This window comes from Oncorhynchus nerka, linkage group LG26, assembly GCF_034236695.1.
Source record: "Oncorhynchus nerka isolate Pitt River linkage group LG26, Oner_Uvic_2.0, whole genome shotgun sequence".
NCBI classification, from domain to species: Eukaryota; Metazoa; Chordata; class Actinopteri; order Salmoniformes; family Salmonidae; genus Oncorhynchus; species Oncorhynchus nerka.
In genome coordinates this window covers 40,087,910-40,159,998 of record NC_088421.1, presented here as the reverse complement: position 1 = coordinate 40,159,998, position 72,089 = coordinate 40,087,910, and the positions used below count along the sequence as shown (strand labels likewise).

General features: G+C 45.5%; 1 protein-coding gene across 1 annotated transcript; it reads right to left on the bottom strand.

Moving 5' to 3' along the window:
* Nucleotides 1-20,890: 20,890 nt before the first annotated feature.
* Nucleotides 20,891-62,179, bottom strand: LOC115119710 (fascin-2-like). The gene is given in 6 exon segments (XM_065010669.1): nt 20,891-23,253; nt 23,471-23,638; nt 29,449-29,570; nt 30,772-30,928; nt 61,121-61,462; nt 61,465-62,179. Coding segments are annotated over 6 exon segments (1,491 nt in total). The 5' UTR covers nt 61,964-62,179; the 3' UTR covers nt 20,891-23,050.
* Between the last annotated feature and the right edge of the window lie 9,910 nt (nt 62,180-72,089).

Genomic DNA, 72,089 nt, shown 5'->3' with positions numbered 1-72,089 from the left:
AGTGTGTGACACTACTACTACTACCTACTGGATGGACTGTGCTGCTAGAGTGTGACACTACTACTACTACCTACTGGATGGACTGTGCTGCTAGAGTGTGACACTACTACTACCTACTGGATGGACACTACTAGAGTGTGACACTACTACTACCTACTGGATGGACTGTTCTGCTAGAGTGTGACACTACTACTACTACCTACTGGATGGACTGTGCTGCTAGAGTGTGACACTACTACTACTACCTACTGGATGGACTGTGCTGCTAGAGTGTGACACTACTACTACTACCTACTGGATGGACTGTGCTGCTAGAGTGTGACACTACTACTACTACCTACTGGATGGACTGTGCTGCTAGAGTGTGACACTACTACTACTACCTACTGGATGGACTGTGCTGCTAGAGTGTGACACTACTACTACCTACTGGATGGACTGTGTTACTAGAGTGTGACACTACTACTACTACCTACTGGATGGACTGTGTTACTAGAGTGTGACACTACTACTACTACCTACTGGATGGACTGTGTTACTAGAGTGTGACACTACTACTACTACCTACTGGATGGACTGTGTTACTAGAGTGTGACACTACTACTACTACCTACTGGATGGACTGTGTTACTAGAGTGTGACACTACTACTACTACCTACTGGATGGACTGTGTTACTAGAGTGTGACACTACTACTACTACCTACTGGATGGACTGTGCTGCTAGAGTGTGACACTACTACTACTACCTACTGGATGGACTGTGCTGCTAGAGTGTGACACTACTACTACTACCTACTGGATGGACTGTGCTGCTAGAGTGTGACACTACTACTACTACCTACTGGATGGACTGTGCTGCTAGAGTGTGACACTACTACTACCTACTGGATGGACTGTGCTACTAGAGTGTGACACTACTACTACCTACTGGATGGACTGTGCTGCTAGAGTGTGACACTACTACTACCTACTGGATGGACTGTGCTGCTAGAGTGTGACACTACTACTACTACCTACTGGATGGACTGTGCTGCTAGAGTGTGACACTACTACTACTACCTACTGGATGGACTGTGCTGCAAGAGTGTGACACTACTACTACCTACCTACTGGATGGACTGTGCTGCTAGAGTGTGACACTACTACTACCACCTACTGGATGGACTGTGCTGCTAGAGTGTGACACTACTACTACCTACTGGATGGACTGTGCTGCTAGAGTGTGACACTACTACTACCTACTGGATGGACTGTGCTGCTAGAGTGTGACACTACTACTACTACCTACTGGATGGACTGTGTTCTGCTAGAGTGTGACACTACTACTACCTACTGGATGGACTGTGCTGCTAGAGTGTGACACTACTACTACTACCTACTGGATGGACTGTGCTGCAAGAGTGTGACACTACTACTACTACCTACTGGATGGACTGTGCTGCAAGAGTGTGACACTACTACTACCTACTGGATGGACTGTGCTGCTAGAGTGTGACACACTACTACTACTACCTACTGGATGGACTGTGCTGCTAGAGTGTGACACTACTACTACCTACTGGATGGACTGTGCTGCTAGAGTGTGACACTACTACTACTACCTACTGGATGGACTGTGCTGCTAGAGTGTGACACTACTACTACCTACTGGATGGACTGTGCTGCAAGAGTGTGACACTACTACTACCTACTGGATGGACTGTGCTGCTAGAGTGTGACACTACTACTACTACCTACTGGATGGACTGTTCTGCTAGAGTGTGACACTACTACTACCTACTGGATGGACTGTGCTACTAGAGTGTGACACTACTACTACTACCTACTGGATGGACTGTGCTGCTAGAGTGTGACACTACTACTACTAGAGTGTGACACCTACTGGATGGACTGTTCTGCTAGAGTGTGACACTACTACTACCTACTGGATGGACTGTGCTGCTAGAGTGTGACACTACTACTACCACCTACTGGATGGACTGTGCTGCTAGAGTGTGACACTACTACTACTACCTACTGGATGGACTGTGCTGCTAGAGTGTGACACTACTACTACTACCTACTGGATGGACTGTGCTGCTAGAGTGTGACACTACTACTACCTACTGGATGGACTGTTCTGCTAGAGTGTGACACTACTACTACCTACTGGATGGACTGTTCTGCTAGAGTGTGACACTACTACTACTACCTACTGGATGGACTGTGCTGCTAGAGTGTGACACTACTACTACTACCTACTGGATGGACTGTGCTGCTAGAGTGTGACACTACTACTACTACCTACTGGATGGACTGTGCTGCTAGAGTGTGACACTACTACTACTACCTACTGGATGGACTGTGCTGCTAGAGTGTGACACTACTACTACCTACTGGATGGACTGTGTTACTAGAGTGTGACACTACTACTACTACCTACTGGATGGACTGTGTTACTAGAGTGTGACACTACTACTACTACCTACTGGATGGACTGTGTTACTAGAGTGTGACACTACTACTACTACCTACTGGATGGACTGTGCTGCTAGAGTGTGACACTACTACTACTACCTACTGGATGGACTGTGCTGCTAGAGTGTGACACTACTACTACCTACTGGATGGACTGTGCTGCTAGAGTGTGACACTACTACTACCTACTGGATGGACTGTGCTGCTAGAGTGTGACACTACTACTACTACCTACTGGATAGACTGTGCTGCTAGAGTGTGACACTACTACTACCTACTGGATGGACTGTGCTGCAAGAGTGTGACACTACTACTACCTACTGGATGGACTGTGCTGCTAGAGTGTGACACTACTACTACTACCTACTGGATGGACTGTTCTGCTAGAGTGTGACACTACTACTACCTACTGGATGGACTGTGCTACTAGAGTGTGAAACTACTACTACTACCTACTGGATGGACTGTGCTGCTAGAGTGTGACACTACTACTACTACCTACTGGATGGACTGTGCTGCTAGAGTGTGACACTACTACTACCACCTACTGGATGGACTGTGCTGCTAGAGTGTGACACTACTACTACTACCTACTGGATAGACTGTGCTGCTAGAGTGTGACACTACTACTACCTACTGGATGGACTGTGCTGCAAGAGTGTGACACTACTACTACCTACTGGATGGACTGTGCTGCTAGAGTGTGACACTACTACTACTACCTACTGGATGGACTGTTCTGCTAGAGTGTGACACTACTACTACCTACTGGATGGACTGTGCTACTAGAGTGTGACACTACTACTACTACCTACTGGATGGACTGTGCTGCTAGAGTGTGACACTACTACTACTACCTACTGGATGGACTGTGCTGCTAGAGTGTGACACTACTACTACTACCTACTGGATGGACTGTGCTGCTAGAGTGTGACACTACTACTACCACCTACTGGATGGACTGTGCTGCTAGAGTGTGACACTACTACTACCACCTACTGGATGGACTGTGCTGCTAGAGTGTGACACTACTACTACTACCTACTGGATGGACTGTGCTGCTAGAGTGTGACACTACTACTACTACCTACTGGATGGACTGTGCTGCTAGAGTGTGACACTACTACTACCTACTGGATGGACTGTTCTGCTAGAGTGTGACACTACTACTACCTACTGGATGGACTGTTCTGCTAGAGTGTGACACTACTACTACTACCTACTGGATGGACTGTGCTGCTAGAGTGTGACACTACTACTACTACCTACTGGATGGACTGTGCTGCTAGAGTGTGACACTACTACTACTACCTACTGGATGGACTGTGCTGCTAGAGTGTGACACTACTACTACTACCTACTGGATGGACTGTGCTGCTAGAGTGTGACACTACTACTACTACCTACTGGATGGACTGTGCTGCTAGAGTGTGACACTACTACTACCTACTGGATGGACTGTGTTACTAGAGTGTGACACTACTACTACTACCTACTGGATGGACTGTGTTACTAGAGTGTGACACTACTACTACTACCTACTGGATGGACTGTGTTACTAGAGTGTGACACTACTACTACTACCTACTGGATGGACTGTGTTACTAGAGTGTGACACTACTACTACTACCTACTGGATGGACTGTGTTACTAGAGTGTGACACTACTACTACTACCTACTGGATGGACTGTGTTGCTAGAGTGTGACACTACTACTACTACCTACTGGATGGACTGTGCTGCTAGAGTGTGACACTACTACTACTACCTACTGGATGGACTGTGCTGCTAGAGTGTGACACTACTACTACTACCTACTGGATGGACTGTGCTGCTAGAGTGTGACACTACTACTACTACCTACTGGATAGACTGTGCTGCTAGAGTGTGACACTACTACTACCTACTGGATGGACTGTGTTACTAGAGTGTGACACTACTACTACCTACTGGATGGACTGTGCTGCTAGAGTGTGACACTACTACTACCTACTGGATGGACTGTGCTGCTAGAGTGTGACACTACTACTACTACCTACTGGATGGACTGTTCTGCTAGAGTGTGACACTACTACTACCACCTACTGGATGGACTGTGCTGCAAGAGTGTGACACTACTACTACCACCTACTGGATGGACTGTGCTGCTAGAGTGTGACACTACTACTACCACCTACTGGATGGACTGTGCTGCTAGAGTGTGACACTACTACTACTACCTACTGGATGGACTGTGCTGCTAGAGTGTGACACTACTACTACCACCTACTGGATGGACTGTGCTGCTAGAGTGTGACACTACTACTACTACCTACTGGATGGACTGTGCTGCTAGAGTGTGACACTACTACTACTACCTACTGGATGGACTGTGCTGCTAGAGTGTGACACTACTACTACCTACTGGATGGACTGTTCTGCTAGAGTGTGACACTACTACTACCTACTGGATGGACTGTTCTGCTAGAGTGTGACACTACTACTACTACCTACTGGATGGACTGTGCTGCTAGAGTGTGACACTACTACTACTACCTACTGGATGGACTGTGCTGCTAGAGTGTGACACTACTACTACTACTACCTACTGGATGGACTGTGCTGCTAGAGTGTGACACTACTACTACCACCTACTGGATGGACTGTGCTGCTAGAGTGTGACACTACTACTACCACCTACTGGATGGACTGTGCTGCTAGAGTGTGACACTACTACTACTACCTACTGGATGGACTGTGCTGCTAGAGTGTGACACTACTACTACTACCTACTGGATGGACTGTGCTGCTAGAGTGTGACACTACTACTACCTACTGGATGGACTGTTCTGCTAGAGTGTGACACTACTACTACCTACTGGATGGACTGTTCTGCTAGAGTGTGACACTACTACTACTACCTACTGGACGGACTGTGCTGCTAGAGTGTGACACTACTACTACTACCTACTGGATGGACTGTGCTGCTAGAGTGTGACACTACTACTACTACCTACTGGATGGACTGTGCTGCTAGAGTGTGACACTACTACTACTACCTACTGGATGGACTGTGCTGCTAGAGTTTGACACTACTACTACTACCTACTGGATGGACTGTGCTGCTAGAGTGTGACACTACTACTACCTACTGGATGGACTGTGTTACTAGAGTGTGACACTACTACTACTACCTACTGGATGGACTGTGTTACTAGAGTGTGACACTACTACTACTACCTACTGGATGGACTGTGTTACTAGAGTGTGACACTACTACTACTACCTACTGGATGGACTGTGCTACTAGAGTGTGACACTACTACTACTACCTACTGGATGGACTGTGTTACTAGAGTGTGACACTACTACTACTACCTACTGGATGGACTGTGTTACTAGAGTGTGACACTACTACTACTACCTACTGGATGGACTGTGCTGCTAGAGTGTGACACTACTACTACTACCTACTGGATGGACTGTGCTGCTAGAGTGTGACACTACTACTACTACCTACTGGATGGACTGTGCTGCTAGAGTGTGACTACTACTACTACCTACTGGATGGACTGTGTTACTAGAGTGTGACACTACTACTACCTACTGGATGGACTGTGCTGCTAGAGTGTGACACTACTACTACCTACTGGATGGACTGTGCTGCTAGAGTGTGACACTACTACTACCTACTGGATGGACTGTGTTACTAGAGTGTGACACTACTACTACTACCTACTGGATGGACTGTGTTACTAGAGTGTGACACTACTACTACTACCTACTGGATGGACTGTGTTACTAGAGTGTGACACTACTACTACTACCTACTGGATGGACTGTGCTGCTAGAGTGTGACACTACTACTACTACCTACTGGATGGACTGTGCTGCTAGAGTGTGACACTACTACTACCTACTGGATGGACTGTGCTGCAAGAGTGTGACACTACTACTACCTACTGGATGGACTGTGCTGCTAGAGTGTGACACTACTACTACTACCTACTGGATGGACTGTGCTGCTAGAGTGTGACACTACTACTACCTACTGGATGGACTGTGCTGCTAGAGTGTGACACACTACTACTACTACCTACTGGATGGACTGTGCTGCTAGAGTGTGACACTACTACTACCTACTGGATGGACTGTGCTGCAAGAGTGTGACACTACTACTACCTACTGGATGGACTGTGCTGCTAGAGTGTGACACTACTACTACTACCTACTGGATGGACTGTTCTGCTAGAGTGTGACACTACTACTACCTACTGGATGGACTGTGCTACTAGAGTGTGACACTACTACTACTACCTACTGGATGGACTGTGCTGCTAGAGTGTGACACTACTACTACTACCTACTGGATGGACTGTGTTACTAGAGTGTGACACTACTACTACTACCTACTGGATGGACTGTGCTGCTAGAGTGTGACACTACTACTACCTACTGGATGGACTGTGCTACTAGAGTGTGACACTACTACTACTACCTACTGGATGGACTGTGCTGCTAGAGTGTGACACTACTACTACTACCTACTGGATGGACTGTGCTGCTAGAGTGTGACACTACTACTACCTACTGGATGGACTGTGCTGCAAGAGTGTGACACTACTACTACCTACTGGATGGACTGTGCTGCTAGAGTGTGACACTACTACTACTACCTACTGGATGGACTGTGCTGCTAGAGTGTGACACTACTACTACCTACTGGATGGACTGTGCTGCTAGAGTGTGACACTACTACTACTACTACCTACTGGATGGACTGTGCTGCTAGAGTGTGACACTACTACTACCTACTGGATGGACTGTGCTGCAAGAGTGTGACACTACTACTACCTACTGGATGGACTGTGCTGCTAGAGTGTGACACTACTACTACTACCTACTGGATGGACTGTTCTGCTAGAGTGTGACACTACTACTACCTACTGGATGGACTGTGCTACTAGAGTGTGACACTACTACTACTACCTACTGGATGGACTGTGCTGCTAGAGTGTGACACTACTACTACTACCTACTGGATGGACTGTGCTGCTAGAGTGTGACACTACTACTACCACCTACTGGATGGACTGTGCTGCTAGAGTGTGACACTACTACTACCACCTACTGGATGGACTGTGCTGCTAGAGTGTGACACTACTACTACCACCTACTGGATGGACTGTGCTGCTAGAGTGTGACACTACTACTACTACCTACTGGATGGACTGTGCTGCTAGAGTGTGACACTACTACTACTACCTACTGGATGGACTGTGCTGCTAGAGTGTGACACTACTACTACTACCTACTGGATGGACTGTGCTGCTAGAGTGTGACACTACTACTACTACCTACTGGATGGACTGTGCTGCTAGAGTGTGACACTACTACTACCTACTGGATGGACTGTGTTACTAGAGTGTGACACTACTACTACTACCTACTGGATGGACTGTGTTACTAGAGTGTGACACTACTACTACTACCTACTGGATGGACTGTGTTACTAGAGTGTGACACTACTACTACTACCTACTGGATGGACTGTGTTACTAGAGTGTGACACTACTACTACTACCTACTGGATGGACTGTGTTACTAGAGTGTGACACTACTACTACTACCTACTGGATGGACTGTGTTACTAGAGTGTGACACTACTACTACTACCTACTGGATGGACTGTGCTGCTAGAGTGTGACACTACTACTACTACCTACTGGATGGACTGTGCTGCTAGAGTGTGACACTACTACTACTACCTACTGGATAGACTGTGCTGCTAGAGTGTGACACTACTACTACCTACTGGATGGACTGTGTTACTACTAGAGTGTGACACTACTACTACCTACTGGATGGACTGGATGGACTCTGCTGCTAGAGTGTGACACTACTACTACCTACTGGATGGACCTACTAGATGTGACACTACTACTACCTACTGATGGACTGTGCTAGAGTGTGACACTACTACTACTACCTACTGGATGGACTGTGTTACTAGAGTGTGACACTACTACTACTACCTACTGGATGGACTGTGTTACTAGAGTGTGACACTACTACTACTACCTACTGGATGGACTGTGCTGCTAGAGTGTGACACTACTACTACTACCTACTGGATGGACTGTGCTGCTAGAGTGTGACACTACTACTACCTACTGGATGGACTGTGCTGCAAGAGTGTGACACTACTACTACCTACTGGATGGACTGTGCTGCTAGAGTGTGACACTACTACTACTACTACCTACTGGATAGACTGTGCTGCTAGAGTGTGACACTACTACTACCTACTGGATGGACTGTGCTGCTAGAGTGTGACACTACTACTACTACTACCTACTGGATAGACTGTGCTGCTAGAGTGTGACACTACTACTACCTACTGGATGGACTGTGCTGCAAGAGTGTGACACTACTACTACCTACTGGATGGACTGTGCTGCTAGAGTGTGACACTACTACTACTACCTACTGGATGGACTGTTCTGCTAGAGTGTGACACTACTACTACCTACTGGATGGACTGTGCTACTAGAGTGTGACACTACTACTACTACCTACTGGATGGACTGTGCTGCTAGAGTGTGACACTACTACTACTACCTACTGGATGGACTGTGCTGCTAGAGTGTGACACTACTACTACCACCTACTGGATGGACTGTGCTGCTAGAGTGTGACACTACTACTACCACCTACTGGATGGACTGTGCTGCTAGAGTGTGACACTACTACTACCACCTACTGGATGGACTGTGCTGCTAGAGTGTGACACTACTACTACTACCTACTGGATGGACTGTGCTGCTAGAGTGTGACACTACTACTACTACCTACTGGATGGACTGTGTTACTAGAGTGTGACACTACTACTACTACCTACTGGATGGACTGTGTTACTAGAGTGTGACACTACTACTACTACCTACTGGATGGACTGTGCTGCTAGAGTGTGACACTACTACTACTACCTACTGGATGGACTGTGCTGCTAGAGTGTGACACTACTACTACTACCTACTGGATGGACTGTGCTGCTAGAGTGTGACACTACTACTACTACCTACTGGATGGACTGTGCTACTAGAGTGTGACACTACTACTACCTACTGGATGGACTGTGCTGCTAGAGTGTGACACACTACTACTACCTACTGGATGGACTGTGCTGCTAGAGTGTGACACTACTACTACTACCTACTGGATGGACTGTGCTGCTAGAGTGTGACACTACTACTACCTACTGGATGGACCTACTAGAGTGTGACACTACTACTACTACCTACTGGATGGACTGTGTTACTAGAGTGTGACACTACTACTACTACCTACTGGATGGACTGTGTTACTAGAGTGTGACACTACTACTACTACCTACTGGATGGACTGTGCTGCTAGAGTGTGACACTACTACTACTACCTACTGGATGGACTGTGCTGCTAGAGTGTGACACTACTACTACCTACTGGATGGACTGTGCTGCAAGAGTGTGACACTACTACTACCTACTGGATGGACTGTGCTGCTAGAGTGTGACACTACTACTACTACTACCTACTGGATGGACTGTGCTGCTAGAGTGTGACACTACTACTACCTACTGGATGGACTGTGCTGCTAGAGTGTGACACACTACTACTACTACCTACTGGATGGACTGTGCTGCTAGAGTGTGACACTACTACTACCTACTGGATGGACTGTGCTGCAAGAGTGTGACACTACTACTACCTACTGGATGGACTGTGCTGCTAGAGTGTGACACTACTACTACTACCTACTGGATGGACTGTTCTGCTAGAGTGTGACACTACTACTACCTACTGGATGGACTGTGCTACTAGAGTGTGACACTACTACTACTACCTACTGGATGGACTGTGCTGCTAGAGTGTGACACTACTACTACTACCTACTGGATGGACTGTGCTGCTAGAGTGTGACACTACTACTACCACCTACTGGATGGACTGTGCTGCTAGAGTGTGACACTACTACTACCACCTACTGGATGGACTGTGCTGCTAGAGTGTGACACTACTACTACCACCTACTGGATGGACTGTGCTGCTAGAGTGTGACACTACTACTACTACCTACTGGATGGACTGTGCTGCTAGAGTGTGACACTACTACTACTACCTACTGGATGGACTGTGCTGCTAGAGTGTGACACTACTACTACCTACTGGATGGACTGTGCTGCAAGAGTGTGACACTACTACTACTACTACCTACTGGATGGACTGTGCTGCTAGAGTGTGACACTACTACTACTACTACCTACTGGATGGACTGTGCTGCTAGAGTGTGTGACACTACTACTACCTACTGGATGGACTGTGCTGCTAGAGTGTGACACTACTACTACTACTACCTACTGGATGGACTGTGCTGCTAGAGTGTGACACTACTACTACCTACTGGATGGACTGTGCTGCAAGAGTGTGACACTACTACTACCTACTGGATGGACTGTGCTGCTAGAGTGTGACACTACTACTACTACCTACTGGATGGACTGTTCTGCTAGAGTGTGACACTACTACTACCTACTGGATGGACTGTGCTACTAGAGTGTGACACTACTACTACTACCTACTGGATGGACTGTGCTGCTAGAGTGTGACACTACTACTACTACCTACTGGATGGACTGTGCTGCTAGAGTGTGACACTACTACTACCACCTACTGGATGGACTGTGCTGCTAGAGTGTGACACTACTACTACCACCTACTGGATGGACTGTGCTGCTAGAGTGTGACACTACTACTACCACCTACTGGATGGACTGTGCTGCTAGAGTGTGACACTACTACTACTACCTACTGGATGGACTGTGCTGCTAGAGTGTGACACTACTACTACTACCTACTGGATGGACTGTGCTGCTAGAGTGTGACACTACTACTACCTACTGGATGGACTGTGCTGCAAGAGTGTGACACTACTACTACCTACTGGATGGACTGTGCTGCTAGAGTGTGACACTACTACTACTACTACCTACTGGATAGACTGTGCTGCTAGAGTGTGACACTACTACTACCTACTGGATGGACTGTGTTACTAGAGTGTGACACTACTACTACCTACTGGATGGACTGTGCTGCTAGAGTGTGACACTACTACTACCTACTGGATGGACTGTGCTGCTAGAGTGTGACACTACTACTACTACCTACTGGATGGACTGTTCTGCTAGAGTGTGACACTACTACTACCTACTGGATGGACTGTGCTGCTAGAGTGTGACACTACTACTACTACCTACTGGATGGACTGTGCTGCTAGAGTGTGACACTACTACTACTACCTACTGGATGGACTGTGCTGCTAGAGTGTGACACTACTACTACCTACTGGATGGACTGTGCTGCTAGAGTGTGACACTACTACTACTACCTACTGGATGGACTGTGCTGCTAGAGTGTGACACTACTACTACCTACTGGATGGACTGTGCTGCTAGAGTGTGACACCACTACTACTACCTACTGGATGGACTGTGCTGCTAGAGTGTGACACTACTACTACTACCTACTGGATGGACTGTGCTGCTAGAGTGTGACACTACTACTACTACTACCTACTGGATGGACTGTGCTGCTAGAGTGTGACACTACTACTACCTACTGGATGGACTGTGCTACTAGAGTGTGACACTACTACTACCTACTGGATGGACTGTGCTGCTAGAGTGTGACACTACTACTACTACCTACTGGATGGACTGTGCTGCTAGAGTGTGACACTACTACTACCTACTGGATGGACTGTGCTGCTAGAGTGTGACACTACTACTACTACCTACTGGATGGACTGTTCTGCTAGAGTGTGACACTACTACTACCTACTGGATGGACTGTGCTGCTAGAGTGTGACACTACTACTACTACCTACTGGATGGACTGTGCTGCAAGAGTGTGACACTACTACCTACTGGATGGACTGTGCTGCTAGAGTGTGACACTACTACTACTACCTACTGGATGGACTGTGTTGCTAGAGTGTGACACTACTACTACCTACTGGATGGACTGTGCTGCTAGAGTGTGACACTACTACTACCTACTGGATGGACTGTTCTGCTAGAGTGTGACACTACTACTACCTACTGGATGGACTGTGCTACTAGAGTGTGACACTACTACTACTACCTACTGGATGGACTGTGCTGCTAGAGTGTGACACTACTACTACTACCTACTGGATGGACTGTGCTGCTAGAGTGTGACACTACTACTACCACCTACTGGATGGACTGTGCTGCTAGAGTGTGACACTACTACTACCTACTGGATGGACTGTGCTGCTAGAGTGTGACACTACTACTACCACCTACTGGATGGACTGTGCTGCTAGAGTGTGACACTACTACTACTACCTACTGGATGGACTGTGCTGCTAGAGTGTGACACTACTACTACTACCTACTGGATGGACTGTGCTGCTAGAGTGTGACACTACTACTACTACCTACTGGATGGACTGTGCTGCTAGAGTGTGACACTACTACTACTACCTACTGGATGGACTGTGCTGCTAGAGTGTGACACTACTACTACCTACTGGATGGACTGTGCTGCTAGAGTGTGACACTACTACTACTACCTACTGGATGGACTGTGTTACTAGAGTGTGACACTACTACTACTACCTACTGGATGGACTGTGCTGCTAGAGTGTGACACTACTACTACTACCTACTGGATGGACTGTGTTACTAGAGTGTGACACTACTACTACTACCTACTGGATGGACTGTGTTACTAGAGTGTGACACTACTACTACTACCTACTGGATGGACTGTGTTACTAGAGTGTGACACTACTACTACTACCTACTGGATGGACTGTGCTGCTAGAGTGTGACACTACTACTACTACCTACTGGATGGACTGTGCTGCTAGAGTGTGACACTACTACTACTACCTACTGGATGGACTGTGCTGCTAGAGTGTGACACTACTACTACCTACTGGATGGACTGTGCTGCTAGAGTGTGACACTACTACTACCTACTGGATGGACTGTGCTGCTAGAGTGTGACACTACTACTACCTACTGGATGGACTGTGCTGCTAGAGTGTGACACTACTACTACCTACTGGATGGACTGTGTTACTAGAGTGTGACACTACTACTACTACCTACTGGATGGACTGTGTTACTAGAGTGTGACACTACTACTACTACCTACTGGATGGACTGTGTTACTAGAGTGTGACACTACTACTACTACCTACTGGATGGACTGTGCTGCTAGAGTGTGACACTACTACTACTACCTACTGGATGGACTGTGCTGCTAGAGTGTGACACTACTACTACCTACTGGATGGACTGTGCTGCAAGAGTGTGACACTACTACTACCTACTGGATGGACTGTGCTGCTAGAGTGTGACACTACTACTACTACTACCTACTGGATAGACTGTGCTGCTAGAGTGTGACACTACTACTACCTACTGGATGGACTGTGCTGCTAGAGTGACACTACTACTACTACTACCTACTGGATAGACTGTGCTGCTAGAGTGTGACACTACTACTACCTACTGGATGGACTGTGCTGCAAGAGTGTGACACTACTACTACCTACTGGATGGACTGTGCTGCTAGAGTGTGACACTACTACTACTACCTACTGGATGGACTGTTCTGCTAGAGTGTGACACTACTACTACCTACTGGATGGACTGTGCTACTAGAGTGTGACACTACTACTACTACCTACTGGATGGACTGTGCTGCTAGAGTGTGACACTACTACTACTACCTACTGGATGGACTGTGCTGCTAGAGTGTGACACTACTACTACCACCTACTGGATGGACTGTGCTGCTAGAGTGTGACACTACTACTACCACCTACTGGATGGACTGTGCTGCTAGAGTGTGACACTACTACTACCACCTACTGGATGGACTGTGCTGCTAGAGTGTGACACTACTACTACTACCTACTGGATGGACTGTGCTGCTAGAGTGTGACACTACTACTACTACCTACTGGATGGACTGTGTTACTAGAGTGTGACACTACTACTACTACCTACTGGATGGACTGTGTTACTAGAGTGTGACACTACTACTACTACCTACTGGATGGACTGTGCTGCTAGAGTGTGACACTACTACTACTACCTACTGGATGGACTGTGCTGCTAGAGTGTGACACTACTACTACTACCTACTGGATGGACTGTGCTGCTAGAGTGTGACACTACTACTACCTACTGGATGGACTGTGTTACTAGAGTGTGACACTACTACTACCTACTGGATGGACTGTGCTGCTAGAGTGTGACACTACTACTACCTACTGGATGGACTGTGCTGCTAGAGTGTGACACTACTACTACTACCTACTGGATGGACTGTGCTGCTAGAGTGTGACACTACTACTACCTACTGGATGGACTGTGTTACTAGAGTGTGACACTACTACTACTACCTACTGGATGGACTGTGTTACTAGAGTGTGACACTACTACTACTACCTACTGGATGGACTGTGTTACTAGAGTGTGACACTACTACTACTACCTACTGGATGGACTGTGCTGCTAGAGTGTGACACTACTACTACTACCTACTGGATGGACTGTGCTGCTAGAGTGTGACACTACTACTACCTACTGGATGGACTGTGCTGCAAGAGTGTGACACTACTACTACCTACTGGATGGACTGTGCTGCTAGAGTGTGACACACTACTACTACTACCTACTGGATGGACTGTGCTGCTAGAGTGTGACACTACTACTACCTACTGGATGGACTGTGCTGCTAGAGTGTGACACTACTACTACTACTACCTACTGGATGGACTGTGCTGCTAGAGTGTGACACTACTACTACCTACTGGATGGACTGTGCTGCAAGAGTGTGACACTACTACTACCTACTGGATGGACTGTGCTGCTAGAGTGTGACTACTACTACTACTACTACCTACTGGATGGACTGTGCTGCTAGAGTGTGACACTACTACTACCTACTGGATGGACTGTGCTGCTAGAGTGTGACACTACTACTACTACCTACTGGATGGACTGTGCTGCTAGAGTGTGACACTACTACTACTACCTACTGGATGGACTGTGCTGCTAGAGTGTGACACTACTACTACCACCTACTGGATGGACTGTGCTGCTAGAGTGTGACACTACTACTACCACCTACTGGATGGACTGTGCTGCTAGAGTGTGACACTACTACTACTACCTACTGGATGGACTGTGCTGCTAGAGTGTGACACTACTACTACTACCTACTGGATAGACTGTGCTGCTAGAGTGTGACACTACTACTACCTACTGGATGGACTGTGTTACTACTAGAGTGTGACACTACTACTACCTACTGGATGGACTGTGCTGCTAGAGTATGACACTACTACTACCTACTGGATGGACTGTGCTGCTAGAGTGTGACACTACTACTACCTACTGGATGGACTGTGTTACTAGAGTGTGACACTACTACTACTACCTACTGGATGGACTGTGTTACTAGAGTGTGACACTACTACTACTACCTACTGGATGGACTGTGCTGCTAGAGTGTGACACTACTACTACTACCTACTGGATGGACTGTGCTGCTAGAGTGTGACACTACTACTACTACCTACTGGATGGACTGTGCTGCTAGAGTGTGACACTACTACTACCTACTGGATGGACTGTGCTGCAAGAGTGTGACACTACTACTACCTACTGGATGGACTGTGCTGCTAGAGTGTGACACTACTACTACTACCTACTGGATGGACTGTGCTGCTAGAGTGTGACACTACTACTACCTACTGGATGGACTGTGCTGCTAGAGTGTGACACTACTACTACTACTACCTACTGGATAGACTGTGCTGCTAGAGTGTGACACTACTACTACCTACTGGATGGACTGTGCTGCAAGAGTGTGACACTACTACTACCTACTGGATGGACTGTGCTGCTAGAGTGTGACACTACTACTACTACCTACTGGATGGACTGTTCTGCTAGAGTGTGACACTACTACTACCTACTGGATGGACTGTGCTACTAGAGTGTGACACTACTACTACTACCTACTGGATGGACTGTGCTGCTAGAGTGTGACACTACTACTACTACCTACTGGATGGACTGTGCTGCTAGAGTGTGACACTACTACTACCACCTACTGGATGGACTGTGCTGCTAGAGTGTGACACTACTACTACCACCTACTGGATGGACTGTGCTGCTAGAGTGTGACACTACTACTACCACCTACTGGATGGACTGTGCTGCTAGAGTGTGACACTACTACTACTACCTACTGTATGGACTGTGCTGCTAGAGTGTGACACTACTACTACTACCTACTGGATGGACTGTGTTACTAGAGTGTGACACTACTACTACTACCTACTGGATGGACTGTGTTACTAGAGTGTGACACTACTACTACTACCTACTGGATGGACTGTGCTGCTAGAGTGTGACACTACTACTACTACCTACTGGATGGACTGTGCTGCTAGAGTGTGACACTACTACTACTACCTACTGGATAGACTGTGCTGCTAGAGTGTGACACTACTACTACCTACTGGATGGACTGTGTTACTAGAGTGTGACACTACTACTACCTACTGGATGGACTGTGCTGCTAGAGTGTGACACTACTACTACCTACTGGATGGACTGTGCTGCTAGAGTGTGACACTACTACTACTACCTACTGGATGGACTGTGCTGCTAGAGTGTGACACTACTACTACCTACTGGATGGACTGTGTTACTAGAGTGTGACACTACTACTACTACCTACTGGATGGACTGTGTTACTAGAGTGTGACACTACTACTACTACCTACTGGATGGACTGTGTTACTAGAGTGTGACACTACTACTACTACCTACTGGATGGACTGTGCTGCTAGAGTGTGACACTACTACTACTACCTACTGGATGGACTGTGCTGCTAGAGTGTGACACTACTACTACCTACTGGATGGACTGTGCTGCAAGAGTGTGACACTACTACTACCTACTGGATGGACTGTGCTGCTAGAGTGTGACACTACTACTACTACTACCTACTGGATAGACTGTGCTGCTAGAGTGTGACACTACTACTACCTACTGGATGGACTGTGCTGCTAGAGTGTGACACTACTACTACTACTACCTACTGGATAGACTGTGCTGCTAGAGTGTGACACTACTACTACCTACTGGATGGACTGTGCTGCAAGAGTGTGACACTACTACTACCTACTGGATGGACTGTGCTGCTAGAGTGTGACACTACTACTACTACCTACTGGATGGACTGTTCTGCTAGAGTGTGACACTACTACTACCTACTGGATGGACTGTGCTACTAGAGTGTGACACTACTACTACTACCTACTGGATGGACTGTGCTGCTAGAGTGTGACACTACTACTACTACCTACTGGATGGACTGTGCTGCTAGAGTGTGACACTACTACTACCACCTACTGGATGGACTGTGCTGCTAGAGTGTGACACTACTACTACCACCTACTGGATGGACTGTGCTGCTAGAGTGTGACACTACTACTACCACCTACTGGATGGACTGTGCTGCTAGAGTGTGACACTACTACTACTACCTACTGTATGGACTGTGCTGCTAGAGTGTGACACTACTACTACTACCTACTGGATGGACTGTGCTGCTAGAGTGTGACACTACTACTACCTACTGGATGGACTGTGCTGCAAGAGTGTGATACTACTACTACCTACTGGATGGACTGTGCTGCTAGAGTGTGACACTACTACTACTACTACCTACTGGATAGACTGTGCTGCTAGAGTGTGACACTACTACTACCTACTGGATGGACTGTGCTGCTAGAGTGTGACACTACTACTACTACTACCTACTGGATAGACTGTGCTGCTAGAGTGTGACACTACTACTACCTACTGGATGGACTGTGCTGCAAGAGTGTGACACTACTACTACCTACTGGATGGACTGTGCTGCTAGAGTGTGACACTACTACTACTACCTACTGGATGGACTGTTCTGCTAGAGTGTGACACTACTACTACCTACTGGATGGACTGTGCTACTAGAGTGTGACACTACTACTACTACCTACTGGATGGACTGTGCTGCTAGAGTGTGACACTACTACTACTACCTACTGGATGGACTGTGCTGCTAGAGTGTGACACTACTACTACCACCTACTGGATGGACTGTGCTGCTAGAGTGTGACACTACTACTACCACCTACTGGATGGACTGTGCTGCTAGAGTGTGACACTACTACTACCACCTACTGGATGGACTGTGCTGCTAGAGTGTGACACTACTACTACTACCTACTGTATGGACTGTGCTGCTAGAGTGTGACACTACTACTACTACCTACTGGATGGACTGTGCTGCTAGAGTGTGACACTACTACTACCTACTGGATGGACTGTGCTGCAAGAGTGTGACACTACTACTACCTACTGGATGGACTGTGCTGCTAGAGTGTGACACTACTACTACTACTACCTACTGGATAGACTGTGCTGCTAGAGTGTGACACTACTACTACCTACTGGATGGACTGTGTTACTAGAGTGTGACACTACTACTACCTACTGGATGGACTGTGCTGCTAGAGTGTGACACTACTACTACCTACTGGATGGACTGTGCTGCTAGAGTGTGACACTACTACTACTACCTACTGGATGGACTGTTCTGCTAGAGTGTGACACTACTACTACCTACTGGATGGACTGTGCTGCTAGAGTGTGACACCACTACTACTACCTACTGGATGGACTGTGCTGCTAGAGTGTGACACTACTACTACTACCTACTGGATGGACTGTGCTGCTAGAGTGTGACACTACTACTACCTACTGGATGGACTGTGCTGCTAGAGTGTGACACTACTACTACTACCTACTGGATGGACTGTTCTGCTAGAGTGTGACACTACTACTACCTACTGGATGGACTGTGCTGCTAGAGTGTGACACCACTACTACTACCTACTGGATGGACTGTGCTGCTAGAGTGTGACACTACTACTACTACCTACTGGATGGACTGTGCTGCTAGAGTGTGACACTACTACTACTACTACCTACTGGATAGACTGTGCTGCTAGAGTGTGACACTACTACTACCTACTGGATGGACTGTGTTACTAGAGTGTGACACTACTACTACCTACTGGATGGACTGTGCTGCTAGAGTGTGACACTACTACTACTACCTACTGGATGGACTGTGCTGCTAGAGTGTGACACTACTACTACCTACTGGATGGACTGTGCTGCTAGAGTGTGACACTACTACTACTACCTACTGGATGGACTGTTCTGCTAGAGTGTGACACTACTACTACCTACTGGATGGACTGTGCTGCTAGAGTGTGACACTACTACTACTACCTACTGGATGGACTGTGCTGCAAGAGTGTGACACTACTACCTACTGGATGGACTGTGCTGCTAGAGTGTGACACTACTACTACTACCTACTGGATGGACTGTGTTGCTAGAGTGTGACACTACTACTACCTACTGGATGGACTGTGCTGCTAGAGTGTGACACTACTACTACCTACTGGATGGACTGTTCTGCTAGAGTGTGACACTACTACTACCTACTGGATGGACTGTGCTACTAGAGTGTGACACTACTACTACCACCTACTGGATGGACTGTGCTGCTAGAGTGTGACACTACTACTACCACCTACTGGATGGACTGTGCTGCTAGAGTGTGACACTACTACTACTACCTACTGGATGGACTGTGTTGCTACAGTGTGACACTACTACTACTACCTACTGGATGGACTGTGCTGCTAGAGTGTGACACTACTACTACTACCTACTGGATGGACTGTGCTACTAGAGTGTGACACTACTACTACCACCTACTGGATGGACTGTGCTGCTAGAGTGTGACACTACTACTACCTACTGGATGGACTGTGCTACTAGAGTGTGACACTACTACTACCACCTACTGGATGGACTGTGCTACTAGAGTGTGACACTACTACTACTACCTACTGGATGGACTGTGCTGCTAGAGTGTGACACTACTACTACTACCTACTGGATGGACTGTGTTGCTAGAGTGTGACACTACTACTACTACCTACTGGATGGACTGTGCTGCTAGTGTGTGGATTAGTTAGTCCTAGTTGTAAATCCTACCCTAATTACCTGCAGTCGTTGGCTTATAACAAGTGCTGCATCACTCTTCAGGTGATCCACACTAACTGATAGACTGGATTTGAGAGCATGAGTCATAGTTCAATAGACACTATGGTCTGACAACACTAAGAAGGTGACTGTTGGTTACGTTGACAACATCATGTGGTCTGTCAGTCACTAGACTGGAGTTGAACAGTTAGTTGATGTCAAGCAGCTAAACAAACAACATATATGGGCATTGTTTATTTTTATTATCGTCAACACTTGTATAGACAAAAATAAAAATCTATTTGACCGACATTACATCATTGTTGTAGTGTTTAAAGCTGGGTCCGCGGCTCCTCTTCACCTGATAGGGCTGTATGCTTTGGAGACAGTTGATCACAAACTCACACGTCACAGAACCGTTGGTCTTAATTGGTTCAGACTGTAAACTGTTGCAGATGTGGTACCTCCATGGTAGAATTGGAAGTCTTTCGGGCGAGTTCATTGCAGGACAGAGGCTCAGGGAGAGGGTATAGGATGGCAGAGGGCACACTAGAGGGCATTCATAGAGACGGATAGAGGGCACAGTTTGTGGCAATTGCCAGAAATGTACCACTTTAAAATGGAGATAGCCCTCAATGGCGGTATCCATGCTGTCCCAGTTGGTAAAACAGCAAATGGGGGTGGGCCCTCTTTGCAACTCAATGGGTGAACCGTGGAAGATTTTTTTAAAGCCCCAAGGCAGGGAAATCAGAGCAGCACTTGATAATGTTGTGTTTGAGTTTCACAACATCGCAGCCAGTCTGCCAGAATCACTGATCTAAATAGCATCCTAAATCATTCTGATTCTGTGCTTTGCCTTGGTCAAACGGATTCCCTGAAACACAGGTTTTATCGTCTTGTGACTGCAGACTTGTAGACTGACATGATAGAGTACAGCCCATACAGTCACCAATACATAGAGTCAGAGGGTTAGAACAGGTGTAGTCAACTCTGACCCGACGAGGTCCTGATGCTTTTCTGTTCCACCTGATAATTCATTGCACAAACCTGGTGTCCCAGGTCTAAATCAGTCCCTGATAAGAGGCGAACAATGAAGAAAATGCAGTGGAACTGGCTTCGAGGTCCAGGGTTGAGTTTGACGGGTTAGAACATTTCAAATTGCCCTTGTAGTACACTCCCCTCGCAAACAATGTTGATCTCTTGCTTTTCCCTCATGTTGATATCTTACAACTATCTAGTACTGTGATACTACTGAATGATCCCACATAGTGGACAACTGATGTGTTCCTGTCTTTGTTATATTTAATTCAAATGAGCTGTATAATCTGTAGCGGGACCAGACATTGGCCCTGCTAGACTACTCTTTAAATACATCCTCCAAGTCATCACTGATCTGACATGCATGGTTGCTTACATCAGTCATGTCAAATCAGGGATTACTTCAAGGAAGGGAAGAAGGATCGTATTGCTTTGTAAGATGATTCCAACAGGGCCATTTGGGCTACTCTGGGCTACTCAAACAGGGCCATTTGGGCTACTCTGGGCTACTCAAACAGGGCCATTTGGGCTACTCTGGGCTACTCAAACAGGGCCATTTGGGCTACTCAAACAGGACAATTTGGGCTACTCTGGGCTACTCAAACAGGGCCATTTGGGCTACTCTTGACTACTCAAACAGGGCCATTTGGGCTACTCAAACAGGGCCATTTGGGCTACTCAAACAGGGCCATTTGGGCTACTCAAAAAGGGGCATTTGGGCTACTCTGGGCTACTCAAACAGGGCCATTTGGGCTACTCTGGTCTGGTATTCTACACCATTAATTTGGGCATTTTGGAAGCTGATTCGTGTCCTCTTTGGAAGCAGTGAGTATGTTTGGGAGCAGTGTTGGATAATCATTGTACTGATACACTGTTGTTAAAGACAACAGTAAACATCACAACAAAGACATATTGGTGTGAAAAGCTGCCTTTATTCAGGCATCCAGATAATAATTTAAGACCGCTATACAGAATCTAATGTTTTTTTATAGGCTGTGTGAGTGACCAAAATTAGCAGATTTTATTAAGTATTCGCTGTTGTTGATGTTGGCAATGTCACTTGGAAAAAGACTATATTTAGGTAACCAATGTTTTTTTTGGAAAACAAATAAAATATAATAAAATAAACACAAAGAAACTTTCTACACATTTTCACTTTTTGCCAAAACAAAACAAAGAAGTGGGAACGGCCTCTCCTTTGCCACTAAAGTAGAAAAGAGAGTAGTGAAAATGTTCCCCAGTCAGTCTGTGTAATGTATCGTTGTTGGTTGAGCTGTGATCCCAGGTGGGAACCAGGTCCTCCCTCTCTCCTTCTCCCTCCACCCCTCCACGGGCTTCAGGGGTCGTCAGGAGGTGGCGCCAGGTTAGTACTCCCAGAGACAGGAGGGGTCCACGGTAGCAGCGTCGCCCTTCAGCGTGCCGCTGTCCCCGCGCAGGTACTTGCCGTTCTTGCCCTTGATGCCCACCCGCCCGTGCTCCAGGAACTCCAGGAAGAAGTCCTCAGGCTTGTCTCCGTCTGAGCACACCAGGCCGCTGCTGGAGACATACCAGAACTTTCCACCTACGCCTGAGTGGAGATGGACAACGCTATTGTTAGTTAGAGATAAAGAGTGACATACTTGGTTCGGTGTACTTTGTAGTAATACTGATAGAACTATGCCACATTTTACTCTAAGACAGTAGAACCCATGCAGATAGAACATTTACACATACATGGTACATGAAGACATGCACACACATGCATCCATGCAAGCACACACACCCACCCACACACACACACTGACTTTTTATGTGGTAGGCGCCATCGCTGAAAAGCAGTAAGAAGATGTCATAGACGGATCGGTTGGCATCCAGCGTGTTGGAGCTCTTGTGATGACACACAAAACCGTTCTCCCCTCGCAGGATCAACATGGGCCGATTAATGAGCTTCATCAGGAAGAGCTCATCATCACCTGCAACACAACGACAGGAAGGTAGAATAACAAAAATGAAAACAACAATAATAACAACAATAGTAATAAAATAATGACAATAAAATAATAATAATAATAATGACAGTAATAACAATAATAATAACAATAATAATAACAATAATAATAAAATAATAACAATAATAAAATAATGACAATTATTTTACTAGGCAAGTCAGTTAAGAACAAATTCTTATTTTCAATGACGGCCTAGGAACAGTGGGTTAACTGCCTGTTCAGGGGCAGAACGACAGATTTGTATCTTGTCAGCTCGGGGATTGGAACTTGCAACCTTTCGGTTACTAGTCCAACGCTCTAACCACTAGGCTACCCTGCCGCCCCGAAAACAATAATAATAACAATAATAAAATAATAACAACAATAATAATAATAACAACAATAATAATAAAATAATAATAATAAAATAATGACAATAATAAAATAATAATAATAAAATAATGACAATAATAACAATAATAATAATAAAATAATAATAATAAAATAATGACAATAATAACAATAATAATAATGACAACAACAATAATAACAATAAATAATAATGACAAAATTAATAATAATTTGGTGGGTGCTTATATTGGTCCTATTTCTCACATCTAAGAGTGTGTTAATACGCATATGTGAATTGGAACCCACTGGTCACAGACATCAGTTCAACATCTATTTTTGACTTACATTAGGTTGACTAATATGAATTCAACTTGAAATCAACAAAAACATGTCACCATGACATTGAATTTAGTTGAAAAGTTGAAAAAAAATGACAAAATACATTTACGTTGACGACTTTTTGCAAATCCAATCAGTTTTCCATGCTGATTCAATGTCATCACCTTGATTTTGTTGTTGTTGAAATGACGTGGAAACAACGTTGATTCAGATGTGTTTTGCCCAGTGGGAAACTAGGTTTTTGCATATCCCAACTCCCCCTGACAGTGGGGTCATGGCCAGGTGAGGCTTTAATAACACATGTCCTTTTGATAGAAACGGAATGTCCATAGTACGGTAGGGACATAGTACGGTAGGGACATGGTAGTGACATGGTAGGGACATAGGGCGGTAGGGACATAGTACGGTAGGGACATAGTAGTAGGGACATGGTAGGGACATAGGGACAGGGCGGTAGGGCGGACATGGGGGTAGAGACAAAGGGGTAGGGCGGTAGAGCCATAGGACGGGTGGGACATAGGGCGGTAGGGACATGGTAGGGACATAGGGCGGTATGGACATAGGGTGGTAGGGACATAGGGCGGTAGGGCGGACATGGGGGTAGAGACAAAGGGGTAGGGCTGTAGGGCGGTAGAGCCATAGGACGGGTGGGACATAGGGCGGTAGGGACATAGGGTGGTAGGGCGGACATGGGGGTAGAGACAAAGGGGTAGGGCTGTAGGGCGGTAGAGCCATAGGACGGATGGGACATAGGGCGGGTGGAAAATAGGGCTATAGGGCAGACATAGGGGGGTATTGACATAAAGGGGTAGGGCAGGTGGGACATAGGGGGTAGAGACGTAGGGCGGTAGAGACATGGGGCGGTAGAGACATGGGGGTAGGGACATGGGGGTAGGGACATGGGGCGGTAGGGACATGGGGGCGGTAGGGACATGGGGCGGTAGGGACATGGGCGGTAGAGACATGGGGCGGTAGAGACATGGGGCGGTAGGGACATGGGGCGGTAGAGACATGGGGCGGGTGGGACATGGGGCGGTAGAGACATGGGGCGGTAGGGACATGGGGCGGTAGAGACATGGGGCGGTAGAGACATGGGGCGGTAGGGACATGGGGCGGTAGGGACATGGGGCGGTAGAGACATGGGGCGGGTGGGACATGGAGCGGTAGAGAAATGGGGCGGTAGAGACATGGGGCGGTAGGGACATGGGGCGGTAGGGACATGGGGCGGTAGGGACATGGGGCGGTAGAGACATGGGGCGGTAGGGACATGGGGCGGTAGAGACATGGGGCGGTAGGGACATGGGGCGGTAGAGACATGGGGCGGTAGGGACATGGGGCGGTAGAGACATGGGGACGGTAGAGACATGGGGCGGTAGGGACATGGGGGCGGTAGGGACATGGGGCGGTAGGGACATGGGGCGGTAGGGACATGGGGCGGTAGGACATGGGGCGGTAGGAGACATGGGGCGGGTAGGACATGGGGCGGTAGAGACATGGGGCGGTAGAGACATGGGACATGGGCGGTAGGGACATGGGGCGGTAGGGACATGGGGCGGTAGGGACATGGGGCGGTAGGGACATGGGGCGGTAGGGACATGGGGCGGTAGGGACATGGGGCGGTAGGGACATGGGGCGGTAGGGACATGGGGCGGTAGGGACATGGGGCGGTAGGGACATGGGGCGGTAGGGACATGGGGCGGTAGGGACATGGGGCGGTAGGGACATGGGGCGGTGGGACATGGGGCGGTAGGACATGGGGCGGTAGGACATGGGGCGGTAGGGACATGGGGCGGTAGGGACATGGGGCGGTAGGGACATGGGACGGTAGGGACATGGGGCGGTAGGGACATGGGGCGGTAGGGACATGGGGCGGTAGGGACATGGGGCGGTAGGGACATGGGGCGGTAGGGACATGGGGCGGTAGGGACATGGGGCGGTAGGGACATGGGGCGGTAGGGACATGGGACGGTAGGGACATGGGGCGGTAGAGACATGGGGCGGTAGGGACATGGGGCGGTAGGGACATGGGGCGGTAGGGACATGGGGCGGTAGGGACATGGGGCGGTAGGGACATGGGGGGTAGGGACATGGGTAGGGACATGGGGCGGTAGGGACATGGGGCGGTAGGGACATGGGACGGTAGGGACATGGGCGGTAGGGACATGGGGCGGTAGGGACATGGGGCGGTAGGACATGGGGCGGTAGGGACATGGGGGGACATGGGCGGTAGGGACATGGGGCGGTAGGGACATGGGGCGGTAGGGACATGGGGCGGTAGGGACATGGGGCGGTAGGGACATGGGGCGGTAGGGACATGGGCGGTAGGGACATGGGGCGGTAGGGACATGGGGCGGTAGAGACATGGGACGGTAGGGACATGGGACGGTAGGGACATGGGGCGGTAGGGACATGGGGCGGTAGGGACATGGGACGGTAGGGACATGGGGCGGTAGGGACATGGGGCGGTAGGGACATGGGGCGGTAGGGACATGGGACGGTAGGGACATGGGGCGGTAGGGACATGGGGCGGTAGGGACATGGGGCGGTAGGGACATGGGGCGGTAGGGACATGGGGTAGGGACATGGGACGGTAGGGACATGGGGCGGTAGGGACATGGGGCGGTAGGGACATGGGGACGGTAGGGACATGGGGCGGTAGGGACATGGGCGGTAGGGACATGGTAGGCGGTAGGGACATGGGGCGGGGGACATGGGGCGGTAGGGACATGGGGCGGTAGGACATGGGGCGGTAGGGACATGGGGCGGTAGGGACATGGGGCGGTAGAGACATGGGGCGGGTGGGACATGGGGCGGTAGAGACATGGGGCGGGTGGGACATGGGGCGGTAGGGACATGGGGCGGTAGGGACATGGGGCGGTAGAGACATGGGGCGGGTGGGACATGGGGCGGTAGAGACATGGGGCGGTAGGGACATGGGGCGGTAGAGACATGGGGCGGGTGGGACATGGGGCGGTAGAGACATGGGGCGGGTGGGACATGGGGCGGTAGAGACATGGGGCGGTAGGGACATGGGGCGGTAGAGACATGGGGCGGTAGGGACATGGGGCGGTAGGGACATGGGGCGGTAGGGACATGGGGCGGTAGGGACATGGGGCGGTAGGGACATGGGGCGGTAGGAACATGGGGCGGTAGGGACATGGGGCGGTAGGGACAGAGGGCAGTAAGGACATAGGACAATAGAGACATAGGGCAGTAAGGACATAGGGCAGTAGAGACATAGGGCAGTAAAGACATAGGGCAGTAGAGACATAGGGCAGTAAAGACATAGGGCAGTAGAGACATAGGGCAGTAAGTCCATAGGGCAGTAGAGACATAGGGCAGTAAGGCCATAGGGCAGTAACGACATAGGGCAGTAGAGACATAGGGCAGTAAGTCCATAGGGCAGTAGAGACATAGGGCAGTAGAGACATAGGGCAGTAAGTCCATAAGGCAGTAGAGACATTGGCAGTAGAGACGTAGGGCAGTAGAGACTTAGGGCAGGAGAGACATAGGGCAGTAGAGACATGGGGCAGTAGAGACATGGGTCAGTAAGGACATAGGGCAGTAAGGACATAGGGCAGTAGAGACATAGGGCAGTAGAGACATAGGGCAGTAAGGACATAGGGCAGTAAGGCCATAGGGCAGTAGAGACATAGGGCAGTAGAGACATGGGGCGGTAGAGACATAGGGCAGTAGAGACATAAGGCAGTAGAGACATAGGGCAGTAAGGACATAGGGCAGTAAGGCCATAGGGCAGTAGAGACATGGGGCAGTAGAGACATGGGGCAGTAGAGACATGGGACGGTAGAGACATAGGGCAGTAGAGACATAGGGCAGGAGAGACATGGGGCAGTAGAGACATGGGTCAGTAAGGACATAGGGCAGTAGAGACATAGGGCAGTAGAGACATAGGGCAGTAAGGACATATGGCAGTAAGGACATATGGCAGTAAGGACATAGGGCAGTAAGGCCATAGGGCAGTAAGGACATAGGGCAGTAAGGACATAGGGCAGTAAGGACATAGGGCAGTAAGGACAGAGGGCAGTAAGGCCATAGGGCAGTAGAGACATGGGGCAGTAAGGAAATAGGGCAGTAAGGACATAGGGCAGTAGGGACATGGGGCTGTAGAGACATAGGGCAGTAAGTCCATAGGACAGTAAGGCCATAGGGCGGTAAGGACATAGGGCAGTAAGGCCATAGGGCAGTAGAGACATAGGGCAGTAGAGACATAGGGCAGTAGAGACAGGGCAGTAGAGACATGGGGCAGTAAGGCCATAGTGCAGTAGAGACATAGGGCAGTAGAGCCATAGGGCAGTAGAGACATAGGGCAGTGTGTGTGTGTGTGTGTGTGTGTGTGTGTGTGTGTGTGTGTGTGTGTGTGTGTGTGTGTGTGTGTGTGCGTGTGTCTGTGCCAATGGTGTGTTGCTTCACGGTCCTCGCTGTTCCATAAGGTGTTTTTGCAACTGTTTTTTAAATCTAATGTTACTGCTTGTGTCAGTTACTTTATGTGGAATAGAGTTCCATGTAGTCATGGCTCTATGTAGTACTGTGTGCCTCCCATAGTCTGTTCTGGACTTGGGGACTGGGAAGAGACCTCTTGTGGCATGTCTTGTAGGGTATGCATTGGGTGTCCGAGCTGTGTGCCAGTAGTTTAGACAGACAGCTTAGTGCATTCAACATGTCAATACCTCTCATAAATAAAAGTAGTGATGAAGTCAATCTTTCCTCCACTTTCAGCGGGGGGAGAGTTTGACATGCATATTATTAATATTAGCTCTCTGTGTACATCCAAGGGCCAGTCATGCCGCCCTGTTCTATGCCAATTGCAATTTTCCTAAGTCCTTTTTTGTAATGGGGCCCTAAAGGAAATAAATGGGCCAGTGAGAGAAATTCCCGGGCTGATGTCTGGTCCTTCCCTGTCCTTTGATCACCATTGATCTTCTATTCTTCTTCTCTTTCGTCCACTGATCACATGCCAATTCTCTTTTCACATGACACGTGCTCATTCGTCCCTCAGTCGTGTTGAGCACATTCCATGTGACACATTCAACGTGATCTGTATGCTACCTGAATCACATCAGAGATTTAGATCTCGAAGCACCTACCTACGGAATCGCTGACGGCTGAAAGCTGCCCATTCTTTTTGGTGCACACGTACTTCCCATTGCTTGCCTTCAGTGCTACACTGCGACCGAGCCATTCAATGTCAAACATTGTGTTGGCCTCCCTGTGGTTGTCCGGATAAAGGGATGAAAGAGAAGAAGGAAAAGAGGGGGGGGTTAAGTTGAAAATAATTTCATGGAAGGTTGTTTAAATCTAGTATAATTGTTTAAACCTAAGTGTTTTGATGTATGCCCTCATAAGCGACATTACATAAAACTGTTCATATCCTCTGGTTGCAGATCTGTTTGGTAGAGGTGTTTCCCTGTCCATTCTTCATGCACCCTAAACTGTGCCACATATTTGTTCTATTCCAGAACAAGAACACTAAGATTAAATTCATTTGGTTTATTCGTTGACAAGTTCAATCAGGTGTGCTTGTTCTGACAAAACAACATCTGAATGTCCAACAGATAATGTTAGCATGTTAGCATGAATGTCCAACAGATCATTTTTTACCTTTATTTAACTAGGCAAGTCAGTTAAGAACAAATTCTTATTTTCAATGACTGCCTAGGAACAGTGGGTTAACTGCCTGTTCAGGGTCAGAACGACAGATTTGTACCTTGTCAGCTCGGGGATTCAAACTTGCAACCTTTCGGTTACTAGTCCAACGCTCTAACCACTAGGCTACCCTGCCTAGTTAGCAAGAATGTCCAACAGATAATGTTAGCATGTTAGCAAGAATGTCCAACAGATAATGTTAGCATGTTAGCAAGAATGTCCAACAGATCATTTTTTACCTTTATTTAACTAGGCAAGTCAGTTAAGAACAAATTCTTATTTTCAATGACTGCCTAGGAACAGTGGGTTAACTGCCTGTTCAGGGTCAGAACGACAGATTTGTACCTTGTCAGCTCGGGGATTCAAACTTGCAACCTTTCGGTTACTAGTCCAACGCTCTAACCACTAGGCTACCCTGCCTAGTTAGCAAGAATGTCCAACAGATAATGTTAGCATGTTAGCAAGAATGTCCAACAGATAATGTTAGCATGTTAGCAAGAATGTCCAACAGATACTGTTAGCATGTTAGCAAGAATGTCCAACAGATAATGTTAGCATGTTAGCAAGAATGTCCAACAGATAATGTTAGCATGTTAGCAAGAATGTCCAACAGATACTGTTAGCATGTTAGTAAGAATGTCCAACAGATACTGTTAGCATGTTAGTAAGAATGTCCAAAAGAATTAATTGGGAAGCCGTCTGTAGCCAAATCTATGGTGTGCATTCTCATGACAAACTAGTGAGTGTAAAATAGATCTACTTACACCTCCGTGGCTGTGGACTGGATCCCTCCGTGGGAGACCAGTGTCCAGTAGTTACCGCCGTTGGTCCTAAACATGCACTTCTTGCTCTCCTTATCAATCTCCATCTGGAAGGTCTCCATGTCTGTCTCCACATCCTGGTTGGCTGAGATGCTCACACCTATAATGATACAACACAACAAACTTCATTGATCCATTATACAGAGACAACAAATGAAACTGTATTGATCCATTATACAGAGACAACAAAACTTTATTGATCCATTATACAGAGACAACAAAACTGTATTGATCCATTATACAGAGACAACAAAACTGTATTGATCCATTACACAGAGACAACAAAACTGTATTGATCCATTATACAGAGACAACAAAACTGTATTGATCCATTACACAGAGACAACAAAACTGTATTGATCCATTATACAGAGACAACAAAACTTTATTGATCCATTATACAGAGACAACAAAATTGTATTGATCCATTATACAGAGACAACAAAACTTTATTGATCCATTATACAGAGACAACAAAACTGTATTGATCCATTATACAGAGACAACAAAACTGTATTGATCTATTATACAGAGACAACAAAACTTTATTGATCCATTATACAGAGACAACAAAACTGTATTGATCCATTACACAGAGACAACAAAACTGTATTGATCCATTATACAGAGACAACAAAACTGTATTGATCCATTACACAGAGACAACAAAACTGTATTGATCCATTATACAGAGACAACAAAACTTTATTGATCCATTACACAGAGACAACAAAACTGTATTGATCCATTATACAGAGACAACAAAACTTTATTGATCCATTATACAGAGACAACAACATTTTATTGATCCATTATACAGAGACAACAACAAAAGGGAAATAAAAGAGAAAAGGACAGTTGAGATCAGAATGCCATGGCTCGGAGTCTTAGGGCATTACAATGACGATGATTACAAGCTCTTCTTACAAGCCATTTACACTCAAAGGTGATTTGCAGGAGAACCATGGACACAGCAGTGATGTGACAGCTCATTAAAGAACTGTCTGTCTCTCGTCTCTTCTCCCTCTAGTGTTACACAGCTCAGGGACTCACAGCACCAAACCTGCTCAGAAGACAGTGCTATTCTTATATCCCGGGCCTTGTCTAAAAGGGCTGTGTGGTTAAGGTTAGATACGCTGGATCATGTCTTGTAGGCCAAAGCTTTAGACATCCTATTCATTTAGAATGATGAGTTCTTCCTTATAGAGCTTCTCTGAAAGCTGACTATTCTGGAGTATATCTCTCTCTAGGAGTAGGGCACCGAGCTCCACCGACCTAGACTGGATATAAAGTATCAGAGAAAAACAGGGTAGGTTCACACACAAAGTCAACAGATTTATGATCCTTTTTCATTTTCTGATTTTAATGTATTTGTTTTTTAAATCTCTTGCACTTCTGTATCATCCAACCCCAAATATGAGCTCCTTCCAATCATCCACATACAAGCCCACCTCTTTGAATCACTTCCACTCATAAATGCACTCTGCTCCTTTATAGTGCAGGACTGTCAGGACAGAACATTGCCAACGTGTCATGTTAAACAGTATAATAGTCCTGGTCTTCTCTGTGTGTAACTCTGCAAGTATACCCTCATGTTGTGAGCAGCGGGGATATTACAGTATGCAACCACCGCTACTGCAGGACTGTGAGCTCATAAAACACACACAGTACCTAAATAAAAAATTATGAGGACATAAACACATTGCACCAACAATCTGAATGTGAATTACTGAGGCATAGCCGCTGCAACCTTGTCTCAGAGGAAAACGTATTAAATTTGACCAAAATACGTGCCGCTATTTAGAATGATAGGTTACTTTACATTGGCCTACAACGTAATAGCAGCCATACAATATAACATAAAACGAATTGTAGGACGTATAGTATCCTACGTCTTGATCGAACCAGTTTGCTTCAACCAGTTTAGTACAGCATGATATATTATCTTCAACTGCTGTACTGTAGTACATTAGGGGTTAGGGTTAGGAGTTGGGTTATAGGGTTAAGGTCAGGGTTAGGAGTTGGGTCATAGGGATAAGTTTAGGGTTAGGATTTGGGTCATAGGGATAAGTTTAGGGTTAGGATTTGGGTCATAGGGATAAGTTTAGGGTTAGGAGTTGGGTCATAGGGATAAGTTTAGGGTTAGGAGTTGGGTCATAGGGATAAGTTTAGGGTTAGGATTTGGGTCATAGGGTTAAGGTTAGGTAGGGTCAGGAGTTGGGTCACAGGGTTAAGGTCAGGGTTAGGAGTTGGGTTATAGGGTTAAGGTCAGGGTTAGGAGTTGGGTCATAGGGTTAAGGTTAGGAGTTGGGTTATAGGGTTAAGGTCAGGGTTAGGAGTTGGGTTATAGGGTTATAGGGTTAAGGGTAGGATTAGAAGTTGGGTCATAGGGTTAAGGTCAGGGTTAGGAGTTGGGTCATAGGTTTTTTAAATTTATTTAAATTTTATTTCACCTTTATTTAACCAGGTAGGCAAGTTGAGAACAAGTTCTCATTTACAATTGCGACCTGGCCAAGATAAAGCAAAGCAGTTCGACAGATACAACGACACAGAGTTACACATGGAGTAAAACAAACATACAGTCAATAATACAGTAGAAACAAGTCTATATACAATGTGAGCAAATGAGGTGAGAAGGGAGGTAAAGGCAAAAAAGGCCATGGTGGCAAAGTAAATACAATATAGCAAGTAAAACACTGGAATGGTAGTTTTGCAATGGAAGAATGTACAAAGTAGAAATAAAAATAATGGGGTGCAAAGGAGCAAAATAAATAAATGAATTAAATACAGTTGGGAAAGAGGTAGTTGTTTGGGCTAAATTATAGGTGGGCTATGTACAGGTGCAGTAATCTGTGAGCTGCTCTGACAGTTGGTGCTTAAAGCTAGTGAGGGAGATAAGTGTTTCCAGTTTCAGAGATTTTTGTAGTTCGTTCCAGTCATTGGCAGCAGAGAACTGGAAGGAGAGGCGGCCAAAGAAAGAATTGGTTTTGGGGGTGACTAGAGAGATATACCTGCTGGAGCGTGTGCTACAGGTGGGAGATGCTATGGTGACCAGCGAGCTGAGATAAGGGGGGACTTTACCTAGCAGGGTCTTGTAGATGGCGACGAGTATGAAGCGAGGGCCAGCCAACGAGAGCGTACAGGTCGCAATGGTGGGTAGTAACTTTGGATGGGAGATGTTTGATATGGGTCTGGAAGGAGAGTTTACAGGGTTAAGGTCAGGGTTAGGAGTTGGGTCATAGGGTTAAGGTCGGGGTTAGGAGTTGGGTCATAGGGTTAAGGTCAGGGTTAGGAGTTGGGTCATAGGGTTAAGGTTGGGGTTAGGAGTTGGGTTATAGGGTTAAGGTCAGGGTTAGGAGTTGGGTCATAGGGTTAGGAGTTGGGTCATAGGGTCATAGGGTTAAGGTCAGGGTTGGGAGTTGGGTCATAGGGTTAAGTTTAGGGTTAGGAGTTGGGTTATAGGGTTATATGGTTAAGGTCAGGGTTAGCTAACATGCTAGGTAGTTTCAAAGTAGCTAAAATGGTGTAAGTAGTTGCAAAGTTGCTAATTAGCTAAAATACTAAAGTTGTCTGTGATGAGATTCAAACACACAACATTTGGGTTGCTAGATGTTGGTGTAATATGCCCACCCATCCACCCCAACCAATCACCCTCCTTTCGTTTTTGCCTTAAGTGACCTACTGTCATCCCAAATGTATCATATCATACTAATATGAGTGTATCGGATTTACATGGGCCAATGTAATGTAACCTAACGTAAAACAACATATCATACTAAATGGAGTGGCACAGATTTGAGTCAAATACAGTGCATTCAGGAAGTATTCAGATCCCGGGACTTTTTCAAACATTTTTGTTACATTACAGCCTTCTTCTAAAATTGATTAAATATTTTTTTCTCTAATCAATCTACACACAATACCCCTAATGACAAAGCAAAAACAGGTTTCAGACATTTTTGCAAATTTCTAACAAAAAAATACAGAAATATGACATTTGCATAAGTATTCAGACCCTTTACTCAGTACTTTGTTGAAGAACCTTTGGCAGAGATTACAGCCTTGAGTCTTCTTGGGTATGATGCTACAAGCTTGGCACACCTGTATTTTGGGAGTTTGTCCCATTCTTCTTTGTAGATCCTCTCAAGCTCTGTCAGGATGGATTTGAGGCGTCGCTGCACAGCTATTTTCAGAGATGTTCGATTGAGTTCAAGTCCGGACTCTGGCTGGGCCACTCAAAGACATACAGAGACTTGTCCCGACACCACGCCTGTGTTGTCTTGGCTGTGTGCTTAGGGTTGTGGTCCTGTTGCCAGATGAACCTTCACCCCAGTCTGACGTCCTGAGCACTATGGAGCAGGTTTTCATCAAGGATCTTTCTGTACCTTGCACCGTTTATCTTTCCCTCAACCCTGAATGGTCTCCCAGTCCCTGCCGCTGAAAAACATCCCCACAGCATAATGCTACCATCACCATGCTTCACTTTAGGGATTGTGCAAGGTTTCCTCCAGACGTGACGCTTGGTATTCAGGCCAAAGAGTACAATCTTGGTTTCATCAGACCAGAAAATCTTGTTTCTCATGGTCTGAGTCCTTCAGGTGCCTTTTGGCAAACTTCAAGTGGGCTGTCATGTGCCTTTTACTGAGGAGTGGCTACCGACTGGCCACTCTAGAATAAAGGCCTGATTGTTGGAGTGCTGCAAAGATGGTTGTCCTTCTGGAAGGTTCTCCCATCTCCACAGAGGAACTCTGGAGTTCTGTCAGAGTGACCATCGGGTTCCTGGTCACCTCAATGCCCGAGGCCCTTCTCCCCTGATTGTTCAGGTTGGCCAGGCGGGCCAGCTCTAGGAAGAGTCTTTGTGGTTCCAAATACCTTCCATTTAAGAATGATGGAGGCCACTGTGTTCTTGGGGACCTTCAATGCTGCAGACATTTTTTGGTACCCTTCCCCAGATCTGTGCCTCGACACAATCCTGTCTTGGAGCTCTACAGACAATTCCTTCGACCTCATGGCTTGGTTTTTGCTCTGACATGCACTGTCAACTGTAGAACCTTATATAGACAGGTGTGTGCCTTTCCAAATCATGTCCAATCAGTTGAATTTATCACAGGTGGACTCCAATCAAGTTGTAGAAACATCTCACGGGTGATGAATGGTAACAGGATGCACCTGAGCTCAATTTTGAGGCTCATAGTAAAGGCTCTGAATACGGTAAATAAGGTGTCAAATATTGTTGTTTCATACATTTGCTAAAATTTCTAAAAACCTGTTTCCATTTGCCATTCTGGGTTATTGTGTGTAGATTGATGAGGATATTTTCTTATTTAATCCATTTTAGAAATGTTTGTGAAGAACAAATTCTTATTTACAATGACGACCTACCCCGGGCCAAACCCTAACCCGGACGATGTTGGGCCAATTGTGCGCTGCCCTATGGCTGGTTGTGATACAGCCTGGAATCAAACCAGAGTCTGTAGTGACGCCTCTAGCACTGAGATGCAGTGTCTTAGACAGCTGCGCCACTCGGAAGCCCCACTGGTTGTAATAAGGTTGTAACGTAATAAAATGTGGAAAAAGTAAAGGGTTCTCAATACTTTCGAATGCACTGTATAATATGTTTTGCTCTGAGACCAGGCTGGATCACTATAGAGTTCAGCTGTATAATATTCTATAGGTTTTGGGATCAGCTGTATAATATTTTATAGGTTTTGGGTTCAGCTGTATAATATTTTATAGGTTTTGGGTTCAGCTGTATAATATTCTATAGGTTTTGGGTTCAGCTGTATAGTGTGTTATTTGTTTTGGGTTCAGCTGTATAATTTGTTATTGGTTTTGGGTTCAGTTGTATAATGTGTTATTGGTTTTGGGTTCAGCTGTATAGTGTGTTATTGGTCTGGTGCATGAAAGGGGCAGGAGTTTTTCCTGACTACGTGACCGGGCCAGGAAAAACTCTGGTTTCTATGTATAGCCTAAAACTCTGGGCCATAGATATAGCCTAAAACTCTGGGCCATAGATAAAGCCTAAAACTCTGGGCCATAGATATAGCCTAAAACCCTGGCCATAGATATATTCTAAAACCTGGCCAAAGATATAGCCTAAAACCCTGGCCATAGATAAAGCCTAAAACTCTGGGCCATAGATATAGCCTAAAACTCTGGGCCATAGATATAGCCTAAAACCCTGGCCATAGATATAGCCTAAAACCCTGGGCCATAGATATAGCCTAAAACTCTGGGCCATAGATAAAGCCTAAAACCCTTGGCCATAGATATAGCCTAAAACTCTGGGCCATAGAAAAAGCCTAAAACCCTGGGCCATAGATAAAGCCTAAAACTCTGGGCCATAGATATAGCCTAAAACTCTGGGCCATAGATATAGCCTAAAACTCTGGGCCATAGATATAGCCTAAAACTCTGGGCCATAGATAAAGCCTAAAACTCTGGGCCATAGATATAGCCTAAAACTCTGGGCCATAGATAAAGCCTAAACCCTGGGCCATAGATAGAGCCTAAAACTCTGGGCCATAGATATAGCCTAAAACTCTGGGCCATAGATAAAGCCTAAAACCCTGGGCCATAGATATAGCCTAAAACTCTGGGCCATAGATAAAGCCTAAAACCCTGGCCCATAGATAAAGCCTAAAACCCTGGTCATAGATATAGCCTAAAACCCTGGCCATAGATAGAGCCTAAAACCCTGGCCCATAGATATAGCCTAAACCTCTGGGCCATAGATAAAGCCTAAAACTCAGGGCCATAGATAAAGCCTAAAACTTTGGGCCATAGATATAGCCTAAAACTCTGGGCCATAGATAAAGCCGAAAACTCTGGGCCATAGATATAGCCTAAAACTGTGGGCCATAGATAAAGCCTAAAACCCTGGCCATAGATAGAGCCTAAAACCCTGGCCATAGATAGAGCCTAAAACTCTGGGCCATAGATAAAGCCTAAAACCCTGGTCATAGATATAGCCTAAAACCCTGGCCATAGATAGAGCCTAAAACCCTGGCCCATAGATATAGCCTAAAACTCTGGGCCATAGATAAAGCCTAAAACTCTGGGCCATAGATATAGCCTAAAACCCTGGGCCATAGATAAAGCCTAAAACTCTGGGCCATAGATATAGCCTAAAACTCTGGGCCATAGATATAGCCTAAAACTCTGGGCCATAGATAAAGCCTAAAACCCTGGGCCATAGATATAGCCTAAAACTCTGGGCCATAGATAAAGCCTAAAACCCTGGCCATAGATAAAGCCTAAAACTCTGGGCCATAGATATAGCCTAAAACTCTGGGCCATAGATATAGCCTAAAACTCTGGGCCATAGATATAGCCTAAAACTCTGGGCCATAGATATAGCCTAAAACTCTGGGCCATAGATATAGCCTAAAACTCTGGGCCATAGATATAGCCTAAAACCTGGGCCATAGATATAGCCTAAAACTCTGGGCCCATAGATATAGCCTAAAACTCTGGGCCATAGATATAGCCTAAAACTCTGGGCCATAGATATAGCCTAAAACTCTGGGCCATAGATATAGCCTAAAACTCTGGGCCATAGATATAGCCTAAAACTCTGGGCCATAGATAAAGCCTAAAACTCTGGGCCATAGATATAGCCTAAAACCCTGACCATAGATAAAGCCTAAAACTCTGGGCCATAGATAAAGCCTAAAACTCTGGGCCATAGATATAGCCTAAAACCCTGGCCATAGATATATTCTAAAACCCTGGCCATAGATATAGCCTAAAACCCTGGCCATAGATAAAGCCTAAAACTCTGGGCCATAGATATAACCTAAAACTCTGGGCCATATATATAGCCTAAAACTCTGGGCCATAGATAAAGCCTAAAACCCTGGGCCATAGATATAGCCTAAAACTCTGGGCCATAGAAAAAGCCTAAAACCCTGGCCCATAGATAAAGCCTAAAACTCTGGGCCATAGATATAGCCTAAAACTCTGGGCCATAGATATAGCCTAAAACTCTGGGCCATAGATATAGCCTAAAACTCTGGGCCATAGATAAAGCCTAAAACTCTGTGCCATAGATATAGCCTAAAACTCTGGGCCATAGATATAGCCTAAAACCCTGGCCATAGATATAGCCTAAAACTCTGGGCCATAGATATAGCCTAAAACTCTGGGCCATAGATATAGCCTAAAACTCTGGGCCATAGATATAGCCTAAAACTCTGGGCCATAGATATAGCCTAAAACTCTGGGCCATAGATATAGCCTAAAACTCTGGGCCATAGATATAGCCTAAAACTCTGGGCCATAGATAAAGCCTAAAACCCTGGGCCATAGATATAGCCTAAAACTCTGGGCCATAGATAAAGCCTAAAACCCTGGGCCATAGATAAAGCCTAAAACTCTGGGCCATAGATATAGCCTAAAACTCTGGGCCATAGATATAGCCTAAAACTCTGGGCCATAGATATAGCCTAAAACTCTGGGCCATAGATAAAGCCTAAAACTCTGGGCCATAGATATAGCCTAAAACCCTGGCCATAGATATAGCCTAAAACTCTGGGCCATAGATATAGCCTAAAACTCTGGGCCATAGATATAGCCTAAAACTCTGGGCCATAGATATAGCCTAAAACTCTGGGCCATAGATATAGCCTAAAACTCTGGGCCATAGATATAGCCTAAAACTCTGGGCCATAGATATAGCCTAAAACTCTGGGCCATAGATATAGCCTAAAACTCTGGGCCATAGATAAAGCCTAAAACTCTGGGCCATAGATATAGCCTAAAACTCTGGGCCATAGATATAGCCTAAAACCCTGGCCATAGATATAGCCTAAAACTCTGGGCCATAGATATAGCCTAAAACTCTGGGCCATAGATAAAGCCTAAAACTCTGGGCCATAGATATAGCCTAAAACTCTGGGCCATAGATATAGCCTAAAACTCTGGGCCATAGATAAAGCCTAAAACTCTGGGCCATAGATATAGCCTAAAACTGGGCCATAGATATAGCCTAAAACTCTGGGCCATAGATATAGCCTAAAACTCTGGGCCATAGATAAAGCCTAAAACTCTGGGCCATAGATATAGCCTAAAACCCTGGCCATAGATATAGCCTAAAACCTGGGCCATAGATATAGCCTAAAACTCTGGGCCATAGATAAAGCCTAAAACTCTGGGCCATAGATATAGCCTAAAACTCTGGGCCATAGATATAGCCTAAAACTCTGGGCCATAGATAAAGCCTAAAACTCTGGGCCATAGATATAGCCTAAAACTCTGGGCCATAGATAAAGCCTAAAACTCTGGGCCATAGATAAAGCCTAAAACTCTGGGCCATAGATATATCCTAAAACCCTGGCCATAGATATATCCTAAAACCCTGGCCATAGATATAGCCTAAAACCCTGGCCATAGATAAAGCCTAAAACTCTGGGCCATAGATAAAGCCTAAAACTCTGGGCCATAGATATAGCCTAAAACCCTGGCCATAGATATATCCTAAAACCCTGGCCATAGATATAGCCTAAAACACTGGCCATAGATAAAGCCTAAAACCCTGGCCATAGATAAAGCCTAAAACCCTGGCCATAGATATATCCTAAAACCCTGGCCATAGATAAAGCCTAAAACTCTGGGCCATAGAAAAAGCCTAAAACCCTGGCCCATAGATAAAGCCTAAAACTCTGGGCCATAGATATAGCCTAAAACTCTGGGCCATAGATATAGCCTAAAACTCTGGGCCATAGATATAGCCTAAAACTCTGGGCCATAGATAAAGCCTAAAACTCTGGGCCATAGATATAGCCTAAAACCCTGGCCATAGATATAGCCTAAAACTCTGGGCCATAGATATAGCCTAAAACTCTGGGCCATAGATATAGCCTAAAACTCTGGGCCATAGATATAGCCTAAAACTCTGGGCCATAGATATAGCCTAAAACTCTGGGCCATAGATATAGCCTAAAACTCTGGGCCATAGATATAGCCTAAAACTCTGGGCCATAGATATAGCCTAAAACTCTGGGCCATAGATATAGCCTAAAACTCTGGGCCATAGATAAAGCCTAAAACTCTGGGCCATAGATATAGCCTAAAACTCTGGGCCATAGATATAGCCTAAAACCCTGGCCATAGATATAGCCTAAAACTCTGGGCCATAGATATAGCCTAAAACTCTGGGCCATAGATAAAGCCTAAAACTCTGGGCCATAGATATAGCCTAAAACTCTGGGCCATAGATATAGCCTAAAACTCTGGGCCATAGATAAAGCCTAAAACTCTGGGCCATAGATATAGCCTAAAACTCTGGGCCATAGATATAGCCTAAAACTCTGGGCCATAGATATAGCCTAAAACTCTGGGCCATAGATAAAGCCTAAAACTCTGGGCCATAGATATAGCCTAAAACCCTGGCCATAGATATAGCCTAAAACTCTGGGCCATAGATATAGCCTAAAACTCTGGGCCATAGATAAAGCCTAAAACTCTGGGCCATAGATATAGCCTAAAACTCTGGGCCATAGATATAGCCTAAAACTCTGGGCCATAGATAAAGCCATAGAAAACTCTGGGCCATAGATATAGCCTAAAACTCTGGGCCATAGATATAGCCTAAAACCCTGGCCATAGATATAGCCTAAAACTCTGGGCCATAGATATAGCCTAAAACTCTGGGCCATAGATAAAGCCTAAAACTCTGGGCCATAGATAAAGCCTAAAACTCTGGGCCATAGATATATCCTAAAACCCTGGCCATAGATATATCCTAAAACCCTGGCCATAGATATAGCCTAAAACCCTGGCCATAGATAAAGCCTAAAACTCTGGGCCATAGATAAAGCCTAAAACTCTGGGCCATAGATATAGCCTAAAACCCTGGCCATAGATATATCCTAAAACCCTGGCCATAGATATAGCCTAAAACCCTGGCCATAGATAAAGCCTAAAACCCTGGCCATAGATAAAGCCTAAAACCCTGGTCCATAGATATAGCCTAAAACCCTGGCCATAGATATAGCCTAAAACCCTGGCCATAGATAAAGCCTAAAACCCTGGCCATAGATATATCCTAAAACCCTGGCCATAGATATAGCCTAAAACCCTGGCCATAGATATAGTCTAAAACCCTGGCCATAGATATAGCCTAAAACCCTGGCCATAGATATATCCTAAAACCCTGGCCATAGATAAAGCCTAAAACTCTGGGCCATAGATAAAGCCTAAAACTCTGGGCCATAGATATATCCTAAAACCCTGGCCATAGATATATCCTAAAACCCTGGCCATAGATATAGCCTAAAACCCTGGCCATAGATAAAGCCTAAAACTCTGGGCCATAGATAAATCCTAAAACTCTGGGCCATAGATATAGCCTAAAAACCTGGCCATAGATATAGCCTAAAACCCTGGCCATAGATAAAGCCTAAAACTCTGGGCCATAGATATAGCCTAAAACTCTGGGCCATATATATAGCCTAAAACTCTGGGCCATAGATATGTCCTAAAACCCTGGCCGTAGATAAAGCCTAAAACTCTGGGCCATAGATAAAGCCTAAAACTCTGGGCCATAGATATAGCCTAAAACCCTGGCCATAGATATAGCCTAAAACCCTGGGCCATAGATATAGCCTAAAACCCTGGCCATAGATATAGCCTAAAACTCTGGGCCATAGATATAGCCTAAAACTCTGGGCCATAGATATAGCCTAAAACTCTGGGCCATAGATATAGCCTAAAACTCTGGGCCATAGATATAGCCTAAAACTCTGGGCCATAGATATAGCCTAAAACTCTGGGCCATAGATATAGCCTAAAACTCTGGGCCATAGATAAAGCCTAAAACTCTGGGCCATAGATATAGCCTAAAACTCTGGGCCATAGATATAGCCTAAAACCCTGGCCATAGATATAGCCTAAAACTCTGGGCCATAGATATAGCCTAAAACTCTGGGCCATAGATAAAGCCTAAAACTCTGGGCCATAGATATAGCCTAAAACTCTGGGCCATAGATATAGCCTAAAACTCTGGGCCATAGATAAAGCCTAAAACTCTGGGCCATAGATATAGCCTAAAACTCTGGGCCATAGATATAGCCTAAAACTCTGGGCCATAGATATAGCCTAAAACTCTGGGCCATAGATAAAGCCTAAAACTCTGGGCCATAGATATAGCCTAAAACCCTGGCCATAGATATAGCCTAAAACTCTGGGCCATAGATATAGCCTAAAACTCTGGGCCATAGATAAAGCCTAAAACTCTGGGCCATAGATATAGCCTAAAACTCTGGGCCATAGATATAGCCTAAAACTCTGGGCCATAGATAAAGCCTAAAACTCTGGGCCATAGATATAGCCTAAAACTCTGGACCATAGAAAAAGCCTAAAACCCTGGCCATAGATATAGCCTAAAACTCTGGGCCATAGATATAGCCTAAAACTCTGGGCCATAGATAAAGCCTAAAACTCTGGGCCATAGATAAAGCCTAAAACTCTGGGCCATAGATATATCCTAAAACCCTGGCCATAGATATATCCTAAAACCCTGGCCATAGATATAGCCTAAAACCCTGGCCATAGATAAAGCCTAAAACTCTGGGCCATAGATAAAGCCTAAAACTCTGGGCCATAGATATAGCCTAAAACCCTGGCCATAGATATATCCTAAAACCCTGGCCATAGATATAGCCTAAAACCCTGGCCATAGATAAAGCCTAAAACCCTGGCCATAGATAAAGCCTAAAACCCTGGTCCATAGATATAGCCTAAAACCCTGGCCATAGATATAGCCTAAAACCCTGGCCATAGATAAAGCCTAAAACCCTGGTCATAGATATATCCTAAAACCCTGGCCATAGATATAGCCTAAAACCCTGGCCATAGATATAGTCTAAAACCCTGGCCATAGATATAGCCTAAAACCCTGGCCATAGATATATCCTAAAACCCTGGCCATAGATAAAGCCTAAAACTCTGGGCCATAGAAAAAGCCTAAAACCCTGGCCCATAGATAAAGCCTAAAACTCTGGGCCATAGATATAGCCTAAAACTCTGGGCCATAGATATAGCTTAAAACCCTGGCCATAGATATAGCCTAAAACTCTGGGCCATAGATATAGCCTAAAACTCTGGGCCATAGATATAGCCTAAAACTCTGGGCCATAGATATAGCCTAAAACTCTGGGCCATAGATATAGCCTAAAACTCTGGGCCATAGATATAGCCTAAAACTCTGGGCCATATATATAGCCTAAAACTCTGGGCCATAGATAAAGCCTAAAACCCTGGGCCATAGATATAGCCTAAAACTCTGGGCCATAGAAAAGCCTAAAACCCTGGCCCATAGATAAAGCCTAAAACTCTGGGCCATAGATATAGCCTAAAACTCTGGGCCATAGATATAGCCTAAAACTCTGGGCCATAGATATAGCCTAAAACTCTGGGCCATAGATAAAGCCTAAAACTCTGGGCCATAGATATAGCCTAAAACCCTGGCCATAGATATAGCCTAAAACTCTGGGCCATAGATATAGCCTAAAACTCCGGGCCATAGATATAGCCTAAAACTCTGGGCCATAGATATAGCCTAAAACTCTGGGCCATAGATATAGCCTAAAACTCTGGGCCATAGATATAGCCTAAAACTCTGGGCCATAGATATAGCCTAAAACTCTGGGCCATAGATATAGCCTAAAACTCTGGGCCATAGATATAGCCTAAAACTCTGGGCCATAGATAAAGCCTAAAAGTCTGGGCCATAGATATAGCCTAAAACTCTGGGCCATAGATATAGCCTAAAACCCTGGCCATAGATATAGCCTAAAACTCTGGGCCATAGATATAGCCTAAAACTCTGGGCCATAGATAAAGCCTAAAACTCTGGGCCATAGATATAGCCTAAAACTCTGGGCCATAGATATAGCCTAAAACTCTGGGCCATAGATAAAGCCTAAAACTCTGGGCCATAGATATAGCCTAAAACTCTGGGCCATAGATATAGCCTAAAACTCTGGGCCATAGATATAGCCTAAAACTCTGGGCCATAGATAAAGCCTAAAACTCTGGGCCATAGATATAGCCTAAAACCCTGGCCATAGATATAGCCTAAAACTCTGGGCCATAGATATAGCCTAAAACTCTGGGCCATAGATAAAGCCTAAAACTCTGGGCCATAGATATAGCCTAAAACTCTGGGCCATAGATATAGCCTAAAACTCTGGGCCATAGATAAAGCCTAAAACTCTGGGCCATAGATATAGCCTAAAACTCTGGGCCATAGATATAGCCTAAAACCCTGGCCATAGATATAGCCTAAAACTCTGGGCCATAGATATAGCCTAAAACTCTGGGCCATAGATAAAGCCTAAAACTCTGGGCCATAGATAAAGCCTAAAACTCTGGGCCATAGATATATCCTAAAACCCTGGCCATAGATATATCCTAAAACCCTGGCCATAGATATAGCCTAAAACCCTGGCCATAGATAAAGCCTAAAACTCTGGGCCATAGATAAAGCCTAAAACTCTGGGCCATAGATATAGCCTAAAACCCTGGCCATAGATATATCCTAAAACCCTGGCCATAGATATAGCCTAAAACCCTGGCCATAGATAAAGCCTAAAACCCTGGCCATAGATAAAGCCTAAAACCCTGGTCCATAGATATAGCCTAAAACCCTGGCCATAGATATAGCCTAAAACCCTGGCCATAGATAAAGCCTAAAACCCTGGCCATAGATATATCCTAAAACCCTGGCCATAGATATAGCCTAAAACCCTGGCCATAGATATAGTCTAAAACCCTGGCCATAGATATAGCCTAAAACCCTGGCCATAGATATATCCTAAAACCCTGGCCATAGATAAAGCCTAAAACTCTGGGCCATAGATAAAGCCTAAAACTCTGGGCCATAGATATATCCTAAAACCCTGGCCATAGATATATCCTAAAACCCTGGCCATAGATATAGCCTAAAACCCTGGCCATAGATAAAGCCTAAAACTCTGGGCCATAGATAAAGCCTAAAACTCTGGGCCATAGATATAGCCTAAAAACCTGGCCATAGATATAGCCTAAAACCCTGGCCATAGATAAAGCCTAAAACTCTGGGCCATAGATATAGCCTAAAACTCTGGGCCATATATATAGCCTAAAACTCTGGGCCATAGATATATCCTAAAACCCTGGCCGTAGATAAAGCCTAAAACTCTGGGCCATAGATAAAGCCTAAAACTCTGGGCCATAGATATAGCCTAAAACCCTGGCCATAGATATAGCCTAAAACCCTGGGCCATAGATATAGCCTAAAACCCTGGCCATAGATATAGCCTAAAACTCTGGGCCATAGATATAGCCTAAAACTCTGGGCCATAGATATAGCCTAAAACTCTGGGCCATAGATATAGCCTAAAACTCTGGGCCATAGATAAAGCCTAAAACTCTGGGCCATAGATATAGCCTAAAACTCTGGGCCATAGATATAGCCTAAAACTCTGGGCCATAGATATAGCCTAAAACTCTGGGCCATAGATATAGCCTAAAACTCTGGGCCATAGATATAGCCTAAAACTCTGGGCCATAGATAAAGCCTAAAACTCTGGGCCATAGATATAGCCTAAAACTCTGGGCCATAGATATAGCCTAAAACCCTGGCCATAGATAAAGCCTAAAACCCTGGCCATAGATAAAGCCTAAAACCCTGGTCCATAGATATAGCCTAAAACCCTGGCCATAGATATAGCCTAAAACCCTGGCCATAGATAAAGCCTAAAACCCTGGTCATAGATATATCCTAAAACCCTGGCCATAGATATAGCCTAAAACCCTGGCCATAGATATAGTCTAAAACCCTGGCCATAGATATAGCCTAAAACCCTGGCCATAGATATATCCTAAAACCCTGGCCATAGATAAAGCCTAAAACTCTGGGCCATAGAAAAAGCCTAAAACCCTGGCCCATAGATAAAGCCTAAAACTCTGGGCCATAGATATAGCCTAAAACTCTGGGCCATAGATATAGCTTAAAACCCTGGCCATAGATATAGCCTAAAACTCTGGGCCATAGATATAGCCTAAAACTCTGGGCCATAGATATAGCCTAAAACTCTGGGCCATAGATATAGCCTAAAACTCTGGGCCATAGATATAGCCTAAAACTCTGGGCCATAGATATAGCCTAAAACTCTGGGCCATATATATAGCCTAAAACTCTGGGCCATAGATAAAGCCTAAAACCCTGGGCCATAGATATAGCCTAAAACTCTGGGCCATAGAAAAAGCCTAAAACCCTGGCCCATAGATAAAGCCTAAAACTCTGGGCCATAGATATAGCCTAAAACTCTGGGCCATAGATATAGCCTAAAACTCTGGGCCATAGATATAGCCTAAAACTCTGGGCCATAGATAAAGCCTAAAACTCTGGGCCATAGATATAGCCTAAAACCCTGGCCATAGATATAGCCTAAAACTCTGGGCCATAGATATAGCCTAAAACTCCGGGCCATAGATATAGCCTAAAACTCTGGGCCATAGATATAGCCTAAAACTCTGGGCCATAGATATAGCCTAAAACTCTGGGCCATAGATATAGCCTAAAACTCTGGGCCATAGATATAGCCTAAAACTCTGGGCCATAGATATAGCCTAAAACTCTGGGCCATAGATATAGCCTAAAACTCTGGGCCATAGATAAAGCCTAAAAGTCTGGGCCATAGATATAGCCTAAAACTCTGGGCCATAGATATAGCCTAAAACCCTGGCCATAGATATAGCCTAAAACTCTGGGCCATAGATATAGCCTAAAACTCTGGGCCATAGATAAAGCCTAAAACTCTGGGCCATAGATATAGCCTAAAACTCTGGGCCATAGATATAGCCTAAAACTCTGGGCCATAGATAAAGCCTAAAACTCTGGGCCATAGATATAGCCTAAAACTCTGGGCCATAGATATAGCCTAAAACTCTGGGCCATAGATATAGCCTAAAACTCTGGGCCATAGATAAAGCCTAAAACTCTGGGCCATAGATATAGCCTAAAACCCTGGCCATAGATATAGCCTAAAACTCTGGGCCATAGATATAGCCTAAAACTCTGGGCCATAGATAAAGCCTAAAACTCTGGGCCATAGATATAGCCTAAAACTCTGGGCCATAGATATAGCCTAAAACTCTGGGCCATAGATAAAGCCTAAAACTCTGGGCCATAGATATAGCCTAAAACTCTGGGCCATAGATATAGCCTAAAACCCTGGCCATAGATATAGCCTAAAACTCTGGGCCATAGATATAGCCTAAAACTCTGGGCCATAGATAAAGCCTAAAACTCTGGGCCATAGATAAAGCCTAAAACTCTGGGCCATAGATATATCCTAAAACCCTGGCCATAGATATATCCTAAAACCCTGGCCATAGATATAGCCTAAAACCCTGGCCATAGATAAAGCCTAAAACTCTGGGCCATAGATAAAGCCTAAAACTCTGGGCCATAGATATAGCCTAAAACCCTGGCCATAGATATATCCTAAAACCCTGGCCATAGATATAGCCTAAAACCCTGGCCATAGATAAAGCCTAAAACCCTGGCCATAGATAAAGCCTAAAACCCTGGTCCATAGATATAGCCTAAAACCCTGGCCATAGATATAGCCTAAAACCCTGGCCATAGATAAAGCCTAAAACCCTGGCCATAGATATATCCTAAAACCCTGGCCATAGATATAGCCTAAAACCCTGGCCATAGATATAGTCTAAAACCCTGGCCATAGATATAGCCTAAAACCCTGGCCATAGATATATCCTAAAACCCTGGCCATAGATAAAGCCTAAAACTCTGGGCCATAGATAAAGCCTAAAACTCTGGGCCATAGATATATCCTAAAACCCTGGCCATAGATATATCCTAAAACCCTGGCCATAGATATAGCCTAAAACCCTGGCCATAGATAAAGCCTAAAACTCTGGGCCATAGATAAAGCCTAAAACTCTGGGCCATAGATATAGCCTAAAAACCTGGCCATAGATATAGCCTAAAACCCTGGCCATAGATAAAGCCTAAAACTCTGGGCCATAGATATAGCCTAAAACTCTGGGCCATATATATAGCCTAAAACTCTGGGCCATAGATATATCCTAAAACCCTGGCCGTAGATAAAGCCTAAAACTCTGGGCCATAGATAAAGCCTAAAACTCTGGGCCATAGATATAGCCTAAAACCCTGGCCATAGATATAGCCTAAAACCCTGGGCCATAGATATAGCCTAAAACCCTGGCCATAGATATAGCCTAAAACTCTGGGCCATAGATATAGCCTAAAACTCTGGGCCATAGATATAGCCTAAAACTCTGGGCCATAGATATAGCCTAAAACTCTGGGCCATAGATAAAGCCTAAAACTCTGGGCCATAGATATAGCCTAAAACTCTGGGCCATAGATATAGCCTAAAACTCTGGGCCATAGATATAGCCTAAAACTCTGGGCCATAGATATAGCCTAAAACTCTGGGCCATAGATATAGCCTAAAACTCTGGGCCATAGATAAAGCCTAAAACTCTGGGCCATAGATATAGCCTAAAACTCTGGGCCATAGATATAGCCTAAAACCCTGGCCATAGATATAGCCTAAAACTCTGGGCCATAGATATAGCCTAAAACTCTGGGCCATAGATAAAGCCTAAAACTCTGGGCCATAGATATAGTCTAAAACCCTGGCCATAGATTTAGCCTAAAACCCTGGCCATAGATAAAGCCTAAAACTCTGGGCCATAGATAAAGCCTAAAACTCTGGGCCATAGATATATCCTAAAACCCTGGCCATAGATATATCCTAAAACCCTGGCCATAGATATAGCCTAAAACCCTGGCCATAGATAAAGCCTAAAACTCTGGGCCATAGATAAAGCCTAAAACTCTGGGCCATATATATAGCCTAAAACCCTGGCCATAGATATATCCTAAAACCCTGGCCATAGATATAGCCTAAAACCCTGGCCATAGATAAAGCCTAAAACCCTGGCCATAGATAAAGCCTAAAACCCTGGCCCATAGATATAGCCTAAAACCCTGGCCATAGATATAGCCTAAAACCCTGGCCATAGATAAAGCCTAAAACCCTGGCCATAGATATATCCTAAAACCCTGGCCATAGATATAGCCTAAAACCCTGGCCATAGATATAGTCTAAAACCCTGGCCATAGATATAGCCTAAAACCCTGGCCATAGATATATCCTAAAACCCTGGCCATAGATAAAGCCTAAAACTCTGGGCCATAGATAAAGCCTAAAACTCTGGGCCATAGATATATCCTAAAACCCTGGCCATAGATATATCCTAAAACCCTGGCCATAGATATAGCCTAAAACCCTGGCCATAGATAAAGCCTAAAACTCTGGGCCATAGATAAAGCCTAAAACTCTGGGCCATAGATATAGCCTAAAACTCTGGGCCATAGATATAGCCTAAAACTCTGGGCCATAGATATAGCCTAAAACTCTGGGCCATAGATAAAGCCTAAAACTCTGGGCCATAGATATAGCCTAAAACCCTGGCCATAGATATAGCCTAAAACTCTGGGCCATAGATATAGCCTAAAACTCTGGGCCATAGATAAAGCCTAAAACTCTGGGCCATAGATATAGCCTAAAACTCTGGGCCATAGATATAGCCTAAAACTCTGGGCCATAGATAAAGCCTAAAACTCTGGGCCATAGATATAGCCTAAAACTCTGGGCCATAGATATAGCCTAAAACCCTGGCCATAGATATAGCCTAAAACTCTGGGCCATAGATATAGCCTAAAACTCTGGGCCATAGATAAAGCCTAAAACTCTGGGCCATAGATAAAGCCTAAAACTCTGGGCCATAGATATATCCTAAAACCCTGGCCATAGATATATCCTAAAACCCTGGCCATAGATATAGCCTAAAACCCTGGCCATAGATAAAGCCTAAAACTCTGGGCCATAGATAAAGCCTAAAACTCTGGGCCATAGATATAGCCTAAAACCCTGGCCATAGATATATCCTAAAACCCTGGCCATAGATATAGCCTAAAACCCTGGCCATAGATAAAGCCTAAAACCCTGGCCATAGATAAAGCCTAAAACCCTGGTCCATAGATATAGCCTAAAACCCTGGCCATAGATATAGCCTAAAACCCTGGCCATAGATAAAGCCTAAAACCCTGGCCATAGATATATCCTAAAACCCTGGCCATAGATATAGCCTAAAACCCTGGCCATAGATATAGTCTAAAACCCTGGCCATAGATATAGCCTAAAACCCTGGCCATAGATATATCCTAAAACCCTGGCCATAGATAAAGCCTAAAACTCTGGGCCATAGATAAAGCCTAAAACTCTGGGCCATAGATATATCCTAAAACCCTGGCCATAGATATATCCTAAAACCCTGGCCATAGATATAGCCTAAAACCCTGGCCATAGATAAAGCCTAAAACTCTGGGCCATAGATAAAGCCTAAAACTTTGGGCCATAGATATAGCCTAAAAACCTGGCCATAGATATAGCCTAAAACCCTGGCCATAGATAAAGCCTAAAACCCTGGCCATAGATAAAGCCTAAAACTCTGGGCCATAGATAAAGCCTAAAACCCTGGTCATAGATATAGCCTAAAACCCTGGCCATAGATAGAGCCTAAAACCCTGGCCCATAGATATATAGCCTAAACCTCTGGGCCATAGATAAAGCCTAAAACTTTGGGCCATAGTTATAGCCTAAAACTCTGGGCCATATATAAAGCCTAAAACTCTGGGCCATAGATATAGCCTAAAACTGTGGGCCATAGATATAGCCTAAAACTCTGGGCCATAGATATAGCCTAAAACTGTGGGACATAGATAAAGCCTAAAACTCAGGGCCATAGATATAGCCTAAAACTGTGGGCCATAGATAAAGCCTAAAACTCTGGGCCAAAGATATAGCCTAAAACTCTGGGCCATAGATAAAGCCTAAAACTCTGGGCCATAGATAAAGCCTAAAACTCAGGGCCATAGATAAAGCCTAAAACTCTGGGCCATAGGTAAAGCCTAAAACCCTGGGCCATAGATATAGCCTAAAACCCTGGGCCATAGATATAGCCTAAAACTCTCGGCCATATATATAGCCTAAAACTCTGGGCCATAGATAAAGCCTAAAACTAGGACCAGGAGTTATCTTCTAATTAGGTCATGTGGACAGGAAAAACTCCTGGCCTCTACACACAGCATGCATTTCCTCCTGATTTGGGATCTCCCTGAGGTTTGAACGTCCAAAGAGGAAGTCCCTGGATGTGCGAGGACCAGGGTGGTGTTCAATAGGCACTAAACGGGATAAGACTGAATGAAACATTGCATTGCATGCCCTAATGAACACGACCATAGGAGAGGTGGTGTGAGAGTTGACCTTGGCACCGCCTTGCCTCGAGGTATCCCGCTGCTCGGATGAGCCTGTCATTTGCACGTCCTGTCTTATCCTGCCAGTTTATCTCACACAGCAGATTACACCTGTCCCGAGGTGACCGCAAGTTGTGACACTTACATTGTGATTAAAAACATAATTAAACTACCATGTCTGGTTGTGTTGTGACAGACGAAGCAGTGCACATGCGGGATTAGGTTCTGGGTGCCACGATGACATGTTGGGTAACACATGTACTGTAGGCCTATGTACAGCGCCTTCCGAAATTATTCCCACCCCTCAACATATTCCACAATTTGTTATGTTACAGCCTGAATTTGAAATGCATTAAACATTTTCTCACCCATCTACACACAATACACCATAATGACTAAGTGAAAACATGTTTTTGACATTTTTTCAAATGTATTGAAAATGAAATACAGAATTATCTAATTTACATAAGTATTCACATCCCCGAGTCAATTCTGCATGTTTGGCAGCGATTACAGCTGTGAGGCTTTCTGGGTAAGTCTCTAAGTGCTTTCCACACCTGGATTGTGCACCATTTTGTATTTATTTATTTGATTTAACCAGGTAGGCCAGTTGAGAACAAGGTCTCATTTACAACTGCAACCTGGCCAAGATAAAGCATAGCAGTACGACAAAAACAACAGCACAGAGTTACACATAAACAAATGTACAGTCAATAACACAAAATAAAAGAAAAATTGAAAGATCTATGTACAGATGCTTAAAGTTAGAGAGTGAGATATAAGACTCCAGCTTCAGTGATTTTTGAAGTTCTTTCCAGTCATTGGCAGCAGAGAACTGGAAGGAAAGGCGGCCAAAGGAAGTGTTGGCTTGGGGATGATCAGTGCATTATACCTGCTGGAGCGCGTGCTACAGGTGGGTGTTGCTATGGTGACCAGTGAGCTGAGATAAGGTTGAGATACTAAGCTGAGATACTTATAGATGACCTGGAGCCAGTGGGTTTGGCGGTGGATATGTAGTGAGGGCCAGCCAACGAGAGCATAGAGGTCGCAGTGGTGGATAGTGTATGGGGCTTTGGTGATAAAATGGATGGCACTGTGATAGACTTACATCCAGTTTGCTGAGTAGAGTGTTGGGGTCTATTTTGTAAATGACATTGCCGAAGTCAAGGATTGGTAGGATAGTCAGTTTTACGAGAGTATGTTTGGCGGAATGAGTGAAGGAGGCTTTGTTTGCGAAATAGGAAGCCAATTCTAGATTTAATTTGGGATTGGAGATGCTTAATGTGAGTCTGGAAGGACAGTTTACAATCTAACCAGACACCTAGGTATTTGTAGTTGTCCACATATTCTAAGTCAGAGCCGTCCAGAGTAGTGATGCTAGTCAGGCGGGAGGGTGCGGGCAGCGAACGGTTGAAGAGCGTGCACTTAGTTTTACTAGCATTTAAAAGCAGTTGGAGGCCACGGAAGGAGTGTTGTATGACGTTGAAGCTCGTTTGAAGATTTATTAGCACAGTGTCCAAAGAAGGGGCAGATGTATACAGAATGGTGTTGTCTGCGCAGAGGTGGATCAGAGAATCACCAGTAGCATTAATCTTTTCAAAATTCTTCAAGCTCTGACAAATTGGTTGTTGGTCATTGCTAGACAACCACTTTCAGGTCTTGTCATAGATTTTTTTGTAGATTTATGTCAAAACTGTAACTCGGCCACTCAGGAACATTCACTGTCTTCTTGGTAAGCATCTCCAGTGTAGATTTGGCCTTGTGTTTTGTGGTATTGTCCTGCTGAAAGGTAAATTAATCTCCTAGTGTCTGGTAGAAAGCACTCTAAGGCAAGTTTACCTCTAGGATTTTGCCTGTGCTTACCTCCATTCCGTTTGTTTTTATCATGAAAAACCAGTTCTTAACGATTACAAGCATACCCATAACATGATGCAGCCACCACTATGCTTCAAAATATGGAGAGTGATACTGCTTGTGTTGTATTGGATTTGCCCCAAATAAAACACTTTTGTACTCAGGCAAAAAATGTATTGACATATTTTCTTGGCAGTATAACTTTAGTGCTTTAGTGCCTTGTTGCTTTAGTGCCTTGTTGCTTTAGTGCCTTGTTGCTTTAGTGCCTTGTTGCAAACAGGATGTTAAAAAGGTTAGTATTGTGGAGAAACAATGTTGTTGATCCATCTGCACTTTTCTCTAATCACAGCCATTAAACTCTGTAACTGTTTTAACGTCACATTAACCTCATGGTGAAATTCCTGAGCGGTTTCCTTCCTCTCTGGCAACTGAGTTAGGAAGGACACCTGTATCGTTGTAGTGACTGGGTGTATTGATACACCATCCAAAGTGTAATTAATAACTTCACCTTGCTCAAAGGGATATTCAATGTCTACTTTTTTATATTTTTTACTAATTTACCAATAGGTGTCCTTCTTTGTGAGGCATTGGAAAACCTCCCTGGTCTTTGTGGTTTAATCTATGTTTGAAATGCAATGCTCGACTGAGGGACCTGACAGATAATTGTATGTATGGGGTACAGAAATGACACAGTCATTTAAAAATAATGTTAAACATTATTATTGCACACAGAGTGATTCCATGCAACTCATGTGACTTGTTCAGCACATTTTTACTCCTGAACTTATTTAGGCATAACAAAGGGGTTGAATACTTATTGACTCAAGACATTTCAGCGTTTAATTTTAAATTAATTTGTAAACATTTCAAAAAACGTAATTCCACTTTGACATTATGGGGTATTGTGTGTAGGCCACTGACAAAAAAATCTCAATATAATCCATCTTAAATTCCGCCGGTAACACAACAACATGTGGAAAAAATCAAGGGGAGTGAATACTTTCTGAAGGCTCTGTATGTGTGTGTGTGTGTGTGTGTGTGTGTGTGTGTGTGTGTGTGTGTGTGTGTGTGTGTGTGTGTGTGTGTGTGTGTGTGTGTGTGTGTGTGTGTGTGTGTTTGTGTCCCCGCAGTTCCTTCAGATGTTTCCAGGTGTTTGCCAGTGTCCCCGCAGTTCCTTCAGATGTTTCCAGACCTGGGTTCTAATCATTTCTGTTTGAAAGCTTTTAAATGCTTTGATTGTTTGATTGAGTCTGCCTTGAGTGCCAGATGGGCAGGGTTTGTACTTTTGCTTAATCAAGCGCAGCCCAAAGTATTTGATAGAAAATAAATACTGAATCCAGCTCTTGCTTTTCAACACTGACCCCTCACTCCACCCATAGTGGTGCAATATCACTGTGTAATAGAAATATCTCCCCGATGTGGTACTGCAGGGAAGCACAGCTACTGCAACAGTTCTAGAAATACTCAAATGAAGGACTGGAAGTGTATTTGGAGAAACCTGATGCGACCAAATAACTGTTGGGAATGGCCCATCATCCAAAAGGCATAGATATTGACTGAGGATACAAATATGTTTGAAAAGCACAGCATTCACAATAGATATCAAGTAAGCACCAACGACATCATTAAAGATGCCCTCCAGGATCGTAAGCACAATAAAATCGTAACATATCATACGATTTTCACAATGTATATATATATAAATTGCTTGCAGGATGTAACATATTATATGAAATGGACGACGTAGTACACAATTTGATGACGTAGTACACAATTTGATGACGTAGTACACAATTTGATGACGTAGTACACAATTTGATGACGTAGTACACCATTTGATGACGTAGTACACAATTTGATGACGTAGTACACAATTTGATGACGTAGTACACAATTTGATGACGTAGTACACAATTTGATGACGTAGTACACCATTTGATGACGTAGTACACAATTTGATGACGTAGTACACAATTTGATGACGTAGTACACAAAAAACAGGGCCCACTTTTGGCTCGTGAGCACCACTTTTAAAACTACTGGCTGAAATGACACAGAATTTTGAGAGTGCATCTTTAATGAAGGCTATATATTGCTGAGCTTTCAAAGTATAAAATATAGTCATTTTCTAAATGTTGCAACATTACAAACTGAACCCTTCACTTTAGAGCATTATTCAATCAAGTTTAGTGTTAAATTACATCATCAAATCTAGGAGTGGGGGAGACTATTTGCCGTAAAATGAGATGCATGAGATACCCTACACACTGAGATTAAAGATTGTCCTACACACATCCCGTAGGGACTGACATTAAAGATTGTCCTACACACATCCCGTAGGGACTGACATTAAAGATTGTCCTACACACATCCCGTAGGGACTGACATTAAAGATTGTCCTACACACATCTCGTAGGGACTGACATTAAAGATTGTCCTACACACATCTCGTAGGGACTGACATTAAAGATTGTCCTACACACATCCCGTAGGGACTGACATTAAAGATTGTCCCACACACATCTCGTAGGGACTGACATTAAAGATTGTCCTACACACATCTCGTAGGGACTGACATTAAAGATTGTCCTACACACATCTCGTAGGGACTGACATTAAACATCTGTAGGGACTGACATTAAAGATTGACCTACACACATCTCGTAGGGACTGACATTAAAGATTGACCTACACACATCTCGTAGGGACTGACATTAAAGATTGACCTACACACATCTCGTAGGGACTGACATTAAAGATTGTCCTACACACATCTCGTAGGGACTGACATTAAAGATTGACCTACACACATCTCGTAGGGACTGACATTAAAGATTGACCTACACACATCTCGTAGGGACTGACATTAAAGATTGACCTACACACATCTCGTAGGGACTGACATTAAAGATTGACCTACACACATCTCGTAGGGACTGACATTAAAGATTGACTGTCCTACACACATCTCGTAGGGACTGACATTAAAGATTGTCCTGACACACATCTCGTAGGGACTGACATTAAAGATTGACCTACACACATCTGACATTAAAGATTGACCTACACACATCTAGGGACTGACATTAAAGATTGACCTACACACATCTCGTAGGGACTGACATTAAAGATTGACCTACACACATCTCGTAGGGACTGACATAGGGACTGACATTAAAGATTGACCTACACACATCTCGTAGGGACTGACATTAAAGATTGTCCTACACACATCTCGTAGGGACTGACATTAAAGATTGACCTACACACATCTCGTAGGGACTGACATTAAAGATTGTCCTACACACATCTCGTAGGGACTGACATTAAAGATTGACCTACACACATCTCGTAGGGACTGACATTAAAGATTGACCTACACACATCTCGTAGGGACTGACATTAAAGATTGACCTACACACATCTCGTAGGGACTGACATTAAAGATTGACTGACATTAAAGATTGACCTACACACATCTCGTAGGGACTGACATTAAAGATTGACCTACACACATCTCGTAGGGACTGACATTAAAAGATTGACATTAAACCTACACACATCTCGTAGGGACTGACATTAAAGATTGTCCTACACACATCTCGTAGGGACTGACATTAAAGATTGACCTACACACATCTCGTAGGGACTGACATTAAAGATTGACCTACACACATCTCGTAGGGACTGACATTAAAGATTGACCTACACACATCTCGTAGGGACTGACATTAAGTTTTAAAAATATATATTTGTACTAATTAAACATTAAGGGTTGTCCTACACACATCCCATAGGGAATGTCCTTGAATGGCCCAGCCAGAGCCGGGACTTGAACCCGATCTAACATCTCTGAAGAGACCTGAAAATAGCTGTGCAGCGACGATCCCCATCCAACGTGACTGAGCTTAAGAGGATCTGAAGAGAAGAATGGGACAAACTCGCCAAATACAGGTGTGCCAAGCTTGTACCCAAGAAGAATTGAGGCTGTAATCACTGCTAAAGGTGCTACAACAAAGTACTGAGTAAAGGGTTTGAATACTTATGTAAATGTATTTTTATACATTTATTTTTTATAAATTTGCTAATATTTCAAAAAATCCGTTTTTGCTTTTTTTGCATTGTGTGTAGATTGATGAGTAAAAAAAACCAATTTGATACATTTTAGAATAAGGCTGTAACGTAACAAAATGTGGGAAAAGTCAAGGGGGCTGAATACTTTCCGAATGCACTCTAAATAGCAGATTGCTGGAGTTCAAATTAGATACCACAGAAATATCCCTCAACCTTTCTCTTAAGCCTGTTACCACCCTAATCCCACACACCCCCCTCCACCCATCCTGCTCATTCGCCTGCTGTAATTCCCTCGGTGGTGCAATGCAAATCTGCACCACAGGACCCACTAAGCAGCTTTCTGGTGCCTGCCTCGTTCCTAAAACAAATGTCGGGGGAGAGGAGACACCAGTGGTGTATTCATTAGTGCACATTGTAGCAAAACAAAAATGAGAGTTTCTTAGTGGATAAATTCAGGTTAGTCTCTCCCAGTTTCGTCCCGTTTGCTTCAATCTGTTTCCTAGTGAACACACCACAGGCAAAAACACTCCTCTTCAGAGAGACCAAGCACAACATTATGGGTTGGGTTGCCATATTGGACATTTTGAAAAGCCACTTGTTGAACATTTTAACCAAAGGAAGAGTAGAATGAACTGGGAATAATATTGAGTGCTAATTTTTTGCGATCAAATATACTATTTCACGCCTGATCAATATTTGAGCCAGTAGCCTACATACATTATTTTTTAAATATTTTTTTATTTTTTTTATTTAACCTGATCATCCTGAACTCGTACAATTTAAAATCACATTTACCTCTATATTTTTACCAAATCATAAGAAATAGCATGCCAGGGGAGGCCTGTGCAGGGTAGGGAGGGAAGAATGCATCTCCCTAGTAAATTTGGGAGAAATTGTAATGAATAAAACCTATATAAAAATAATTTTGGTACTTGTAGGTTATGTCATTGTGAATGTAGCTGTGGCAGGGTGACACCCTCACTGAATGACACCCTTCATCCATACCTGTGACCAGAAACAGCCAAAGTCCCTTCGGTCTCTTTCTAACCTGTCCTCCTTGCCTGCTGGCCTGTCTCTAGGTATGTCACTGTCAGCAGAGGAGATCTCTCCACCTTCATTCCTCTCTCAGGGAAAGCCTCTGCCGAGAGCTAATGATGGGTGTAGGTAACTGATCAGTCTGACTAGTTCTCCTATTTTAACTGCTCTCTCACTGCCTGTCCAGACTAATAGATGACTTCCTCTACCTGCCACAATCAAACAACCTCAGCCCCCATTACAATTACAACCACTCACTCTCATCACTCTCAATCCACAGATAAAGCATCAGGCAGTTTCAGCTTGATAATAGAATGGTTGTGGTCCTGAAATGCCCATTGATGGGAATTAGTTGATAGCACCAGCAGGACCCCTCTGCCTCCCTGGAGTCATCAGCCTGCGCTCTGCCTAATCTCTTCTGGGACACACAGTGGAAATGACAAAGCCCATTACCATGACGACCCGGATGACACGCGTAATGGCGCCCAATGGCTGACTGACCATATGCACCATGCAGAGCGAGGAGACAAGCATGGCTGCCCTTCAGTTGTACCGTACTTGACACTTGTCACATGCTTTCACAATGTTCTTTCTGAACATTTCCAGGAGAGAGTCTCTGACAATCTTTTTGGATCCCCTAATTGATGACTTTATTTCTGATTTTCGTTGAGTAGAGAACCTTCCCCTATGTGGGCTAACATTCCTAGTGGGCTGCTACACTGCATGCTTAATGTATTTTGAGATATGTCTCAATGCTCACTTGAGTGAATTGTTTCTGAAATGGACAAATATGACTGAACTGAGCCTACCTGTGATTAGAATTCAATATACTGCCTGCTACTGACAGACAGACCCACAGGCTTCACTAAGGGTGTAGAGCAGAGGAGGCTGATGAGGGGAGGACAGCTCATAATAATGTCTGGAATGGTATCAAACACATGGTTTCTATATGGTTGATACCATTCCATTGACTCCATTCCAGCCATTACTATGAGCCGTCCTCTCCTCAGCCGTCTCACTGGAGTAGAGCTGCACCCAAGACCATGCCATCATCCTGTCGCGCCGAGACACATTTTCTGATTCTAATTGTGGAGATGTAAGGAGTCTTTCAACAGCATGAACTTTTCATCTAATTGCTGAGGAGTGTAACTAAAGACAAAGTGAGCTTCAGCACTGAGCTAACTAATGGTGATTCTATTGGACTGCCATTTGCTTGTGATAGAACCAACCAACCTCTACAGGGAAATTATCCAAACATGAACATTTTCCTACTTTGAATTTCTTGACGTCAACTATAACGCATGAAGTGTGGATTTGCAGGTCAATTACACTGGAGGTTGATCGTGCTGAGCACAGTACAATGAGACTTATTCTTTTCTGAACCAAATGGATTTGTACTCGACTCTTCTCAGAGCAGTGTGTTTAATGTAATGTCAGGTTTTTAGCAATTAAAAGCGTTGAACAAAAAATAAAATACTTTCAAAAGTTCAGCAATTCTATAGCTCCCTGAGAATGTCACTTGTTTTTTTCCCCAATGGGTTCACAGCTAGGTTCCTACCTACTCTATTTTCTCCATCCCGTTCCTTTCTCAAAATAGAGCAGGCAGAACCTCCCTGGTTAGTCCATTTGCCGTCTAAATGGAAAATAGAAAGCCATTTAGAACATTAGTTTCCTCCGTTCTGGGTGGATTCCAAGGTAAGTATAGCAGGTCAATTTGATAGCAATCTCCTGGGAACCCTACTGTGAGCCTAATGGGGTTCTGCTGACATTATTCTTTTCAATTCTTCTGCAGCTAGATGTGCACCTTCAGAGAGGATATTGAATGTATCACCCAAGACATTTCCAACCCCAAATATTGTCCATACATCAAATTAGTTCAAATTTTTCATCTCAGTAGAGACTATACAAAAACAATTAAATAATGTGCATTCTAGCAATAAATATATACATTGGCTGGATAATTACCTTGTTTGACGGAGACAAATCTTTTGTTGGCTGCCTGGAAAATGACTTGTGGGTGGCTCTCCTCTAGATCAAACAGCTCATCCTTGCCAGGCTTGGAGCACCGGCCTGAGCGCAGCGTGCCGGTCGGGCCCATGGGTGTCAGGTACTTCCCATCGCAGTCCTTGAAGGCCAGCTTGCCTGACTTGAGCTCCAGGGTGAAGCTGGTGGTGGGGGTGTTCTCTTTGACCAGCTTCCCGTCGTTGCTGAGGAAGCGGCTGTCGCACGTCTTCAGGAAGTACTTTCCTTCCAGGTATACCAGGGTGACCAGGGAGTCCGAGCCCCAGGGGATGTTGCTGTCCACCGAATCTCTCCTTCCCGGGCAAACAGGTGGGCGTAGCGTTTGCGCGCCACGCTGAGCAGGCTAGATTGCGGATGGAGGGCCAGGTGGACGGCCCACAGCTCGGGCTCCCCGATGGCCTGGGCGAAGCAGGACAGGTAGTCAGCCGAGCCTCCGAAGAAGCGCAGGTATGTCTCCGACTGCAGCGCCCAGCGGCCGTCCGACTGGGCCACGATCAGGAAGCGGCAGCCGGGCGAGTCGGGCTGCTCTGCCCCGCAGCTCACCTTACCATCCTTATCGGAGGCCAGGTAACGGCCCAGGTGGCTGCGAAGGAACACTACCTGGGTGTCCTGGTCCTCTTGCTCCAGAGTCCAGATCTGCTTCTTCTTCATGCTGGAGGCCGAGGCGTTCACCTTGAAGCCGAAGGCCTCGGCCGTTAGGTAACGGCTCTCGTGGTTGATGAGGCCAAACTGCAGCTTCAAGGCTTTGTTAATTCCGTTCGTGGGCATCGTCGATCCGTTGTCCATAGACACACACACACACACACACACACACACAGAGGTCTGGAGTGGAAAGCTAGGATGAACGAGGGGGAGGGTATAGGGGGAAGTGTTCCCCTTTCTCTTCTCTCCAGGCGCAAAATTTCCCTGCTTTAACAACCTCCTTCTGTCTAAATGCTTGACTTCCTCTCTCTCTTCCCCCAGAGGGTTTGCACAGGCGCTTGCTCTCTGTTACCTAATCAGCCAGGATTAAAATCAGCAGGACACAGGACCTCAATCCAACGAGCCGCTGACGTCACATACCAGTGCACTAAACCCACCTCTCCCTCTCCTCTTGCCTTCATTCTCTTCTTACAAATACACTTTATCTCACGCCATGTTTCGTCTCATCTCCCCCTTTTTTTATTTCACACTCTCTCTATCACTCACAATGACACTCTCATTTCTCAGCCTTAAGTCTCTTCAGGCTGGCTCTCCATCACATAGTTAGGCCTGTATATACTGGAAACACATCCAGCATGGGGATTACCCCAGCACTGATCTCCTGGTGAGCCACAGCCTAATTGGAAAACGTCCAGTCGAGTAAAGGTGCTCTTCGTCTCCCTCTCTCTCTCTTCAGATTCTCATCTCTTTCCTTTCCCCTGCTCAAACAGGTTTTTATCTGATAGATTGGGTTTTACAGGGACAATGTATTGTACAATAGTCACCATTTGAATCGCCAGATTTCCCTAATTCAAATAAGCTTTCTCTTGTGTACACACAATGTTAACAGGAGGGGATTTGTATATGTCCACAAAGCCCTCTTTCACTTCTTTCCTTTCTTCCTTTTGTTTAAATGAACTGGGAGAGTGTGCCTTGAGTCATACTATGCCTTGAGTTGAATTGATTGATTAACTTGAATATACAGTACAGTTCGGGAATTTATCAGGTTCAAGAGTGTCAGTCATTTATTGACCAAAACAGAACATTGTTTGTTCTAACACCCATAAACTACTGCAGGAGATTCAAGAGAAAAATATTTAATATATAATATATAAATAATATATAATATATAAATATCACTTCTTTAGTTTAACACTGGCTACTAACCCCAGACCACTCTCCCCTGACAGTCTACTGCTAACCCCAGACCACTCTCCCCTGACAGTCTGCTACTAACCTCAGACCACTCTCCCCTGACAGTCTGCTACTAACCTCAGACCACTCTCCCCTGACAGTCTACTACTAACCTCAGACCACTCTCCCCTGACAGTCTACTGCTAACCTCAGACCACTCTCCCCTGACAGTCTGCTACTAACCCCAGACCACTCTGCCCTGACAGTCTACTACTAACCCCAGACCACTCTCCCCTGACAGTCTGCTACTAACCCCAGACCACTCTCCCCTGACAGTCTACAACTAACCCCAGACCACTCTCCCCTGACAGTCTACTACTAACCCCAGACCACTCTCCCCTGACAGTCTACTGCTAACCCCAGACCACTCTCCCCTGACAGTCTACTACTAACCCCAGACCACTCTCCCCTGACAGTCTACTACTAACCTCAGACCACTCTCCCCGACAGTCTACTGCTAACCTCAGACCACTCTCCCCTGACAGTCTGCTACTAACCCCAGACCACTCTCCCCTGACAGTCTACTACTAACCCAAGACCCCTCTCCCCTGACAGTCTACTACTAACCCCAGACCACTCTCCCCTGACAGTCTACTACTAACCTCAGACCACTCTCCCCTGACAGTCTACTGCTAACCTCAGACCACTCTCCCCTGACAGTCTGCTACTAACCCCAGACCACTCTCCCCTGACAGTCTACTACTAACCTCAGACCACTCTCCCCTGACAGTCTACTGCTAACCTCAGACCACTCTCCCCTGACAGTCTGCTACTAACCCCAGACCACTCTCCCCTGACAGTCTGCTACTAACCCCAGACCACTCTCCCCTGACAGTCTGCTACTAACCCCAGACCACTCTCCCCTGACAGTCTACTGCTAACCTCAGACCACTCTCGCCTGACAGTCTGCTACTAAACCCAGACCACTCTGCCCTGACAGTCTACTACTAACCCCAGACCACTCTCCCCTGACAGTCTACTACTAACCCCAGACCACTCTCCCCTGACAGTCTACTGCTAACCCCAGACCACTCTCCCCTGACAGTCTACTACTAACCCCAGACCACTCTCCCCTGACAGTCTACTACTAACCCCAGACCACTCTCCCCTGACAGTCTACTACTAACCCCAGACCACTCTCCCCTGACAGTCTACTACTAACCCCAGACCACTCTCCCCTGACAGTCTACTAATAACCCCAGACCACTCTCCCCTGACAGTCTACTACTAACCACAGACCACTCTCCCCTGACAGTCTACTACTAACCCCAGACCACTCTCCCCTGACAGTCTACTACTAACCCCAGACCACTCTCCCCTGACAGTCTGCTACTAACCCCAGACCACTCTCCCTTGACAGTCTACTGCTAACCCCAGACCACTCTCCCCTGACAGTCTACTACTAACCCCAGACCACTCTCCCCTGACAGTCTACTGCTAACCCCAGACCACTCTCCCCTGACAGTCTACTACTAACCCCAGACCACTCTCCCCTGACAGTCTACTACTAACCCCAGACCACTCTCTCCTGACAGTCTACTAATAACCCCAGACCACTCTCCCCTGACAGTCTACTACTAACCACAGACCACTCTCCCTGACAGTCTACTACTAACCCCAGACCACTCTCCCTGACAGTCTACTACTAACCCCAGACCACTCTCCCCTCACAGTCTACTACTAACCCCAGACCACTCTCCCCTGACAGTCTACTACTAACCCCAGACCACTCTCCCTGACAGTCTGCTACTAACCCCAGACCACTCTCCCTTGACAGTCTACTGCTAACCCCAGACCACTCTCCCTGACAGTCTACTACTAACCCCAGACCACTCTCCCCTGACAGTCTACTACTAACCCCAGACCACTCTCCCTGACAGTCTACTGCTAACCCCAGACCACTCTCCCTGACAGTCTACTACTAACCCCAGACCACTCTCCCCTGACAGTCTACTACTAACCCCAGACCACTCTCTCCTGACAGTCTACTAATAACCCCAGACCACTCTCCCCTGACAGTCTACTACTAACCACAGACCACTCTCCCCTGACAGTCTACTGCTAACCCCAGACCACTCTCCCCTGACAGTCTACTACTAACCCCAGACCACTCTCCCCTGACAGTCTACTACTAACCTCAGACCACTCTCCCTGACAGTCTACTGCTAACCCCAGACCACTCTCCCCTGACAGTCTACTGCTAACCTCAGACCACTCTCCCCTGACAGTCTACTACTAACCCCAGACCACTCTCCCTGACAGTCTGACACTACTAACCCCAGACCACTCTCCCCTGACAGTCTGCTACTAACCCCAGACCACTCTCCCTTGACACTGCTAACCCCAGACCACTCCCCTGACAGTCTACTACTAACCCCAGACCACTCTCCCCTGACAGTCTACTAACCCCAGACCACTCTCCCTGACAGTCTACTACTAACCCCAGACCACTCTCCCTGACAGTCTACTACTAACCCCAGACCACTCTCTCCTGACAGTCTACTAACTAACCCCAGACCACTCTCCCCTGACAGTCTACTACTAACCCCAGACCACTCTCCCCTGACAGTCTACTACTAACCCCAGACCACTCTCCCCTGACAGTCTACTACTAACCCCAGACCACTCTCCCCTGACAGTCTACTACTAACCTCAGACCACTCTCCCCTGACAGTCTACTACTAACCTCAGACCACTCTCCCCTGACAGTCTACTGCTAACCCCAGACCACTCTCCCCTGACAGTCTACAGTCTAGTCAGACCACTCCCCTGACAGTCTACTGCTAACCTCAGACCACCTCCCTGACAGTCTACTACTAAACCCAGACCACTCTCCCCTGACAGTCTACTACTAACCCCAGACCACTCTCCCTGACAGTCTGATACTAACCCCAGACCACTCTCCCCTGACAGTCTACTGCTAACCCCAGACCACTCTAACCCCCTGACAGTCTACACTAACCCCAGACCACTCTCCCTGACAGTCTACTACTAACCCCCCTGACAGTCTACTGCTAACCCCAGACCACTCTCCCTGACAGTCTACTACTAACCCCAGACCACTCTCCCCTGACAGTCTACTACTAACCCCAGACCACTCTCTCCTGACAGTCTACTAATAACCCCAGACCACTCTCCCCTGACAGTCTACTACTAACCACAGACCACTCTCCCCTGACAGTCTACTACTAACCCCAGACCACTCTCCCCTGACAGTCTACTACTAACCCCAGACCACTCTCCCCTGACAGTCTACTACTAACCTCAGACCACTCTCCCCTGACAGTCTACTACTAACCTCAGACCACTCTCACCTGACAGTCTACTGCTAACCCCAGACCACTCTCCCCTGACAGTCTACTGCTAACCTCAGACCACTCTCCCTGACAGTCTACTACTAAACCCAGACCACTCTCCCCTGACAGTCTACTACTAACCCCAGACCACTCTCCCCTGACAGTCTGATACTAACCCCAGACCACTCTCCCCTGACAGTCTACTGCTAACCTCAGACCACTCTCCCCTGACAGTCTACTACTAACCCCAGACCACTCTCCCCTTACAGTCTACTACTAACCTGAGACCACTCTCCCCTGACAGTCTACTGCTAACCTCAGACCACTCTCCCCTGACAGTCTGCTACTAACCCCAGACCACTCTCCCCTGACAGTCTACTACTAACCTCAGACCACTCTCCCCTGACAGTCTACTGCTAACCTCAGACCACTCTCCCCTGACAGTCTGCTACTAACCCCAGACCACTCTGCCCTGACAGTCTACTACTAACCCCAGACCACTCTCCCCTGACAGTCTACTACTAACCCCAGACCACTCTCCCTGACAGTCCCTAACCCCAGACCACTCTCCCCTGACAGTCTACTACTAACCCCAGACCACTCTCCCCTGACAGTCTACTACTAACCCCAGACCACTCTCCCTGACAGTCTACTAACCCTAACCCCAGACCACTCTCCCTGACAGTCTACTACTAACCACAGACCACTCTCCCCCTGACAGTCTACTAATAACCCCACACCACTCTCCCCTGACAGTCTACTACTAACCCCAGACCACTCTCCCCTGACAGTCTACTACTAACCTCAGACCACTCTCACCTGACAGTCTACTGCTAACCCCAGACCACTCTCCCTGACAGTCTACTAATAACCCACAGACCACTCTCCCCTGACAGTCTACTACTAACCCCAGACCACTCTCCCCTGACAGTCTACTACTAACCTCAGACCACTCTCACCTGACAGTCTACTGCTAACCCCAGACCACTCTCCCCTGACAGTCTACTGCTAACCTCAGACCACTCTCCCCTGACAGTCTACTACTAAACCCAGACCACTCTCCCCTGACAGTCTACTACTAACCCCAGACCACTCTCCCCTGACAGTCTGATACTAACCCCAGACCACTCTCCCCTGACAGTCTACTGCTAACCTCAGACCACTCTCCCCTGACAGTCTACTACTAACCCCAGACCACTCTCCCCTTACAGTCTACTACTAACCTCAGACCACTCTCCCCTGACAGTCTACTGCTAACCTCAGACCACTCTGCTAACCCCAGACCCCCTGACAGTCTGCTACTAACCCCAGACCACTCTCCCCTGACAGTCTACTACTAACCTCAGACCACTCTCCCCTGACAGTCTACTGCTAACCTCAGACCACTCTCCCCTGACAGTCTGCTACTAACCCCAGACCACTCTCCCCTGACAGTCTACTACTAACCCCAGACCACTCTCCCTGACAGTCTACTACTAACCCCAGACCACTCCCCTGACAGTCTACTGCTAACCCCAGACCACTCTCCCCTGACAGTCTACTACTAACCCCAGACCACTCTCCCCTGACAGTCTACTACTAACCCCAGACCACTCTCCCCTGACAGTCTACTACTAACCCCAGACCACTCTCCCCTGACAGTCTACTACTAACCCCAGACCACTCTCCCTGACAGTTACTAATAACCCCAGACCACTCTCCCCTGACAGTCTACTACTAACCACAGACCACTCTCCCCTGACAGTCTACTACTAACCCCAGACCACTCTCCCCTGACAGTCTACTACTAACCCCAGACCACTCTCCCTGACAGTCTGCTACTAACCCCAGACCACTCTCCCTGACAGTCTACTGCTAACCCCAGACCACTCTCCCTGACAGTCTACTACTAACCCCAGACCACTCTCCCCTGACAGTCTACTACTAACCCCAGACCACTCTCCCTGACAGTCTACTGCTAACCCCAGACCACTCTCCCCTGACAGTCTACTACTAACCCCAGACCACTCCCAGACCCCTGACAGTCTACTACTAACCCCAGACCACTCTCCCTGACAGTCAGACCACTCTCCCCTGACAGTCTACTACTAACCTCAGACCACTCTCACCTGACAGTCTACTGCTAACCCCAGACCACTCTCCCCTGACAGTCTACTGCTAACCTCAGACCACTCTCCCCTGACAGTCTACTACTAAACCCAGACCACTCTCCCCTGACAGTCTACTACTAACCCCAGACCACTCTCCCCTGACAGTCTGATACTAACCCCAGACCACTCTCCCCTGACAGTCTACTGCTAACCTCAGACCACTCTCCCCTGACAGTCTACTACTAACCCCAGACCACTCTCCCCTGACAGTCTACTACTAACCACAGACCACTCTCCCCTGACAGTCTAATGCTAACCCCAGACCACTCTCCCCTGACAGTCTGATGCCTAACCAGAAACCCAGAAGACAGATAAATGACCTGTGACCTTCTCCAGGGCACACAGCACAATCATGACCTGTGACCTTCTTCAGGGCACACATTATGATGAACCTACCTAAGAGCATTATCAATCTCATTCACTAATGTTTCTGGTGCCATAATGAGTATCTCATTCACTAATGTTTCTGGTGCCATAACGAGTCTCTCATTCACTAATGTTTCTGGTGCCATAATGAGTATCTCATTCACTAATGTTTCTGGTTTCATAACGAGTATCTCATTCACTAATGTTTCTGGTGTCATGACGAGTATCTCATTCACTAATGTTTCTGGTGCCATAACGAGTGTCTCATTCACTAATGTTTCTGGTGCCATAACGAGTCTCTCATTCACTAATGTTTCTGGTGCCATAACGAGTCTCTCATTCACTAATGTTTCTGGTGCCATAACGAGTCTCTCATTCACTAATGTTTCTGGTGCCATAATGAGTATCTCATTCACTAATGTTTCTGGTGCCATAACGAGTATCTCATTCACTAATGTTTCTGGTGCCATAACGAGTATCTCATTCACTAATGTTTCTGGTGCCATAACGAGTCTCTCATTCACTAATGTGTCTGGTGCCATAATGAGTATCTCATTCACTAATGTTTCTGGTGCCATAACGAGTATCTCATTCACCAATGTTTCTGGTGCCATAACGAGTCTCTCATTCACTAATGTTTCTGGTGCCATAACGAGTCTCTCATTCACTATTGTTTCTGGTGCCATAATGAGTATCTCATTCACTAATGTTTCTGGTGCCATAACGAGTCTCTCATTCACTAATGTTTCTGGTGTCATAACGAGTATCTCATTCACTAATGTTTCTGGTGCCATAACGAGTCTCTCATTCACTAATGTTTCTGGTGCCATAATGAGTCTCTCATTCACTAAGGTTTCTGGTGTCATAACGAGTATCTCATTCACTAAGGTTTCTGGTGCCATAACGAGTATCTCATTCACTAATGTTTCTGGTGCCATAACGAGTATCTCATTCACTAATGTTTCTGGTGCCATAACGAGTCTCTCATTCACTAATGTTTCTGGTGCAATAACGAGTATCTCATTCACTAATGTTTCTGGTGCCATAACGAGTATCTCATTCACAAATTTCTCTGGTGCCATAACGAGTCTCTCATTCACTAATGTTTCTGGTGCCATAACGAGTCTCTCATTCACTAATGTTTCTGGTGTCATAACGAGTCTCTCATTCACTAATGTTTCTGGTGTCATACTGAGTATCTCATTCACTAATGTTTCTGGTGTCATACTGAGTATCTCATTCACTAATGTTTCTGGTGCCATAACGAGTCTCTCATTCACTAATGTTTCTGGTGTCATACTGAGTATCTCATTCACTAATGTTTCTGGTGCCATAACGAGTCTCTCATTCACTAATGTTTCTGGTACCATAACGAGTATCTCATTCACAAATTTCTCTGGTGCCATAATGAGTATCTCATTCACTAATGTTTCTGGTGTCATACTGAGTCTCTCATTCACTAATGTTTCTGGTGCCATAACGAGTCTCTCATTCACTAATGTTTCTGGTGTCATACTGAGTATCTCATTCACTAATGTTTCTGGTGTCATAATGAGTCTCTCATTCACTAATGTTTCTGGTGCCATAACGAGTATCTCATTCACTAATGTTTCTGGTGCCATAACGAGTATCTCATTCACTAATGTTTCTGGTGCCATAACGAGTCTCTCATTCACTAATGTTTCTGGTGCCATAACGAGTATCTCATTCACTAAGGTTTCTGGTACCATAACGAGTCTCTCATTCACTAATGTTTCTGGTGCCATAACGAGTATCTCATTCACTAATGTTTCTGGTGCCATAACGAGTATCTCATTCACTAATGTTTCTGGTGCCATAACGAGTCTCTCATTCACTAATGTTTCTGGTGCCATAACGAGTATCTCATTCACTAATGTTTCTGGTGCCATAACGAGTATCTCATTCACTAATGTTTCTGGTGCCATAACGAGTATCGCATTCACTAATGTTTCTGGTGCCATAACGAGTCTCTCATTCACTAATGTTTCTGGTGTCATAACGAGTATCTCATTCACTAAGGTTTCTGGTGCCATAACGAGTCTCTCATTCACTAATGTTTCTGGTGCCATAATGAGTATCTCATTCACTAAGGTTTCTGGTGTCATAACGAGTATCTCATTCACTAATGTTTCTGGTGCCATAACGAGTATCTCATTCACTAATGTTTCTGGTGCCATAATGAGTATCTCATTCACTAAGGTTTCTGGTGCCATAACGAGTATCTCATTCACTAAGGTTTCTGGTGCCATAACGAGTCTCTCATTCACTAATGTTTCTGGTGCCATAACGAGTATCTCATTCACTAATGTTTCTGGTTTCATAACGAGTATCTCATTCACTAATGTTTCTGGTGCCATAATGAGTATCTCATTCACTAATGTTTCTGGTGCCATAACGAGTCTCTCATTCACTAAGGTTTCTGGTGCCATAATGAGTATCTCATTCACTAATGTTTCTGGTGCCATAATGAGTATCTCATTCACTAATGTTTCTGGTGCCATAATGAGTATCTCATTCACTAAGGTTTCTGGTGCCATAATGAGTATCTCATTCACTAATGTTTCTGGTGCCATAACGAGTCTCTCATTCACTAATGTTTCTGGTGCCATAATGAGTATCTCATTCACTAAGGTTTCTGGTGCCATAACGAGTATCTCATTCACTAATGTTTCTGGTGCCATAATGAGTATCTCATTCACTAAGGTTTCTGGTGCCATAACGAGTATCTCATTCACTAATGTTTCTGGTGCCATAACGAGTATCTCATTCACTAATGTTTCTGGTGCCATAATGAGTATCTCATTCACTAAGGTTTCTGGTGCCATAACGAGTATCTCATTCACTAATGTTTCTGGTTTCATAACGAGTATCTCATTCACTAATGTTTCTGGTGCCATAACGAGTATCTCATTCACTAATGTTTCTGGTGCCATAACGAGTCTCTCATTCACTAATGTTTCCGGTGCCATAATGAGTATCTCATTCACTAATGTTTCTGGTGTCATAACGAGTATGTCATTCACTAATGTTTCTGGTGCCATGACGAGTATCTCATTCACTAATGTTTCTGGTGCCATAACGAGTATCTCATTCACTAATGTTTCTGGTGCCATAACGAGTATCTCATTCACTAATGTTTCTGGTGTCATAACGAGTATCTCATTCACTAATGTTTCTGGTGCCATAACGAGTCTCTCATTCACT